Source organism: Aricia agestis, chromosome 2 (genome assembly GCF_905147365.1).
Source record: "Aricia agestis chromosome 2, ilAriAges1.1, whole genome shotgun sequence".
Taxonomy (NCBI): Eukaryota; Metazoa; Arthropoda; class Insecta; order Lepidoptera; family Lycaenidae; genus Aricia; species Aricia agestis.
Genome location: NC_056407.1, coordinates 9,935,590 through 10,000,000, shown reverse-complemented (window position 1 = coordinate 10,000,000; position 64,411 = coordinate 9,935,590). Strand labels below are relative to the sequence as shown.

Here is a 64,411-nt window from a genome sequence, read left to right as displayed (position 1 = left end):
CAAACAAAAGAATTGGGACAAGTACATGCCACTCTTCCTTCTGTCGTACCGTACCGCTGAGCATGAGAGCACAAAAGCTACCCCGGCGTACGTCAATTACGGTAGAGAACTGCGAGTACCAGTAGACCTCTTGACAGGAGGATCACCGGAAGAACCAAAGACCGTACCAGATTATGTCTGCGATTTAAGGGAAAAGATGCGCTATATACACGCCATGGTTCGGGAAAATGGGTTACAGTCAAGTGAGAACATGAAGACCAGATACGACCGGAAATCGAATACAAGCGGCTTCGAAGAAGGGACACTGGTGTGGCTGCATAACCCGACTCGCCGGAAAGGGAAATCTCCAAAGTTGCAAACCAAGTGGGACGGCCCATACAAAGTGGTTACCCGATTAAATGATGTGACTTACAGAATTCAAAAACAACCAAGAGGGACCTTCAAAGTGGTACACATAGACCGTCTGGCGCGTTACCATGGCAATAACAATGATGCTCGGGACGAGCATCTCTAAGAGGGGAGTAGTGTTACGGTACATGGTATACGGACACGTAGTGCCATCTAGCGACAAACCAGCAAAACTTACCAAGGGAACACAGGCAACATAAATCCCCTACTCAATACTAGATGGCGTTAGGTGCGCTAGTACATACTCGAATAGACTGTGCTCGAACTTTCTAGAAGTGTCTTGTTTACGTGTTTACCGGTTTATTTTGTTTACGTGTTTAGTTGTTTATGTTTATTGTGGTACATGCTCGAGCCTCCTAGAAAGTTCCGGCACTTGTTTACGTGTATCGGGAACTTTCTGGAATTCGTCTCGCCATATAAAAAGCCGCAGCTAGACGGCGCGGCTACGACCTAGGACAGTGATAGTGCTTAGTGATTGGACCTAGTGATTAGTGTTTGGACTTAGTGCTAAGTGTTGTGACCTAGTGTGTGCTTGTGTAACCTAGACTTAGTAAATAAAGTTTTCAAGAGAGTCAGCAGGTCTTTCTCACCAAATCCTTTGAACCTTAGCACGTAACAGTATTACTAGTGTATAAGGCAAAAAGTATTAATAATTTGATTCTCAAAGTACAGATGGAAAATGTGACTCGAATTTCTCAAAATGTTATCTGATATATTTGGTTATACTACGTTCGAACAAAAAGTGGTTACGAGAATAATTACACAAAATAGCCTCGGTGACATTTTGAATGCGTTGGGCGAATGCGGGGGGTATGAAGTGCGCGGGTGAAAACCGTTTTTTTTTCTATCATAGGTCGCCCCCTTAAGTCAGCATATTTCCTACCCCGTGAATTTTTTCACATTTCCAGAAACAACCGTTTAGCTGGTAGAAGGGGGGGGGGAGGGGACACTGGACTCTAACGATTTTTTCCAATTTGAATCTTCATATTTCACTATAACTATTAACTAACTCAACTCCGCTGGCTCAGCAACCCAAAGTGGATCTTGGCCTCCGAAATGAGCTTCCGCCATTGAGCCCTGTCCTGCGCTACCTCCTGCCAGTTACTGACTTGAAGGTCATGCAGGTCAGCCTCAACAGCATCTCTCCAGCGATACCTGGGGCGACGACAACAACAGGACGACGGCCTGTTGGACGGCCCTTATACGCTCTTTTTACCCCGCGATCCTCTCCCATTCTTATCTATATAGCTTATCTTTATAATAATATATTAACAACTAACTAGAGATCGCCCAATGGTCGAAATTCGACCTTAGTTTCAACGACAATAGGACTACTACCTATATTTTGTAAAAAAATATTGACTTTATCATAATTTTTTCAACTCTTGTCTCTGGGACTCAGCTGATCTCAGACTGGCCGTGTAAGCATTGTCTAATAGTATCTAAGATTCAATAAAAAAAACTATAATCCATTTTCAATTTGTCACCTTGTTGTCAATTTAGACTTCAACCATAAATAAAAGAGTAAGTATAATTCGTATGTATAGGTTTGTCACTCAAAAATCTGTCATTTTCCTAGTGTGTGTGTTGTAGTGTGTGTAATGTTTAATTTGTTAAAAAAATGTATGATAAAAGCATAAATTCAAAATAATATTAGCTCGATGCACTCCTTCACCATATAAACTATAACTGTGCAAAATTTCATTTACCTACGTTTCCCCTTTTTTCGTCAAAAGGGATACAAAGTTTTTGGCTCACGTATTAATATATAGATAAGCAAAAGTACAAAAACTTGACTTTTTCTTCAAACTCTAAACTATAAAGTCTTTTCCTCAGTACTAAAATCAAATGGCACCTATTATAAGCAAATTCTTCTCAATTTCTAAGACTATAGTATATCTTGTTTAAATCTAATATTAATATAAATTTAAAATAAACAACATAAAACAGGTCTTGGTCACTTAAGTTTTCGTAATATTGTCAGTTATTTAACAACAAAAATTTGTATGTCACATAGGTACTTAATATGGACATAATATTATATATTTTGCAAATATACCTAGTATTATTATCTATTAGTATAGGGCATATCCGGTATCAGTGATTGGATCTAAAGATACACAATTAACATACACAATTAATAAATTAATAAGAAACAACAACGTGTATAAGGTATGATCTGTTCCAAATTTTCTCACGGAATCTCTTATCTCCTTGCAACCTAGGTTAGTCGTCAGCTAGGCGCCAACTCATAGATAAAGTATTATGTACGCCAGCTGTTTTGTTTTGAGCTATGGCCTATGACGTGATGTCATGTTGCAGCTGGGGTTCGCGTAGTGCATAATATTATATTCTTTGGCTGGGGTGAGAGGAAAATAGTTACTTGAAACTTTTTATTGATAATATTAAATTTAATACTTCTAAATCATTGTTTTTAACGTGTTTTGCCAATATTATATATATTATCATTTTATTTAAGTAGGTACAGTTTATGTAAGTATACAAATTATTTGAGCATATCTATTTTATCTAATTATTATGCATTTACTTATAAAGATTGTTATATATACTATTTTATTATAATTAGTTTGCACGCCAGTGTGCATCTGTCGAGCGAACGACAACAAGGCTCCACAGAACACCAGGGATCGCAGTATAGGTACTATACCGCGATCATCACCTGAGTGGGGTCCTTTTCGGCAGCATTCGCATTACACTACATTGTGTTTTGTACCCAGATAGATATTAAAAATGTGTATTATAATGTCCGTCTGATTGGTTTTTTTCATGTTGAATAAATGTGTTTACATGTTGAATAAATGTTTATTATTATTATTATTAAGAGCGTCCGTGGCCTAATGGGTAGACCTTCGGTTCGCACTCCTAGAGGGTGCAGGTTCGAACCCGGGTGCAGGCGTGTACCTATGAGACATTTTCTAATCTCAAGTACATAATACGGACGCTCGTACGGTGAAGGAAAACATCGTGAGGAAACCCGCACATAGTTGGTCCCAGACGTATTGACTAGTTCTTTCCTCTGGACTAGGCCGACTATGATGCGAGAATGCCGTATGCGCTTGGGCAACCATGGACATTTAAAAATCTTGTCCCAGGCACTACAGTATTTGAGGAGTGGTTACTTCGCTCTGAAAAATACTGTATAAATCATCCACAAGGGATGTAAAGGCCTAGTTTTGATTGGGTCTTATTTATTTTATTTAACTGTTTATTGTACACACAAATTTTTACATGAAATATACACAGAAGATAAACGACACAACAGGTACTGCTTATCTCTAATAGAAATATCTTCCAGCAGTCCTACGGAGAGAGATGTGATGGGAAATATAATAGGATAATAGGGCGTGCACAGATAAAAAATATAAAACCTACATATTAATACACAATATACAATAAAAAATAATATCTATTATATAATACAAATACATTACATAATTATGATAATATAATATACAAATTATAACATATACTATAATATTATTAAATAAATAACCAAATACACACTATATGTATATTTAATAAGAGTTTTAGGATTCTTTGTTGAGGTAGTACTCTTTTAGTCGCTTTTTAAAAACGGCGATGGAAGGGCTGTCGCGAATGGTGTGGGAAAGGGAATTCCATAATCTAGTTGCATGAACGGTGAAGGAATAGGAGAAGAAGTTGGAGCGATGGGAGGGGAGAGATAGATTCGTCCTCACGTTAGACCTGCACGGGATGTCAAGAGGTCGTGCAAAGTTGAAACGATCTATAAGGTAAAATCCCCTATCTATAAGATAATCCCATGTCTCCCACATGGGATTGTAAATGATTTTGTAAAGGAGAGATAGAATATGGGAGTTTTGCCGCAACCGGATCGGGAGCCACTTTAACTTCGATCGAAAAGCTCATACATGGTCGTACTTTTTTAGTCCAAACACGAAACGGATACAGAGGTGCTGCAAACATTCCAGTTTTGATAAGAGCTCTTCGGTAACGTCCAAGTAGCAGCAGTCCGCGTAGTCAAAGATAGGGACATTAAGGGTTTGAACAAGAAGGATTTTTGTATTTAAGGGCAAGAAATTTTGAAGGGTCTTAAGCGTGTGTAGGGAATGATACACCTTTTTGCTAATTTCATTGACCTGCGCGTTCCAGGACAGATTATTATCCACAATTATACCAAGATTTGTCACCGTGTTCGTATAATCAATTGGAGTACCATTGAACATGATTTTGGGAACATTGTGCAAACGCTGGATCATATATTTGCTGCCGATAATAATGGCTTGTGATTTTTTGGGATTTACTAACAAGCCAAAAGAGTTAGCCCAATCTGCAATCCGCTGTACATCGGCGTTAATGTCGCTGACTGCGGAACTAATGTTATCGATGTGCGACTGACGATAAATCTGCAAGTCGTCTGCATAGAGATGGAAGTTACATGTTAATATGACCAAAGTTACAATATTAATAAAAATGGAGAACAAAAGGGGAGAAAGAACGCCACCCTGTAGGACCCCCACATCAAGATCACACCAGTCCGAGGTGACCTCGTCAGAGCGAACCCTTTGCGAATGTCCCCGAAGATACGAGTCGAACCAATCTACCACGGAGGAGGATATGTTAAGGGAACGAAGGACTGACAGGAAAATGTCAAAGTCTACTGAGTTCAAAGCACTGCTAAAATCAAGAAGAACCTAAATAGAGACAAACTTTTCCTCCATAGCTAGTCTGAGATCATCTGTGACTTTTAGCAGTGCTATGACCAAGACGAAAACCAGATTGAAAGGGAGAAAGCAATTTATTGACGGATCTTCAACACCAGCCCATTCTTGTTGAGAATTTATCAGCTCAGCCGCCAGCATCACACGTTCTTCTTCGGTCAGTGCTAGTAAAATAATTTTTTCTCAATAACCGACACATTTTTTAGCTAAACTTATACCAGAAAATAATATTTCATCAAGTTAAACACCAAATTAAACATGTCAATAAATAAAAACAAAAGAAGATACACTTACCTTTTTTATCTACGTGCTGTACAAGGTGGGGTATGTGATACCCAAGCTCACTTTAAGCACATGTCACAGAATTGGTGACAGGCATAGGGCTGAATATTTGGCAGAAATTAAAGCAGCAACGTCTTATTTGCAGCTACTGAGACAAGTGGAAACCAACTCGCACGTTTTTCGTTTCAAAATGGTATCATTTTTTTACCGCTGGCGTATGTCATACCCCACCTCGTACAAGGAGGGTTAAAATATATGAATCAAAGGATTTTAGCAATCAACAAGTCCTCGTTGACTACGGAACCCTAAAACGGAACCCTAACCAGCTGATTTTTAATAGTGACATTGTCCTACAAATAGAACAATCCATATTTTAGGACCATCAAATCGAAATATTTAATCCTTTCTATCTCTGTTAGCTACCACTTTCGAGAATTTTCGCAAAGGAAATTGTTGTTCGTCTTATCAGTTATGTTATCAGCCTCGAACTATAAGACTATGAAAAGAACGTGTAATGATAATGATTAATGTAATCAGCATAGTAGTTTATGCTTTTGGTTCTTTAAACAATGCCGAAACTCCAAAATATGTATTTATAAGGAATCAGGAGTTCTGTTTAGCACCTTCAGAACCGTGGTATACCATGGTGCAAAATCTTACTTTTTGGTAGCATAATATTATGATCGAAATACATGATATAAAATCAAAATAACCATATGTTCCCATTTGAATTTCAAAGAGTCCCCTCGATTTCTCATAGTTCCCATGATTAGAACACCACTTTTGTGAAGATGGTACCAACTCGGAACCATACCCTGTGTAACAAAAGAAAAAATTTGAAAATTGTTTCAAAAACAGCGGAGTTATCGTTAAACATACATAAAAAATCCACAGCCGAACGTATAGCCTTTGACGACCTTCGTGGGTGGTTGAGCGTGTTGTCAGCGCTCAAGCCGGGGGTCGTGGGTTCGAATTCCACCGACGGAACAAAAAAATTTCATTGTTCGTAGATGCATTTCTAAATTTGTATGGATTTGACAGATTTCAATTGCGAGACGTCTTGCGAATCTGTCAAATCCATACAAATTTAGAAATGCATCTACGCGTCGCGTTGCGGTCTGAATCAACTCGATTGTAATCAAACTTAAGAGGATACACCAGGGGCTAGAGAAATGAAAAAAAAGTACGTGTAATATCTATAGTTGTCTCCCTTACCTCAAGCCTATACCGCAGAACGCGATAGAGACAACTGCAGAAAATCAACGATTCGTTGTCCCCTGATTCCTTCTCTAAAACTTAACCGAAAAAGTACTTAATTTAAGTACTTTTTTCATTAAAATCTTTAATGAAAAAAGTACTTAAATTACTTTTTTCATTAAAGAAGGCTTGAACTGTGTTCCTATGTTTTATTTTTTTGTATAATCTAGCCAAATTAGTTTTCTGGATGTTTGAACACAGCGGAAAATCTGGCCATTTTTTTAAGTTTTTTGAACGTTCATATCTTATTTAATAATTAAATTATGAAAAAAAAGAAAACATGTCCCTACATTGTATTAGTGGCCGCAGATATCCAGGAAAAAAATTATAACTCTACTAGCATTATCCAGAGAGGAAACAGGGGACAACGTTTGTATGGAAAAAAAAACGGTGTGGACTCCTCTTAACTATGACCTTCTTTCGAGTAAATGATATGACTCGACACTTCGAAATATTCGAAATATTTTTTTTAATTCTAATTTATTTATTTAGGACCTTTATAAAATCATATTATTGTTCATGAGACAGTATTTATCCCGCTTAAGGCTGCGTTTCCACTGAAGCGGAGCGGAGAGGAGCGGCGAAAAGTGCTCAGTGTTTCCACTGAAGCGTAGCGGAGCGGAGTCGAGCGGAGCGGAGTTATGTCTATTGTGACGTAACGATGTCGCGGTCGCCAGTGACCGTCTGAGCGCGAGTACGCACCGCACCGCTCCGCACCGCCCAGCTTCGCACCGCCCCGCTCCGCTGTCCTCCGCTCTGCACCCCGTTGTCCTCCGCACCGCTTCGCCTCGCTCGGCTGCGTATCTATGAATATCCGCTCAGCTCCGCTCCACCCCGCTCTTGCTGTTTCCGTTGAAGCGGAGCGGAGATTTCGAGCATGGTGATTGGTCAATTCGGGCACCGCTAAGCTCCGCTCCGCTCCGCTTCAGTGGAAAGGCAGCCTTACGGTCCCGTTGTAACAGTTAACAATCAGCAAGATTATTAATCTTCTTAAAAATGTTCATTTCATCTGCGTATAAAAGAAAAACGCAGTATTTAAAACAGAATCAACTGCAGTATTTAAAGAAGAACAAACATCGTTCAAAAAAAATTTAAATAATAGGACCTAATAAAGATCCTTGTGGCACCACGTGTGTGGTATTATCTGGATGATATTATTGTGATTTCGATTCATTTGAAGTATTTCAATTTAAATGGAAACATATCGACGGTGGAAAGGCAAAAGTTGCCAAGCGCCATATAGCTACTTTTACAGGAGAGCCGTTTAAAGTTTCATTTTTCTGTAAAAAATCGTAGAAAATTAGCTATTAGAGATATTTTGAAAATTCCAACGGATTTTCAAAGTATTTTAATGCCTTTATTAATTGGTTTATTAAAAAAAAAGGTATTTCTGTATATTTTACGTAGAAGTGGCGTTTGGTTACAATTTACCTAAATTTAGAAGCAGGTAAAAGTTACCAACCGACAAAAACATTTTGTCTTTCAATCTAGTAAAGATATCTAAATATATATTTTTTTTCCAAATAGTTCGAAGCAAAAAGGGATAAGTAGAGAATTATTTTTTTAATTGAACAAGCAAAAGGGTATAAATTTCATAATATTCCAATATTATAACAAGCAATGTTTACTATACGACAAATAAAAATCTATTTGTCGTATAGTTAGTTAGTGTAAGTAATTATTTACCTGCCGCCAAATAAATTTGAACTAGAACTCAAAAGTTTTTACTTTTTAGACTTAGTGAGGAAATTTGCTCAGTATAGTTATGCTGCAATCGAAAATAACTGAAGTTAAACTGTTGAAGAAAAACCTATCAAGTATACAATATTTGAAATTTTCCTTTGAATAAAATATTTTCAAACAAATAATTGAAGCCGAGTTCCTCGGTAAAAACAATATTCAGTATTCCAATGAACCTAACTACTAAAACTACGTACCGACTTCTAAAATGTATGAAGATTGAGTACAGATAATATAGTTTAGGCTTAGGCCAATCGTAAAAATCGGCCAAGTGAGAGTCACAACTCGAAGGGTTGCGTACCATTATAGAGCAAAAATAGGTTTTTTTGTATGGGAGCCCCCCTTGAATTTTTTTTTTTAATTTGTTGTTACGAGAGCAACGGAAATACACTATCTGTGAAAATTACAGATGTTTAGCTGTAGCTGTTCTTGATATACAGCCTGAAGACAGACAGGCAGACATCGAAGTCTTAGTAATAGGGCCCCTTTTTACCCGTTGGGTACGGAACCCTAAAAAGGCACTAATATAAAATAAGAATTATGTAACACTTTTTAGTTTATTCATAAGAAAGTCAGTTCCATTTTTTTGTTTGAAAATGATTTATTTTTCTCTTTTTACGGCTAGTCCACAAGGAACCCTTATAGTTTCGGTCTGTCCGTCTGTCCATCTGCCTGTCTGTCCGTCTGTCTGTCCGCGGTTTCTCTCTGAGACTATAAGATACAAAAAAAGCTTACAAAGCTGTAATTCGGTGTACATTGTACATCTTAATCAAGCCGACAAAATGGTATATAAAATTTTAATTTTTTTTTGTGATACATCCGATACACATCAGGAGGAGCTGCCTCGATTCCTCCTGGATCGCATCATCAGATCACAACTTTTGTGAACGTGGTAACAAATTTCAACTATGTACTATACAACAACAGAAGAATTTTAAAAATCGGTCTACAGTGGAGTTATCCGCGAACAAACATAACTAAATAAAGAACATACTATCGAATTGAGAACTCTCCTCTTGTTTTTGGAAGTCGGTTCAAAATAAAAAGACGGTTCTCTTTATAAATTCGTTTATTTTATAATCAACTTTTGCTACGGAATCAGTAAAATATTTGGTATGAGTTTATTATAAAAATTCTTATATTAAAACAAATTAGCTTGAAAATAATAATTTTAATAGATACCAAGTGTCGTATCGCACAAAACAGTAGTAAGGAAATGCGCGAGAGCGCGCATGCTGGTTGCCTAAGCGACAGTGGAACTACGACTGATCAAAAAAACCGTTACTATCCACCATATTAGATATGATTTACAGCGGGAACAAGCGACAACGCGTCAAGTGTTTGTTTGGGCTAACCACATTTAAAATTAAAGAATTATTTCAGCAATTGGTATGCAAGTAACAAAATTTATAGATAAAACGGCAGGTAAAAGGTTACCAAGCGCCACTTATTATCTTAGTTTCGGCGAGTAAAATTTACTATATCGAATTTTTTATCTGATTACGGTTTGTTAAAAAATACTTAACGACAGAAAATATATCTCATGGGTTTGAAAAAGAGTCCGAAACACCATAAATGAATAAATGTATTTTAGGTAAAACTTCCCAAGTACCTAATTGATACCATCAGTGGAAAAGCAGAAATTACTAACTGTAGTTTGAATTAAAAACCTGTAAAGCCAAAAATTACCAAGTAAAAAAAGAAACATGTAGATATTACCAAATGCCTTCTTTTTTAAAAGGTGTCAAAAAGTTGTCGCTTGGTCGCCGAAAATAAGAAAAATGCCCGTTTCCACGGAGTTCCTAAGCGACATCAAAAGTGCTCGTAGAGACATGGGACTAAGACCAATCGATAGAGAAAAATTTGCTGATTCCGAATATATAAATAACTCATTTTGACCCCTAGTGTCGCTTGGTAACTTTTGCCTTTCCACCGTCGATATTATAGTGATTTTGGATAAATATAATGAAGTATTCCAAGTAAATCTTAGCAAAAAGTTAGATTTTGCACCAAGATATATTATGGTTCGAAGGTGGTGAACAGATCTCCGGCCTCCTTATAGATATAATATGTTTGGGGATTCCAGCGTTGTTTTAAGAATTGAAGGCATAATATGCTAATGTTACATTAGATTAATCATCATCATCGTCACTACCATCATCATATTATGACTCTATAATTAGTATTATTAGTGTTTTTTATAGTTTTTTATATCGAGACAGATGTCTTTGATCATTATTCCGCTGTTTGTGGACCGATTTGGAATTGAATTCTTATGTTGTATAGGGTACTAGCTGTTGCCCGCGACTTCATCCGCGTTAACATAGTATAATAACAAAGATGGATAGTTTTCTCCTTTTTGTTTTTGTGGTTCCTTATACAAAGGGTAAAAACGGGGTCCGTTTTTTTATTTAAGCAAACGTCAAACGCAAACGTCAATAAACTTTCATGTTTCTATCTCAAGAAATGACGGACTTTCATTGAAACTTTCTACCCCAATTTCACCCCCTTAGGGGTAGAATTACCAGAAACACTTAAATACGTATCCATTCATTTTTAATCAGTAGCACAAAAATAAAGTTTCATGTTTCTAACTCAAGAAATGACGGACTTTCATTCAAACTTTCAACTCCAATTTCACCCCCTTGGGGGTAAAATTTCTAAAAACGCTTAAATACCTATCCATTCATTTTTAATCAGCAGTCCAAAAATAAACTTTCATGTTTCTAACTTAAGAAATGACGGACTTTCAAATAAACTTTCAACTTCTATTTCACCCCCTTGGGGGTAAAATTTTCAGAAACGCTTAAACACGTATCCAATCATTTTTAATCAGTAACCCAAACATAAAATTTCATGTTTCTAACTCAAGAAATAACGGAGTTTCATTCAAACTTTCAACCCTAATTTCACCCCCTTGGGGGTAGAATTTCCAAAAACGCTTAAATACGTATCCATTCATTTTTAATCACTAACCCAAAAATTAAGTTTCATGTTTCTAACTCAAGAAATGACGGACTTTCATTAAAACTTTCAACCCTTATTTCACCCCCTTCGGGGTAAAGTTTTCAAAATTCCTTCCTTAGTGGGTGTCTACTTAATAAAACAACCCTACTCACTAAATTTCGTGGCTGTAACTTTTACAGTTTTTGCTCAGCGATGATGAATCAGTCAGTCAGTCAGGACATGTAATTTTATAAGTATAGATAATCTGAATTTGGTACAATAATTATGAAGGTAATGATCTGATTATGGGATCTAAGCAAGGATCTAGGGAAATCTTTGAAATTTATAAATACACACGGTGGTTGAGATGTTGTTTTTAGTAACAAATATCAAGCATATGTTACAAATAAGTGAAATTTCAAACAAAGGTGTCTCTGGATCCAAAGGCACTGAACATAACTCGTGAACCTAAAAAAGAACACAAAAGTTTGTAAATATCAGCATCGCTTAGATAACTGTAAGCATTAACTACAATTTCGCTTACAGTAATATTATAATTTGAATAGTCAACTTTCGTAGTGGTTATCTACGCATAAAGCTTTGTGGTCGTGTAGATATTGTTACGCTCAAAGACCGAAATAGCTCAGTGAGCGAAAAAATAGCTCACAACGCGTTGTGGTCACAGTGAAACAACCACGACGCGAAATTCGCGTTGAGGCTCTAATGAAAACGGCCTCGACGCGTTGTGGTCACAGTAAAACAGCCACGACGCGAAATTCGCGTTGTGGCTATAATAAAAACGGCCACGACGCGTTCTGGCAATCACAAAAAGACCAATTAGACCAAACCTCAACTAGTAATATTAAAGATTATTTTAGATCAGCAATCAGTAATTAAACATGTTTCCCTACTTGTGATACAAAATCTAAGCGATGAAGACTACAACATAAGTGATAAGAAAACTATTATTTTTTCGTGGCTCACGATACATTTATTGCTCAATGTCTTATAAAATAATAAATCGTGAATCATGATCGTGCAATTAATAACACTATTATGGTATTTAAGAAATAACTTCTCGTGGAGTCCGCTTCTTCAATAGAATTCCCGGCTAGATTTATAACATTCAAAAATGTTTACTTACGATGTTTTTATAACATGTTTAGTTGCAACCTGTTGTAAGTTGGTATTTACCGATTAGTATTATTTGCATCCTAATAATTTTCTGAATTCAAACTACCTGGAATGAATTTTTAGTCGGTAATACGTTAGATTTAGATAGTGTGTGACGTAAAATAATGACTATATTTTGTTACAGGCGTAACAACGGCGCAGGACCTTCCTTTTCCCTTTTCCATTGTTACTGGTAAGAAACTAATGCCCGTTTTCACCAACATCACCTAAAATTTAGGTGTCCCTTAAATCAATATAAGGGGCACCTAATGTCAGTTTTGTTTTCATATTTTACTTGTAAAATAGCGAACTCCCTCTTATTTATCACAAACATTCCTCTTTAATCACTCTATCTATTAAAGAAAACCGCAATTAAAGGGAACAAAGGGACATGTGGACAGAGAAAGCGACTTTGTTTTATACTATGTAGTATATATTTATACTATGTAGTATGTAGTATATATGTAGTATATACGTCACCTAAGAATTACGGGGTTGTCAATTCACCCCCTAAATTATTGAAACAAAACTGACGTTAGGTGCCCCTTATATTGGCTTAAGGGACACCTAAATTTTAGGTGTTGTTGGTGAAAACAGGCATTAGGGCCAACCCACACGTACCACTCAATTAATCACTCTGTCTATTAAAGAAACCGCAATTAAAGGGAACAAAGGCATATGAGGACAGAAAAAGCGACTTTGTTTTAACTTTTACAATATGTAGTGATATACGTCACCTAAGTGTTACGGGGTTGTCAATTCATCAAGAACAAAACTTGCGTTAGGTGCCCCTTATATTGGCGGGACACCTGCATTTTAGGTGTTGTTGGTGAAAACGGGCATTGATGTTTTTAACAATTAAAAAATAAGATTTTTTTTTGTTCCTTTGTGAAAAAAAATATTAAAATCATTTTTTTAACAAGAATTAACACTACCTAATAATATTGTTTTAGGTCTGTTACAGTCAGTTGGACGAGCAACAGGACTCGAAAAACGTGAGTTTTCCTTAATTTCTCTGGACGAACTATGGATTTTAAAACCCGTGAACCACAATAGTTTCATATATTTTTAAAAATATTTGCTCTTTTGTTTCAGCTCCGGAAACTATCAATGGTGAGTAAAGCTTAATTAAATATAGGGATAATATAGTTTTACTCCTTTACTAAAAAGTTTCATACCTAGTTTCCTACATAGTTGTATATTACAACAGACATACCAAGTTGTAGTGTTCTGTGAAACAACAAGTATAAGTAGAGATTTTTATTAGAATGGAGGTTAAGATGGAAGGAGTAATGTAAGAGCTCTAAGAAGTAACACGTACTAAAGAAAGCTTTAAAGAGCCCGTGTTATAAATATTTTAGTATAAATAGATAAGACAAAACTGACTTTTCGAAGATTCCTACTTTTGATATTTTTATTACAGTGACTATTGTCGATACGAACGTGAATAAAAATACGAACACGAACGAAAACAAGAATACTCAGACCCAACTAAACAGCCAGCAACAAGCAACAGCAGCTCCGACACCGGGAACACCTGCAACAGCTACTCCAGCTACTCCAGCTGCTCAAGCTTCTCCTGCTGCTCAAACTACACCAGCTGCTCAAGTTACTCCAGCTGCTCAAGCTACTCCAGCTGCTCAAGCTTCTTCAGCTGCTCAAGCTACTTCAGCTGCTCAAGCTTCTCCAGTTGCTCAAGCTACTCCAGTCAATCCATTTTCCCCAATAATAACACCATGAAATGGTTGAACTACCCTCCAAAATACCTAAATAAATATACCAGCTGCATCATTCCTCATGTAAAAAATGTACTTACAAAGGTGCTTTGTTTATTCTTTCTATAAGGAAAACTTAAATAACTAAATTTTTATTTAAATATTTCTTCGGTGGGTAAATAATTTGTAAAAAAAATGTATATTAATTCTATCATAATATTAGTCAAATTATTCAAATATATGTTATACAGATATTAAATTAACAAGTACCTTTGGATGATGTATTTTATACATTTATTAAAATATCTAATCATGTCCTACAACTCTACCAATCGTGAATTGCAGAAAAAAATACACATAATCGAATGGTTGCTAATGAAAACTTAAGGCACTGTATTTTAGTTGGTAATATCGTAAAACTTAAGTAGTAATTACCTTATTTCTTTAACGTTTCAAATATTATAGCTATCACAGAAGGACGTAAGTCGTAGGAATCTATAATAAAACAAAAAAATCCAGGTAATCGTAGCATATAAAAAAATATTTGTTGTGAACACAATTCTTGAGCACCAACATTGGTTAATAACAATCAACACTACAGAATAATGATTTTATTTACTTTATAATAAGTAGTTTGCCCTACCACCATACCACAGTTTGCCAAAATAAGTTATAAATAATTAAATTCAGCCTGTTTATTTGTCTCCAATAGTATGAAGTGTGTCTTCCGACAGCTCACCTTGGTAATAAAATATAATTATTATTTATTATTTAAATAATTCGCACAGACTTCCTGTCACACATCTATACTAATATTATAAAGCGGAAGAGTTTGTTAGTTTGATTGTTTGTTTGTTTGAACGCGCTAATCTCTGGAAGTACTGGTTCGATTTAAAAAAAATCTTTCAGTGTTAGATAGCCCATTTATCGAGGAAGGCTTTAGGCTATATTTTATCACGCTAATACTAATAGAATCAACTATTCAATCTATTTTGATGGAATTTGGTATGAAGATACTTTAAGTCTCGAGAAAGGACAAGAAATACTAATTTTGTCCCAGGAAAATGTACGGTTCCCGCACAATAAACTTTTTTGATTATCGCTTAATCTATTTTGATGAAATTTGGTATGGAAATACTTTCAGTCTCGGGAGAGGACAAGGGATAATTTTTATCCCGGAAAATATACCGTTTCACGCACAATAAGCTTTTATGATTCTCGCTTAAACTATTTAATTTATTTTGATGAAATTTAGCATGGAGATTGGAGATACTAATTTGAATCTGGGACAAGGAATGTTTTTGTCCCGGAAAAATGTGCGGTTCCTACACAATATACTTTTCTGACTTGCGCGTAAACGACTTAATCGATGTACGGGAACAACTATAAATTGAAGTCCACGCGGACGAAGTCGCGGGCAACAGCTAGTTTATAATAAAATTGGGACGGAAATATCCCACACTTTATTAAATCCCCACTGAATAAAGAATGCGAGGTATATTCATTATATTCAAAAAATTAAGATGTTGTAATTAAATAAAAAATTGATAACCTATGTAGGCACTTAAATATTGTATTCAGATACTTACAGTTCGCTTAAATTGTTGGGCTTATAATTACTAGAGCGTTTTAAAAATTAACAAAGAATACCAAAATTATTTGGATATTTTTGAGCATGCTTAATTTATCAGTAACAATAAAACAATATTATATATTAAATAGCTACCGACTACCTGTATGTATAGTCTCTAATTTAACTCAAATAGGTCAAGTTTATTGATAATCCTAAGTAGGCTGTCACACCATAATAAAGTAGATAATAAATCAATAACAATCCATTACACAATAACGATGTGTTCCAGGGCTAAAGTTAGTCACGATTTACGCACAGGTTCGACTTTAGGTAATACTTTCTGTCAAACAATACAATACCAACCGCTGCACCAATAGGTTGCTCAGAAAAATGAACAAAATAATTCAAATTGTTGTTCTTTTTACTTTGACTGTGCACGGCGAGGGTAAGTTTAATTACAACTATGAACTTGATTTATGAATACTGCCTCAAAAAGGAAAACCTGCACTCGCTATTTTAAATTTTATATCATTCGAAAAACTATGGCTGTTTACCTCCTGTCTTAATGTTCAGGTAAGTATTGATTATCATTCATCGAAACGCTACAAATTGTGTTCTTTTACTACTTTCACATATAAAACCCAATTATTATTAGTATAGTGTGTGTGTGTGTGTGTGTGTGTGTGTGTGTGTGTCTTTTTTCATAAGTTTTAATTTTTAACAAGACAACATGACATTACAAAAGAAACTCTAATTTTTGCAGCTTTACCTCGTCGTTTCTCTGAAGTGGTTCGTGGTAAAGATTACACGGAAATTATAAATGGTAAGTAGGTACCTTAAATGTTATCTGACGACCTCTGTGGCTCAGTGATTGAGTGTTTCGTACAAGAACGAAAAGTTTCGTTTGTTCCTGTGTCATAGATGTGTACTTTATTATTATAATAAAAATCTGAAATATTTATATTATGCCGTATAGTATGAAAGTATTAAGTATATTTCCGTTGTCTGGTACCCATAACACAAGTACATTCAGGCACTTACCACGGGGCTAGACTGACGGAGTGTGAAGCATCCATAGGTATTATTATTATTATTTTTTTACACTTAACATATTTTGTTTTAAAATGATTTGTACATACAATTTCCACTTAACATTTGATACAACTTTTATATTATCATTCACATTGTTCAATTCTATTTGTCTCAAATTTATTTGTTTACATTCCCTGTTTTATTTTTAATTTATAACATATATTTTTATTTCTCTAATTATTACATTATCTTTTTTCCTTTCTCTGGCTATTACAATACATATTATAATTTACATTATTCTTCATTTACATTTAATACATATAATTTACATTTAGTTAATTCCATACTTTGTTTATTTTAGTTTAAAATCTACTTGTTTCCATAATTATTTATATCTATTTCTTTTTACATTATCTTATCTTTTGTGTTTAACATTTACATTTGATATATTAATTTACATTAGGTATTATTATTATTATTATCACAATGATAATAATAATACTTTGCAATTAACACGTCTAATGTTCATCTGATGATAAAACTGACAAGACACGGGTCTGGACTCTGGACAAAGATTCCGCACGATTGCCCTGACAGAAAGCGTTATTGAACATCTACGTAGGTGGAGAATGGCTTTATTGCCCTACTTAATTCTGTACAAACTACTTATAATATTATATTCTATATTTAACACTAATATTTCTGTGAAAAAGATGTTTGTTTGTACATGTTGTAACATTGATAAGCCTCTAGATTTTATAAAATTTGGCACAGAAATAGAGAAGACTCAAACGACTTTCACGGTGTATGTGAAGAGGACAAAACCTTGTATGATTATTATTCTTTTCGCAAGTACATATTTTGATAAGTGAGGACTGAAGAGTTATAATATATTCGGTTTTGAAATCCTTATAATTCGTGTTTAAAGGTTATGTGCAAAGTCAATCGCATCTATCGTTTGCTGATTGTTTCTCCGTTATATAAAAAAGGCTTTCCAGAAATGGATGTGGTATTAAAACCAATTCCTAGCCTAAATATTCCTCATCCTCCTTAAGCGTCGAAAACTATTCTAAAAGTATTATTAATTTTTATTCCAGAAAATTCTTCAGACACTTCTAGCACTTCTTCTTCGTCCTCATCATCGTCATCAGAATCGGTAGAAGCGATATTTCCAATTGGGAACTTTAAACAGAGTGAGGTTATAAAACAGCGTAGCAGTTTATCACCATGTTCGTATGGATTGTTTTATCAAGTAAGTAAAATATTATTCTACTTATCTTATTCTTACCTTACAATTTTATTTTATTATCACAGTTACAGCTGCGGTCTTCCTTTCGTTTCTCTTGTTCAAATTCTCAATACCCTAAAGTTTCTTAGCTTCATAGCGTAGTAAATCGACTCTAGAATGGAAATTCAAACTTTTCTAGGGGTGACGCGTAAATCTTTCTTCCTTAGAGACCCAATGTGTATGGAAGTTCTTATCAATATCATTTATTTTTACCTTATCTATTTAAAAGTCTACGCGTTAAATAATATTAGCAAGCTCTGTCGAGTTAGTGATTTCTAGTGGCCAAAAAAAACTGTGCATTTCTAATTTTCAGGTGTGCATATAAAGCTTCTTCTTCACGAAAATAATCTACAACAAGAGTTTAATCTATGCGAAGAAAAGCAAAATTCCTCTACAAATTAATACTATGGTATTAAGTAACAGTATGTTTCATTAAAGTGATAAAAAATAGAGAATATCTTGTTTTTTACCCCCCAGCTACTTTTCACATCATCTAGTTGTGGATAAAAAATTCGATCTAAAATACACTTACAATCTAAATTGTTCATCACGGCTATGCATTCCGTGATTTGAATATCAAAAGAACTTTGTCTCCAAAACACGTTACTCTATTTACGGGGATAGCTTTTATCTCTTTGAGACTAGCGAAAGGTTAAGGCTTTTTTCGAACCACTGGCGGTGACGGATTCGTGCATAATGGCCGTATCGAATACAAAGAGGCTGCACCCGAAAACAATCTAATTTAAAAACAAATGGCCACAGAAAATGGAACAGGTATACGGTAGGTAGGTTTTATCAAAGGATATAAAATTGGCCAATTTGTGTACCATATTCAGTAATTTCGATGTAAGTATGTTCCGAAACAAAAAACTTGTCAGATTTTTTTTACAAAATTTTGATATTAATTTATTAATTTAATATTTAGTTTTGTGACTAGCTTTGCGGAAGTAACTTCGAATATTTTACAACAGGCCCAGTTTTAATAGGTTTAGAAATACAAATACCAGAGTTTTATTATTTTCCATTTATTTTTTAATTGTTTTAAATAGAAATTCCAGGGATCACAATAAATAAAAGAAAAGTATGTTGGCACATATTATACATTTTATTTGAATATAATATTAACTGTCTATTAATATAATTAAATAATAATAATTTTGATGCTATTATATATACATTATAAAATATGGTAAACATTTTGTTTCGCAGATAATTTTTTACCTTAGCCATTAGAAAAACTGAAAATAGTAGATAATAAAGCTTACATCATCTGGGAGCATTAAGTTTTGTACGTTACATTTTTACACTACACTTATTCCCAGCTATAAGGTTTTATGTAGAAGTTATCTGTTCGCTAGTGCATTTCATTGGCTAACGTAAAACAATCTGACCAATCAGCAACGATGTTGATTAGGTAGACTTCAACCAAAAACCTTAGAAGCTGGGCTTTAGTATTGCAATTTGCAAGTAATAATAATTATTATTAATCTTACATTTCATTCATTACAATATATTGTCATTTACACTTTATTATAGGTAACTGAAACAATGTAACTAATTCTAAACTTATTGAATGAAATATACTTTCATTCAATGAACATTTAAATAATATTATGGTACGGTATGTATTCGTATGTATTCGTATGTATTCGTATTAAACAATAGATATTAATTTAAATTAACATTAAAATATAGTGGAAGGTGTAGAGTGGTGATTTGTCAAATTAATAACTATACTGCACATTAGCACTTCACACATATCACAGATTTTAAATATTATTTACATAGTATTTGTACTAATGTACCTGACTGTACTATAGTTATAATTTATTTCCTAAATAACGTAGATATGGCTGCGTCTCTTATCTTAGAAAGAAGCCTCTGTAGAAGTACCGCGGCGATCCGGCAGCTGAAACAAAATACATTTCATTAGACTTTAATATTTTACTAGAAGGAGGCTGGAGGATTTGCCGTGACGTCAACGCGTGCCGTCGCCAAGTACCGTTTCTTTAGAGGCCCATTCACGGCAGGACTGCCGTGCAGTCTTGCCGACTGCCGTGAATAGGCCTCCCTTTAAACGATTTGATATTTTAATATTGTATAGTCAAGAAAATTTTTGTTTATTGTATGTTTATTGTTAATTGTGGTAAAATAACAAGTAGATTTTTAAATAATTTGGAGAACAGCTGTAATGCTTGCAGCGCTGATATCAGACTGTTTTTTCTTCATTCAAATAAATTCGGACACCCGAATGGAACGAAGTTATATTTTCTTATGTTCAAAAAACCTTTATACATATACATTATACACTCAAAAAAATATTTAAAAAACGCCATCTATTGACGCCCAGGAATACAGAATACTATCAATGCCCTCTGCCCCTACCATGCAGGTACTAACAAAAAAGTGTCGAGGTCAAAAAGAGGTCAATATCGTTCTGCCTAGCCCCGTTTATGCCGAATGCACGATAAGGAACTTCGTTCCTAAATTGTTTTATCAAATGTTTTCACGTCCTACGTCCTACGTTGCATACCACCGGTTCGGGAACTAACGCGGCGAGAAGAAAAAATTTAAGAAATATAATTCAATCTGATACCAGCTTTCATCGTATTTTCTTATAATAATTATGTGTATTGTGTATTATATAAAATAAAAATATTATGTGTTCATAAACTAATATCATTGTTTGGTTTGTTGTGCTTTATACTTTTGACGCATTTTACATATCGGCAGCTATTAATATTAAAGGTTACTAAACGTATCGTTAATTTATAGGTATAGAGGCTAGGGGGTATAAAAAACATTAGTATATTTTTCAGTCACTTTATTTCATGTTAATCAATGTTACAGTAAAACGCACTCTGAGTGCAAACTACTACATCTTACTTAACAATTCAGAAAGTAACTCAGAACTCAACATAAATACAAATCAGTGTCCGAAGAAACGTCAGTATTTTGCGCACACGATGCTATAAATACATCGTCAAGGATGGGAAACAAAATCATTATACTGTGAACACTGAACAGTCACTACTGGTCTAGTTTATTCAATTTTATACTCATTTACATTGCTTTACGATGATGTAATATTTTACATACGAAAGTATATTTGTATTTATCTCTTGAAGCCGCTACGCATCTCTATCTATATAAGAAGGAAAATTTAAGTTCCAGAAAAATAAAGTCGAAGGATAGTTTTTATCGTGGAATGATAGACGATTCTTTCAAGATATTAGGTATACCTATTCCTGTACAGCATGACTGGTGAGACATAATTAATACTTAAGGAGGGTACTCGGTACTCGATTCTCATTATAATTATGTAAAATTGACGACCTCTGTGGCTCAGTGGTGAGCGCGTCGGTAGCTCAAGCCGGAGGTCGCGGGTTCGAATCCCGCCGACGGAACAAAGAGTTTTCAAAGTTCCCGGGTCTGGATGTGTATTAAATATGTGTATGATATAATAAAAATCTTAAATATATGTATAGTATAAAAGTATTAAATATATTTCCGTTGTCTGGTACCTGTAACACAAGTCCTTTAGGTACTTAGCACGGGGCCAGACTGACGTGGTGTGAAGCGTCCATAGATATTATTATTATTATTAAAAAAATTTGGTAAGTACTTAATTTTTTATCAAGTTCTCTTTAAATAAATGAATCATGGACACTTAGTAAATTACTATGCGGCCGGCGCGACGGCGTGCGCCCCGCGCCGCTCGCCAGTCCCCCTCCCCTCGCACCCGCGCGCAGTGTCCATACGTTGGGTAAATAATACCCAACATATAAAAAATATAAAATAATAATATCAATTGATCACTATCAATTGATATTATTTTTTTATATTTTTTTTTTCAACTTATTTATTTATTTCATAACATGTAAAATTACAATTCTGACAAAATATTGTCTTTAGCCGGTAGCCGAGTTGTGTACTAACTAATATAATAGTCAAATATCACGTCCTCGAGTATTGAACATGCCTCACCAGTCAATGCTGTACCTATATGAAGCTATATGAACATAGCTTTCTCGTGCTTTCTAATCTGCTTTTGGTTTTAAAGTAATTAAAAATGTATGTCGTCTAGTTATTCTTCTAACCTACATTGTTAACAAACATTGTCATTTTTAACCGACTTCCAAAAAGGAGGAGGTTATTATTATGCGTATGACTTGTTACAGTCATAGAAAATAGGGGGTATGCCAGGGCACTGACACTATCCTCAATATCTTTACATTAATTATTGTAGTAAATTGTTTTGTCTATACTCCCCTACCAGAAGATTTTTTTTTTAAATCTGCGTTTATTTACTTTAGTAATTACAATGAGTGACAAATTTTTTCACAGACAAGCAACAGTAATGTGTTTCTAAACGTAATTAAGGGGCAGAATGGTACGCTCTTCGGATTTCACGCTCGCTGGGACGGAAATGCACAAAGTTTCCTTTTGTGGCGTTTCTCATAACTTGATTTGTGACGGTGCAACCCTTCAGTCGGGTTCCGGCGTGGCGCCGCCGAGGCGAGACGCGTCACTTCCGTTACACAGTCCGCGACCAGGGCTACCCACTTCCCAGGGCCACCCACTTCCCAGGGACGGATCATGAGTTCAGGGGGCCTTAGCTAATACTCAAATAGTTCGAAGTATCAATACCGAAACGTTGACTTGAATTAAATAAATTGAATGGGTTTGATTGATCGAATGATATACAGGGTTTCAAATCACATGATCTGTTTAATTTATTAAAATGATCGAATCTTTCGCATTATAATGTTTTTCTTTTCTTGGGCTTGAGTCTTGACCAAGCTAGAGCTCCTTTAAGCCAGCTAAGGCCCAGGGCCTTAATTCATGAAACCCTAAGCGGCCGCATCCGGCCGCGATAACAATAGATAAGCTATTGTGTCTTGTTATTCCACGATCGAAGGAATGGAAAAGGATGGCCCAAAAGACTATATGGTAGATCCAGCCTCTTTATACATATTATTTCATTCAGATATTTAATGAGTTTGTATGTGTTGTAATGGACAGCCCTAGCGCCCCCGCCCGCCCTCCGTTTTCCGCCCGCGCGGTGACAACTCGAGATACGCCGTCTGAAGACACACACGATGTCTTGCGATTTCTCCTGTCATGCTTCTTGATATCTTTTGTTAACTTCTAACGAAATTGTATATTCTTTCCAATATTTGATAGTAAAACTTGGGCATCAAGTCTATACCTTCAGAAAACTATTCTTTACGAACGGGCGCTAAGGAATCGGCTAAGGAATGAGTAATGCTTTTCCTCACAATGTTCCTCAAAGCTCGTGCATTTTGACATAGGCATCGCCAATGTCAAGTCACTTAGCGATGTTTTTAAATATCAAGCCCTATAGTACTATCAGAAAAGTTGATTCCTAGGCAGATGGGGGACCTAAGTAGTTTGGTCGCGTTTCGTCAAACCCAGCCGACAGATCACAATTAACGTTGAATTGACTTGATCCGACCAAATAACGGTCTGTCAACTGCCGAGGAATCTTCGATGGTACATTTTCAATGACTTCGCTATCAAACATTATCGAATGCAGCTTGACTACTGCCCTGTGCGCCTAGCATGCGCTACCGAGAAAATTTTGTGTACATGTTTTCTCGATGTTTGATGGTCTCGTCATCTCTATTGACCCTAACATGACATAAATTTTTTCTCGTGTAGATCTGTCGTCAAAATTAGCGAACCCTAACATGACAACACATTATTATCGAGTTTTGTCGAGATTTTGACATTATGAGAAGAGTAGTTTTTAAATACACTCGAGAGTGAGATATCTCGTTGGACGCATGCTAGACGAGCTGAACTATTTCAGTACGACAAAACCTGACAATTAACCAAACTCGAGCACGATTCTTTCAACAAACAAACTGATCGTGACGTGTTAACTTCAACCAGATAACATTATTCTACCGACCTCCGTCGAATTTCGAAACCACATCGACTTATCATTCCGATGTCATAACATTTAAGATATAACAATTAAATCAGAGATCGAAAGTATTGTGACCTTAGAAACGAACAACAAATACAAAAGATACTGTCTATTAAAAGTCTATTAATAACTTTGAAAGTAAATGATATGTCATTAACAGCTATAGCAAGTACACTTTATTACGTTATTTCAATAAAAGCATAGATTGATTATGATAATATTGTTATTGTACTTCTTCCGAGCAAATTTTGAAAATTAAACATAATATATTTTATCGTATTGTAATATAGTGAATTGTGTGGCTAAAACGAGTCTAAAATTAAATCATTTCTAAAATTTACCCTTTCACTGACTCTGCACCACAAAGTCCTATTCAAAGCTACACAAAAAGCTCTTGCAATTTACGATTTTCTCACGTGGAAAAAAGCTAGAACAAACGTTACATATTCGATGGAAAATCCTCTAATTTTTGATTAAATTAATGTTTGACTAAATTGAACACCCTTCATTATAAAGGGCAAACATATAAATATTTATAACAAAGGCCCGGCCGAGTGTCCAATTTAATAAGTACAAACTCTTTTATTAAATCATAAAACACCGCGTCAGTGATCCCGCTCCCTGTGATATGTCAATTTCATAATTAAAATGCGCTTGACCGTGCGGAGGGATCCGACAGATTAAAGAGGCCGAATTCAGTTGACACTCCCTGAATTTTCCTATCGAGAAATACAATTAAAAGAAGTGATATGAATAATGGAACATTGTTCTTTTTGTTTTGGTGACCATTCTATTTGGATCTTTTTATTTTTATATTTAAATATTAACTTCTAGTTATATTCAAGTCAGTTAATTACTTAAAATTTGATTATGAATAATTTTATACGTCTGCATAACTATCAAATAATTACTTAGTAAGCCATATCTTTATATTTTTGGAAGATTCCGTGATTCATATTAATAAAATACTACTTAGGTAGCAATAACATAAATTAAGAATTTTAATTTTTATTTGAATAGGCCAATGTCGCTTGCACAAGTTAACTAATTACTGTGAAATTCCAAACTGTCCGTGCGGCCGTGGACAACAGAGATAAGAGCCTCCAGAGGTCCATCTCTGAGGAGAAATAAACAAAAAAGAAAATGTATTTTTCTGTACAGTACAAAAAAGTAGTAACAGAAAGTAGAAACGCTGTCGATGGTCTAAGTATCGAGTATTTGCAAAATATAGCTAATTTCAATCAATAACATCAAAATATTGTGCAAGCATTTTGTAAATACATTTTTTACATGAGATGTATGCTGCGGGGCTAAAATGGTGACATTTAGCAATTCCTCTCAATCAATTCAGCAAATGAATTGTCAAAACTGTCAAACTGACAAATGTCAAATCAGTACCAAAATATAGAAATGAATTGCAAGCAGAGTTGCATTTTGCGATTTTAGAAAAATGAATTATATTATGATTCATATCATGACTCTTCAAAGCGACCATTTTAGCCCCGCTGGTCACTTCTCGACGTAAGGACGTAAACTATCTGTAATATTTTATATCACATGGTAGGTTATTTCCATAGGTGACAAAACTTGGATCTAAGTTGTTATCTTGTCGCGATTCTATTGTCCACTATGTAGGTATGTATGCATATTGTACATTAACGGCCGTTCCCAATATTTGATCTATCTCTGGTTTTGCCCTACTAAAGATAGGAGTAGCTCACATTAGACAGAGACATAATATATTTTATGTCAATTCAATGTTAGCTGCGATCGGTTGTATGTCAAACCAGAGATAGATTGAATATCGGGCACGGCCGTTAAAGATATTTTCACTGTATGTATGGTTTTCAAAGGATTCCACTGTATAGATATACCATTTCTATGCACCATCTCTGTATTATATTCAAATAGGTTAATAAGATACAGTAGTTATTTATACAGTCAAGTCTATATTTGGTAGAGAATAAAAAGACAATTGTAATCAGCATTTTATTGAACACAGCCTTCAATAACGAGATATTATCATAGCAGCACTCCCTCAATTGAATATCTCATCCATCATCATAATTTCGGCGAAAATGAAGTGTCAAGTGTTTGTCTTAGGTTCCGGCAACTGCAGACAGCTGGCCTTCGCTGCCGGAATTATTACAGTAGACATTTCCTCATTTATAGTTTTAAAAGGTTTTAAAGCTTAGATTGTATTCGAATATGAACTTTTTTTCTAAGAATTAGGTAAGTGGTTTATGAACTTTTCAAAACTGATGGTTTTGCACATAATTTGGTATTTTGGACAGAACATGTACTACTATGAACGAACTCAAAACTTAGGTGTGTTAAGGATATTTAGGACGAGCTATGAATAGCAACGGGGCTTAGTTTGCAAGAGTTTTTGCTCTTACTTTTTGGCTACACCGAAATGACAAGCAATTGTATGTAAATGACAGCGCGACCGTGCCGCTACTATAAATCGTTACATACTATTGCTTGCGATCTCACGGTGTAGGCTGACTAGCGGCCAAACCGCTCGTTCGCGCGGACGCATGTAAGACTTTAGACTGCCTTCATTAAGTCGCGCGGCTGCCGCACTACTCCCGTGACTGATACTGATACTGACGGGTCAATTCAGACCGCAACGCGACGAGGCGAGGTGCGGCGCGGCATTTTGTATTATCGGTCGCGTTGCAGTCTGAATTTCATTCATTTTTCAAGTCGGCAGCCATGCTAACCCACGTAACAATTATTATATAAATATTTGTAATAAAAATAAACTTTAAATAACATTTTACTTACTCCCAAATGTATCAAACTGTAGCTCTGACCTTTTTACCAAAAAGTTATTCAATCAAAAAACTGTATCTAATACAATTCATGATTTTATTTCATTTATACGATACGTAAGCATTTAGTATATTATTCTATAGTATAGTAGTAATAAGTATCTACCTATATTCTAAGTCATGCTGTGTCTACAAACAAGAATCATGCTAGGAAAAGGTGCTATAATATGTATATGTGCAACCAGGATTTCCAATAAAACAGGTTCAATTCTTTAAATTTATTTACATAATATGTACATCCTCTCAATCATCCTGTACACAAAAAACAACAACAACAATTGCTTAAGTACAAAGCACAACTAAGAAGCAAATGTACAGACTACAGATTTAGAAGTTAAAGTATTACAATTAGAAATAAAACAAAATAATAAAGAAGTGCGGAAAAAAAACAAAATAAAATACAAAAATTACAGTTACCATAACTAAATAAATTACATTGATATCAAACCTTTCCAAAAATATCTTGCAAAAGTTTTGATACCGTTAACAAATTATTTCCAACAACTAAAAAGAAACATCTATGAACAAAATGTGTTTTTTGTGACATATTTTTTAACGAATCAAAAAAATTAGTTAAACGATGTTCCTTTCTCACTACAATTTATTATTAACAGGCCCTTGAAAATACTGATTTTTAAATGGCGAAGGTCGAATCACTAAACGCCAATTAAAGAAAGATCTCCTAAAATCAAAGCTGTTACTACCTCTGCTTAGCAGAAAAAACAGCGAATGACTTAAGAGCATCTTAATTTTAAAAAGAAGCGTAGGTATAGGACCAGGGTAATTAGACTTGCATTCAACAATTTCGTTAGCGAGGGTAGAAATCCAATATGGTATTTGACATAACGCTTCGCTTTGACATGGCGTTTGCGATGCTTTATGTCAAATGTTTTTTTATTTGTAACTTGGCTGGCGAAATCGAATGCGATTTGACTAAAGGCTCTGTTATTAGTCTATTAGTACTATTTACATCGGCGGTTAGGGTTTATCTACCTTGATGGGCGCCGGGCGGTTGGAAGCCGTAGCCCGAAGCCCCCACCACCACTCCGCTAGTCTGGGACGGGTCCCCGGGGGGAGAGGGGGGGAACACAACGGGACCTGGAAGAGAGAAATGCGTTTCTTAATTTAAATGAATGACATATTGTTGAAGTTGATTCCTTGGTAGATGGCGGACCTAAGTAATATGGTCGCGTTAAGTCAAACCCATCAGAACAATCACAGCTTACATTGAATTGAGATAAGTCAACCAAATGACATAGGTCCGTCAACTGCCTAGGAATCATTTTCCTCGATGGTACATGACTTAAAAATCCAACTCCTAGTTTTTTCTTTAATTTTCCCAGTAAGCCGAAAAGATGTGAAAATGGCTTCAAATTAATTCAACTAAATTTTTGATATATTAAATCATTTTAGGGTCAATTGAGATTTGAGACCGTCAATTGACCCTTAGACGACTACAAGACAGCCTAAATAAAATCATAACAACGTAATTACGAAAAATATGTCCTCAATGTCGCCTACGTTAATAATTATGTTTTGAACCATTAAAACAATTTTGATATCTCCTTGAACGTAAGTATCATTAGACCCACTTAAGCTACTATTAGAGGTCCGTGAAACATCTTATTTACTTTAGTCAAATGAACCATATAATTTATTATCCATATAATTAGGTACAATGTACATACGAAGGCTACGAAAGTTGTTTTAAACTATTTCAAAATACCTCTTTGAGATAAATAGAGACAAGAGATCGCTGTATGGACTTAGGCTGCCTTTGCTCTCCAAAAGTTAGAATTTGAGAGATTTGTAATATTGAAACTGTATTTGTATTACAGAATCGACATATTCGTAGGTATAATATAGATTACAGAGATTCTAGAGCATCACAGTTTTGTTAAAGTATGTTCCTCTATAACAATAAAACCCGCCAAGTTCGTGTCGGGCCACGAGCAATATAGGGTTTAATAATGTGTGTATTCTTGTCAAATTACAGCTTTGTAGGTCCTATAGTCTCTGAGCAAAACCGCGGACAGACAGACGGACGGACGGACAGACAGACAGACGGACAGACGGACAGACTGACAGACGGACAGACGGACCGACAGACGGACGGACAGACCGAAACTTTAACTTAAAACTTTACTTACTATTTTATATCTATTCTGTGACCAAACTATATTTTATTAAGCTTGTGTAAGTTATTTTAGGCAATTCTAATGTATTTAATTTTTTTTTTTTTACAAGTATCGCTATACTAAAGACTTACAAGTTACATCCCTAAGCGATAGCAGACTTGAACCTCTGTCCAGTAATTGAATATGACACAATCTTTACACCGCAACTATTAGTAACTTGTTGATTGGAAAAGCTGTATTTTAGTAAAATTGTACCTAGTTACAAGTACTAGGACACTGTGATTACGAACACCAGGCTACACTTAGGACCCATAAATTAATACCTATTTCAATTAATATCGTGCAGCTATTGAAATATTTAGCTACAGTTTTATCGATAAAGAGAAATTCCGAACAAATTGCTATAATCAGTACCCTGATTCTGCTTTTTAAAGGAGTGAGCACACTGAGACAGGCCGTACCGAGGCTCAGCGTGCCGGGGCTCATCGCAAAAGTCCGCCTCCATACAATTTGTATAGAAGCGGATGCGCGTATCGCACACTGTGTAGGGGCGCAGCGGATTTCCGCTTCCATACAAATTGTATGGAGGCGGATTTTCGCGATGAGCCCCGGCACGTTGTGCCCCGGCACGGCCCGTCTCAGTGTGCTCACTCCTTAACCCAACAATAAAGTATATCTAGACCGGATTCTATCAAATATTAAAATGTTATTCTCATATCAAGCCATACGTTAAGTACACCTCTAATTTTTTGAGTTTATTGATCAACATTTTAGATCACAATAATTACAAACATTCATATGTTTGTAATTATTGTGATCGAAAATGTCAACAGATTACAGAACACGTCTTATGACAGTTACGAAAATAACAATTTATATAAAAAGTTCTGTTTTATTTATGTACTGAGACTGCATTGAAAACATATCGAAACTGCACTATTGTGAAATTATTTGGCGGAATCAGCGTGTAAAATCTAAACTGCTTTAGTCATTACAATCCGGATGTATTGTTCGAAATCGAAGGATACAGCTAAGGAGGTCATTATCACGAATCGGTATGACTGTTCGTTGAAGAACTGACCCAGTTAAGTATCCTTACCTATAGCTTGTTATTGGAGAGATTGCTCGTTACAAATATTTAATTTTGTTGCGTTTATTTTTATAACCCGGACCTGCACCCGTAGCATGGCTACAGTAGAAATATGAAAGTACTAGATGTCCCGCGCGGCTTCGCCCGCGTAAATTAGGAATTTTACAGAAACCTTACATTTTCCCATGAAAAATAGCTATACTCTCTTCACGTGGTCTCCTCTATATATGTACATATTATGTGCCAAATATTGCCATAAAAATTGCTCCAGTAGTTCGTGAGATAAACCCTTTCTAATATTTCCCCCGTTTTTCCCACATTTTCCTGAGTTTCTTCGGTCGTATTAGTCGTAGCGTGATAATAATATAGCCTACAGCCTTACTCGATAAATGAGCTATGTAACACTGAAATTAGAAATAAGTTTTTAAATCGGATCTGCAGTTCCTGAGATAAGCGCGTTCAAGCAAACATACTCTTCAGATTTATAATATTATAAGTATAGATTTTTTTAAATTATCGCTTGACAAACTCGAGTCTCGATCTAAAAGACTATGAAATGGTTATACCATTTCATAGTCTTTTAGATCGAGTGTGGTATGGTAGTGATGATGATGATGAATGTAATTTGCATAGTAGCATATGCTTTCTGTTCTTAAAACAACGCCGAAACTTCCAAACTTGTATCTATAAAAAATCAGGAGTTCTCTCAGCACCTTCCGAATCACGGTATACCAGGTATATCTCGGTGCAAAATCTTACTTGTTGGTAGCATATGCTTAGAATACTTATCACGAAACCGAAGTCACCACATGTTTCCCTATAAATTTTGAGGAGTTCCCTTGATTACTTATGGATCCTTCATCAGATCACTACGTTTGTGAATATAATACCAAATTGGGATGATACCCTGAATACCAAAAAAAAATTGAAAATCGGTTAACAAACGGCGGAGTAATCGTTGAACATAAGAAAACGAACATAGCACCTCCCCCATTTTGAAAGTCGGTTAAAATTGTAGCCTATATGTTATTCTGATGTATAAGCTATATTATTGTAAAGTTTCATTAAAATCCGTTCAGTAGTTTTTGCGTGAAAGAGTAACAAACATCCACACATCCACACATCCATACATCTATACATCCAAACAAACTTTCGCCTTTATAATATTAGTAGGATAGAGTATAGACAAACTTAACAGCGGAGATAAACTGAAGGTGCCGTTCCGATCGTTACCGCGACTAGCCGCGATCGACAAAACATCAAATACAATGCCACTTTATGACATTCGTATTACTACTGTAGCCATGCTACGGGTGGATATAAATATGGGTCTCATTCTTATAATAGTCCTTTCCTATGTAATTGATTGTACTGTCGGTTCTTGGTGGAAATTCATGTTGTACACTAATAAAACACACTTTTCTTGCACTTTTTCCACTATATTAAGATATTATTATAACTTTTAACAAATAACACGACCGGTTTCGAAATTATTCATCATCAGGTGTAAGTTTAACGTCGGTACTTTAAAAAAAAATTTATATAATATTTAATAATATTTAATTTTTTAAAAGTACCGACGTTAAACTTACACCTGATGATGAATAATTTCGAAACCGGTCGTGTTATTTGTTAAAAGTTATAATAATATCTTAATATAGTGGAAAAAGTGCAAGAAAAGTGTGTTTTATTAGTGTAGTCCTTTCCTAGTCGCAACTCCGTTGTGCCTAAATTCGTTTATCAAACGCGAACCGTACATTTTTCTTGGATAAAAATCATCCTATGTCCTTTCCCGGGACTCAAAGAATCTCTATACCAAACAACAAATTCGTTTTTATTTAGCGGTTGGGGCGTGAAGAGAGAACACTATCGCATTTATAATATTAGTATGGATGTAGACGTCATAATAATACTATTATGACGTCTACAGAATTAACAAGCAGACTCGCTTAAAAGTTAATACTAACTTTTAAGCGAGTCTGCTTGTTAATTCTTCAAGCTTAAACAACGGAACTTTTATAAAATCTATATATATAAAACTCAAAGGTGACTGACTAATTGACATAGTGATCTATCAACGCACAGCCCAAACCACTGGACGGATCGAGCTGAAATTTGGCACGCAGGTAGATGTTATAACGTAGGCATCCGCTATGAAAGGATTTTGATAAATTCCATCCCCAAGGGGTCCAAATAGGGGATGAAAGTTTGTATATAATAATACTTCTTAACGCGAGCGAAGCCGCGGGCAAAAGCTCGTTTTACATAAAAAAAGCAAATAAAATTATAATAAGTTTCAATTTCTAACGAAGTTGCAGGCAAAATCAACATAGTGAAAGAATACGTGTGGCACTCGGGGACTGCCGAGGTAAAGTTATTGCATAGCATTTTTTACTAACAATCGCACACACACAAACACCGTGCCGAATTCGCCGCACCGCTGTGCCGGTCGGTATTAGGTTTTTTCGTTACGGGATTTCTTGATTAAGTCACCGCGCTCAAAGCTCGCCATATATATATCGATAAAAGCTATGCCATAGCCTAACAACAATAGAACAACAATTGGACCTTGATATTGACGAATTGGGAATCAGAGCATCTCGGTTTATCTTCTGTCTCGCAACTTCCTCCCGATTATGCCTATGATGAAACTATTATTTAACGCTAGCTTGTAATTCAATTAATTGGTTACATTTTGTAGAATAATCATTACTGTATCAACAGCCTCAAAATTCTACTCTAATTAGCAGTTGGATAAAAATGATGAACTTTTTAACAACACAGTTGGGAAATTATCAATTAACATATTTATTATTTTCACAGATGTCTCACTTGTTAAAGCTGTTTTGGTCACTCTCAGTCCGCCCATGACGACGTCCGCTTAGGAGTAGCCGAATAAGAAAATTTGCTTCGCGACAAAGTCGCAAGTGCATATAGCAATATTGATTAGGAAGACTTAGCAAAACATTTTAGTTAAAAACTGAAAAATCATTATTCGCTTTTAATCCAACGGAGGGTTCCTTACTAATAGTCAAATGTAGAGCCTCTAACCAAATAAATGAGGGTAGAGCTAATAAAAGTATGAAATCCGGTTGAAAATTTAGGCTAACTTTAACTTAAATATTTTTAATGTAAAATATAGTTTCAAACATTTACCGTTAGCCATTAGTAACGCGGTTTCTTCATCGTCATCTGATAAAAAAGTATTGCAACATCTAATAATTAGATGGGCAGTAAAAATCCTTATTATTTAATTATGATTTAGATAAAAAAAAGTTAACAAGCATATAACCGCCATCGGCCTTCAACAATCAACATGGTTACGTTTGTGCTTCCTGGTTCTTTTTTGCTATATTTACATCTGATTATGGATGTTTTATTTTATTCTACTAACAAGGTTAGGATTGTGTTTATTTCTGTTCATAATTTTCTTTATGCGCGGGAAGACGGGGAGTTTCCAGTGATACAAAAAACTTAGAAGATCATGAAATACGTGAAACATCAAACAGTTACTCAACATGAATAACATTTAAATAATGTACCAAAAAGTAACACAAAAGAAAATACATATTAGAGCTATCATAGGGTTGTCATACAGATAAAATTTAACTGTGGCACTCAGAGATTATATTTATTACTTGAATGCAACTAAATGAAGATTTTGACATAAGGACTATACATAATCTGTCAAACTTTTCATTAAATTAAAGTTTAATGATGATTAAATGTCCCAGAGTGCGGGAGAAAGTAGTGTTTTTTTTAGCATGTCAATTATTGCCAAAGATGCGGTTTTTTTCCAACATCCAACAAAACAATCTATTTCTATATTTTGAGTTTTTGGTTTTATAACCGTAAACTTTTCCGGACAACTTGACATGTGACAGCCCTGAATATGCATATTGTACACAGTTTAGTTTATTAATGAAGCTCATTTTGCACGCAACGTTTTTGATTGATTCATGCCATTCGTGTGGAAACGAATGCAACAATGTCTATTAGCTCACCGAATATAGTTTAGTCCTGATTTTAATTAGGTTAGGATATTTGAACAGTCACGATTACCAATATTTGCGCTCAATCAGTAATGAATATTTAAAAAATCATTAATTTGTAAAATTTACTATTTTATGTAAATTATAAGGACTTCAAATAAGCTAAAATATTTTACTCGTTGAATTTTGTGACTTCAATTATTAAATTTTGGTTCTTAAGTCTCCGTCCCAGCATGACTTAAATTAGAAGGTATATTGACGCTTTCTAATCATAATATTATCATTCTTAGTAAATTACGTTCTCAACGATCTACTCAAGTATGGAAAGCATACGAACTGTAAAATTTATACACCATACACAATTTATTTGGGTAAATGGCTCTAGGCATTACAGAACTAACCTAACCTAACATCTATACAATATCAAGTCTACCAGCTTCTACCATAAACAAATTCTCTTCAAGATACATTCACCGTACATTACAAAACACTTAGCCAAACAGCATCGCTTACATTATCGGCAATTCAAACACCGGACTATTTTACGTCCGTTGTGAAATTTCTTTGCCAACCGTACATTAATTGTACAGCATTGTTCCTTAATAGGCTTTCGCAGTATTATTTAGACTAATACGGCATTTCTAGGCGGAGACCGATCTCGCTTCCATATTTAATGGCAAGACATTCGATTTATGCGTTGAATATCTTATATTGAATATATGCGTAATATTGTTACTTGAATGAAAGATGTTATTTATTGATTGATGATTTTTATGGTACTTTTATGTATAAAACTATACTGTAGCACTTACACGATAATTTGTTTTGCAATGAACATAATATTATAAAAGCTGTTTAGAGCTTGTCTAAATATTGAAATGACGCGCCCCACCACTTGACTAGTTGATATCAATGAAAAATTTTGCACCGTGAATATGAGGGATATAAAGCTTAGGTCAACGATACCAAACCAAAGTCTGTCACTAAACCAGCGCTTGCCGGCTGCCGCTTAACATCTGGTAGCTTGCAGTATAATTATACGTTTACTGTTATAAATTCCTATATATAGACATCAATTTTGTCAATGTAATGTAGACTGGCGGCCTTAGGCCTTGTATTTGCGTTTGTCAGAGGAATTTCCTAATGGTTGCCAAGTGTTCGCTATAATGAAGGCTATAATATAGTATTTGAAGCCCCTGGCACTACTTGAGGTGTTAATACACCATTTCAAACGCATTTCACTACTACAAGCATTGTTAAAATGACACTACGGCATGTACGTTCTGAATTCAAAATGGACTAAAAAATCGAAGGTTTTTTGATTTTTTACATCAAAACATTGCAGGTATCTTAAATAAAACACATATTCTGGAAGCTTCCTTACACGACTTACGTAACGAAATAGGCGAAATCCAGGTAATCTGCTTAACTGAAACCTTTATAAAATCCGGATGTGAATCAAATCTGAATTTGCAGAATTACAAACTTGTTTCACATTACTCACGCACTCATCATAAACGAGGTGGCTCCTGTATCTTAGTACATAAAGATCTTGGACATTATAAGCTAAATTTAAAAATCCCACCTCTACAGAATGAATTTGAATACTGTGCCACCTGCATACCTAGTCTAAATATAAATATAGTCTGTATATATCGTACCCCAAACTCGAATGCGAACATCTTTATTAATAAATTAAATAATCTTTTAAAAAATATTACTATGCTTAAATCAAAATATACTATACTTACTGGAGATTGGAATATAGATATGCTAAAAAATACTCCACAATCTAAAGACTTACGTGCAGTTTTGGCCAATTACAATGTAGAAAATCATATTTCGCATCCAACCCGTAAAGAATCATGTATCGACCTTATTTGCAGTAATCTCTCACAAGAAAATAATATATCCTGTAACACCCATTATCTCGCGCTTTCAGACCACGAAACGGCCCAAACCTTATCTTTTGAAGTACCCACAAAATCTCTGTTTAAAAATAAAACACCCTACTTTTTTGAAAAGATTCGAGATCTAAGCAAAGACAATATAAAAAAATTCTGCGACTGTATAAATTCCTTATCATTTAAAGAGACCCTACAAATACAAAATACTGATGAGGCTTTTAATGTATTCTACAATGATTTAATTTTGTTCTACAACCTTTGCTTTCCCATTATCACAGTAAAAAAACTCAAGAAACCAATAAAAAATAAATGGCTTACAAAAGGTTTAAAAAGATGTTGCCTAAACAAAAGGATCCTGTACCTAAAATATCGCTTCTCTAAGTCTAATAAAACAATAAACAAACAGCAATATAAGACATACACAAGAATATTAAAAAAATGTATAAATGATTCTCAGAGACTCAACAATATAAACTACATTAAGAAATCACAAAACACATGTAGAGCATCTTGGAATGTCATCAAAGATAATAGTAACACTGTAGCTGATGATAACATAACAAAAATACAAGTAGGAGATAAAGAGATATCTAACACCAAAGAAATAGCAGAAAATTTCAATTCTCATTTTATAAATATTACAAATAAAAATAACAGAACTAACAAGAATAACAAGGGCAAGGCAACAACATTTAAAAGTAATATTTATAATACATCTATTTATTTAACACCGGTTACTACCAACGATATACAAAAAATTATATTAAGCCTTAAAAACACCAACTCAGTAGGATATGATGGAATCCAAACTAGCATATTAAAAAAATGTTATAAAAGTCTCGCTATTCCCTTGAGTCATATCATAAACCTCTCAATAAGTGAAGGCGTTTTTCCGACGAGACTAAAATTTTCAATTGTTAAACCAGTCTATAAAAAGGGAAAAAAAACAGACATGAACAATTTTCGACCTATAACTCTAATCCCTGTGTTGTCAAAAATATTTGAGCAGGTAATGTTTCAAAAGGTTTACAGCTTTCTCAAGTCAAATAAAATTCTTAAGCCAGAACAATTTGGTTTTCAAAAAAACAGCTCCACGACATTAGCATGTTTTAATTTAATAAAATACATCACTGAGAGCCTTAATGCTAAGCATTCTGTAACTGCTGTCTTTTTAGATCTCTCAAAGGCATTCGATTTTGTCTCACATGATGTATTATTAGACATATTGCACAAGCAAGGAATTCGAGGCGTAGCTAACGACTGGTTCAGAAGCTATCTAAACAAAAGGTATCAATGTGTTCAATTGAGTGTAATCAAGGGTAAACATAGAGCTACTTACAAGTCATCATATGTTCTTAATTCTTATGGTGTACCTCAAGGCTCAATACTAGGACCCCTATTATTTCTATGTTACATAAATGATTTTCCTGATATAATAATGTATAAATCTATTCTTTTCGCAGGCGATACTACAATATTGATACAAAATAAAAATAAAGACACACATGAAGCTGAAATAATTATAACACTAAAAAGAATAATAAACTGGCTAAATTCAAGAAACCTAACACTAAACCTTGCAAAAACAAAAATAATTCAATTTCAATCTCACAACACCAAAAACAACAATCTAAACATTTCACTCGATAATAAAAATATAGAGGAAGTAAGATCCACTCCATTCCTAGGTATAACTGTTGATCGCCACTTGACTTGGAGAGATCACATTGATAAAGTATGTCTTAAATTAGAGAAATTTGTATACGTCCTAAGAAATGTAAGACATACTGTGTCCGAAAAGGCTTCAATTTTAGCATACCATGGTTACGTCGCGTCAGTCTTACGCTATGGTCTAATAATTTGGGGTAATTCTACCGACTTCGATCGCGCTTTTCGAACACAAAAAAAATGTATTCGTTCTGCCTGCGGAGCTCATTTCTTAGATAGTTGTAAGCCATTATTTAAAAGACATTCTATTCTACCCCTACCCTGTCTCTACATACTAGAAATCTGTACATTTGTGCATAAATATTGTGACGATTTCTATGCAAAGAAAACCGAAACAGCAACCAAAAGCTGCAGACACCATAACAAAATCTGCATTCCTGACCAAAGGTTAAATATCTGCAGCAAAAATGCTTATTGTTTTGCTGTTAAAATATATAATAAACTTCCAAAAATATTAAAGGACCTATCTTTGAGAAAATTAAAAATTGAACTTTTTAAATTGCTACTATCTAAAATGTATTATGACGTGAATGACTATTTAAACGACAAGAAATTAGCATTATAATCTAAACGACATTGACATAAATTAATATAACTAATATAGTTTACTTCTTACAATAATTATTATTAATGTTAAATTATGAATTATTAGGTATACCTCTATAAGGAATAAAATGAAATAAACAATTAATTAATGGACTTATTGACATCTACTATTATTAAATATTATGATTACTATTATTATTGACATTTAAATGACAGTGAATTTAACATTATATTATTATAATATAGGTATAATTATTATAGTTTGCATTATTAGTTTGCATTTATAGTTAACAATCATATTGAAATAAATTATTTAATGAATCCACTTTATTACTTGACTGAAAATTGTATTGTTTATTTTATGAATAACGACAAATTGACGATGTTACTAATGATATTATTAAGACGTATGATATTAAATTAGGAAAATAATAATTGAAGACAAAAAAAAAATGAATTGGAATGTATACCTAATTATAACTCTTAATTATTTAGTTGTAAGTGACTTGTAAAATTTGCACGCCCCATTCAAAGGCAAAATAAGAGAACTCTTTACCCGACTAACAACATAATATTGTACCTTATTTTAGCAAATAAACGATTTCTTCTTCTTCTTCTTCTTCTTTTGAATATCTCCTACCTGCTTAATATAGCTAAAATAAAACTGCTTATTATTTTATTTTTTTGTTTTTTTTTTAATCTAACTAGAGATCACCCAATGGTCGAAATTCGACCTTAGTTTCAACGACATTAGGACTACTACCTATATTTTGTAAAAAATATTGACTTTATCATTTATTTTTTTCAACTCTTGTCTTTGGGACTTAGCTGATCTCAGACTCGCCGTGTAAGCATTGTCTAATAGTATCATAAATTCAATAAAAAAAAACTATAATCCATTTTCAATTTGTCAACTTGTTGTCAACAGACTTCAACCCTAAATAAAAGAGTATAATTCGTATGTATAGGCTTGTCACTCAAAAATCTGTCATTTCTCATGTGTGTGTGTTGTAGTGTGTGTAATGTTTTATTTGTTAAAAAAATGTATGATAAAAGCATAATTTCAAAATAATATTAGTTCAATGCACTCCTTCACCATATGAACTATAACTGTGCAAAATTTTATGCACCTGCGTTTCCCCATTTTTCGTAAAAAGGGTTACAAAGTTTTTCGTTCGCGTATTAATATTATGATTCTTTGAAAAATTAAGAAAAAAAAATTTTTTTTCAAACTTTACTTATCAGTCACTTATCAGATGAGCAATCTGTTTATTGATTAGAACTTAGAACTGTATGTAATATTATGTCAGCATTGCCTTTTATGTTGCAGATTAGTTTCAGTGTGACTATGCAACACGTGGTTATACAACAGATTTGCCAACAATACCTAGTATTAGCTGAGCCTACTGGACAATTAGGTAATTATTCTATCCAGATTGTAATTATTACCAATGACTAATATCTCGGTACAGTAACATTGCCACATAATCAACTATCTAAATAAATTTAGATAGTAAACTAGCTGTCCCGGCAAACGTTTCTTTGCCATATAAAGTATTTCGCTCGTATTATTTTATTGAAGACATGTCTAAATAAGTATGTCACCATTGCAACGTCCATCGCTATCCCGTCGCACAAACAATGGTCGCCGTCAGTCTCGAGTTGTAATAATTTATCGATTTAAAAAGTACCCAGTAGCCGATTCTCAGACCCACTGAATATGCATATAAAATTTGGTTAAAATCAGTAAAGCCATTTCGGAGGAGTACGCTATCTAACATTGTGACACGAGAATTTTATATACTTACTTATTAGATTATTATTAATCAACATAGACGTAAATTAAAGAAATCTGCAAGTAACTTGCATTTTAGGAAAGAAATATTATATTGCATTTTTTTATCTAGGCTTATGCGATAATTATTAAGTTAAATTAAATATTTTTAAATAAATATTATGACAATTAATCAAGTCTTATCCTCTTCAATCACGGGTTTTTGGCCGTATATATATTATATGCAATGATTTTGCAAAGCATCTCAAACTTTTTCTTTGTAATGTTGACAGTTTAAGCTCACAAAAAGTGAGTGAGTCAAGCACTCACCTAAAAAGCAATATAAAGCCCAGTTTTAAATTTTATCGCCAATATCACCGGGGCCAGATCTACCATATTATGGCTATTAGGGCTTAAGCCCAGGTCCCCATGAGTTCAAGGGCCTCCGCCCCCAGCTAAGTCAAGTAAAGATAATTCCAACCACTGAGCATCTCAATGTAATGACCACACGTAATGATGAAAGCAGCTGGCGCAATCTTATAATTTCGCAAGCACATTGTCTCACTAACAATTAAGCTATACGTGCACTTCCTTGTATGCCAGATGTAAATTATGACCCGCACATGATTGGACAGCTGTGATACCAGCTCTCAATATAGTACTGAGAGAACTATGGTATTAAATACTTTAATTCTAGAAATATATGCTAATGAAACGACTGTTTGCTATGCCTATTAGAAAAAACTAGCTTAACTTTATACTATACTTAATTATTCTATCTTAGGTACTCTAACAAAAGAGTGTTTATTAGAATTTTGCTTGCAACTTTGTAGCTACATTTTGTTATTTAACAAGGCACGAAGCTGCATTAATAGTGTCAAAATAATAGAATCGAGTAAAAGCTACGAATAATAAATAGTTTTTATTATTCGTAGAGTAAAATATATTATTTATTAAATAATAATGCCTCCCACACTGGTTTCGGTGAAACCAGGCTAGCTACGCAGGTTTAAATGTATAGTGCCCTAGTGAACAGTTCACAAGACTCTACCTTTACTTTCTCAACCCAATGTGATGGATGTCTGACAGACTAGTGAATAATATAATTGAAGGCGTGAGCGGTTGAAGTTGATAATTAACAATTTGAAAATTGGCACTTTTTGCATAAACGAAGGCTTTAGGACCAGAAAAATTATTTGAAATCAAAAGAAAGTGCATTTTATGTATGGCCAGATATATTATTAGCCAGTTGATAAACTAGATAAGTTACAAAGTTTTTTGAAATTATGGGTAAATGAGTCGTTTCCCTTACGGGAACATACGTTATAAAATACTAGTTATCGAATTCATCCACTCACGTCCTCAATTGTAAAAAGACGAATAATAAACACCTGTATTCGCTCTGGGGTCTCTCACAGCCCCCGATAGGGACTGTAGACCGCCAAAGTTGGAGCCGAAGTACGCGTCATTGTAACCGAGGCCAAGGTGGCCGAACTGCGCCGACGTCAGCGCCGCATAGCACACCACCACTAACGCCTGAAACAATACAGATGAAACTTTGAAAAATATGGATTGCGTAAAGTGATGACAACCGTAGAAGTCTAGATTTTTAAACTTAGTATTAACGGGAAACATACAGTGTTTCAGAGTGGAACATTTATTATTACTTAAATGTAAGTATTAATTTTAAAATTTGACAGAAACCTTATACATTATCTGTCAAACTCTTCATTTAATTGAAGGTTAATCATAATAATTATGGCTCTAAATACGGAGATTAGTCCCTATTAAAATCATAAATGCATTATAAGTGTGTACGTATGTAACTTGCCTCCGCTCAAAGACAAGATATATTATAATATAAATTAAGAATAAATATAGCGGCACTCTAATTCAGAGTCAATTAAATGTCGTTAAATACGGCCTTCAGCAAGTCCGCGTTGAATTGACCAGGAATGTAGGAAATTGCGCAAACAAATGCACACGAGTCAGGTTTGTCTGAACTTGATATGTGACCTCAGCCACCGGGCTCACATGAACTCGTGTTAGTCACGGTCCTATACTGTAGTTGAAGTTCAAGGTACTTTCGTCATATAGAGATCGATTCGTCAACCTCGTAAGTTTTGATTTCTTTTCCATGCTTGGAGCTATAAGAAAATTACTTGTTCCATATACAAGGTGTAACAAAACTAAGTGATAATACTTTATGGTGTTCCTTTTAATATAGAGTTAACTGTGAAAGTAGCAGTAGTAGTAGATTTTTAGGGTTCCGTACCCAAAGGGTAAAAACGGGACCCTATTACTAAGACCTCGATGTCTGTCCGTCTGTCTGTCTGTGTGTCTCCAGGCTGTAACAAGAACGGTTAAAGCTAGACTTCTGAAATTTTTACAGATTGTGTATATCTGTTGCCGCTATAACAACAAATACTAAAAACAAAATAAATTAAATATTTAAGGGGGCTCCCATACAACAAACGTGTTTTGTTTTTTTTTTTTTGCTTTCTGATAGGTATTATTATAAGTATTTAATGAAATAGAAAAAGCATTGGAGGACAAATTCTACTGTCAATTTAAAAAGCTTCTAATTTGATGTTAGAAATATTTCACTTTAACGGTTCTTAATATTATAATCTTCTGTTTACTTTTTTTACGTCCGTGCTTCTGTTCTTATTTTCATTGTAATATTCAGATAATTTACTAAAGAATTTCACAGATATAAATCTCAATCAATCTCCCAAAGTGATTTAACATGAAAAATATGTTAACATATTAATCTAAGTCAGCGAAATAATAAGATACCCCGATAAAATCTGAATTCTTGTAACAAATGTTAGGTTGTATGTCTTGAACCCGCGACCTCTGGGTGCTGCCTGTGTTAGCTCGATTGCAGAACACGATAGCAAAACGCTTCTCTTGTAAATTACCTGGTTTTGATAAACTTATTTATAGTCAGTCATGTTACGGTAGTCGCTTTCGACTAAGCGACCCGTTTGCTTATACCAATGATATTCTATGTTACTAACGTAACTAGATTGGAAGTTTACGGTAGCAACGCGTTGCCACTTCGAAGATGCCTGCAGGCATATCTCACATACATAATGACATAAAGAATATATGACTTGACATTGTCTTTTGAACAAAAAAGTGGTTACGCATTTCTGAGAATCTTTTGTAAGACATTGCTACTCTAGTATTTTAGAAACTCATTGGCTTATACCCTTATATTTTTCTAAAAAAAGTGTCATGATAATATTCAGTAATAGTGAATACTCTTTAAGGCTTCACATTGTATAATTCTTAAAAAGCTTAGAGCATTAATCGCAGAGAAGCCTCTTTTTTAGATTGTTAATGGGAAATTCCGAATAAAATCTCCAACATATGAGCTGTAAGAGAAGTAGAGTTATAAGAATCCATCGCCCTTAGTAGAGAGCATACACTATTACTTCAAGGCACAGAAATGGATCTATTTAGTCTTCAAGGCTTATTATCTGTTGTCATAAACTACTGTATATTATTATTTGTAAAACAGATATTTATTCCAGTCTCAATATTTATCCGCGAGATAAGTAAACTGTTGTAATTGCATATTTCCTAAGCCTCATTTCTCACAGTCGTAGAGATATCTATCGAAGTTTGAGTTGCTTTGATTTAATAGTAGTTTCATCAATGCTCCAATTCAAACCCTTCCTTGTTTATAATTTAGGGTTGTAGGACTCTTCTCATATAAATGTCAAAATCTCGACCGAACTCAATAAAAATGTGTTGTCATGTTAGGGTTCGGTAATTTTGACGTTGTATATCTACACGAGAAAAAACGTATGTCATGTTAGGGTCAATAGAGATGAAGAGACAAACCATCAAACATCAAGAAAACATGTAGCCAAAATTTTCTCGTTGGCGCATGCTATGCGCACTGGACTTTCAGAACTCTACATTTTTCCGCTATGAAATACATAATATATTTTGGCATCGAAAAAGATGGTGAGATGAACCGGATGCTTACAAGCCAGGCTGGCCTACGGTGGCGTTGGAGCGAGATAGATGGAAGACCTTGGGGGAGGCCTTTGCCCAGCAGTGGGATAGCACAGGCTCGTAAAAAATATATTATTATGATTAGTCCTTTCACGGGAATAAAGGTGTCTCTATATAAAATTTTATATAATTCAGTTTTGCGGCTTAGTGCGAAGATGTAACAGACACACAGACACGCTTCCGTATTTATAATATTAGGTACTATCAGAGAAGTTGATTCCTAGGCAGATGGCGGACCTAAGTAATTTAGTCGCGTTATGTCAAACCCACCCGACCGATCACAGCTAACATTGAATGGGGATTGTCCATTTTTTTTTAATTTTGCTCATTACAAAAACATTTCGAGGAATAAGGTCAGTGATCGTTTTTCTGTATATAAACGAAAAAAATACCCATTAGTTACTTATATTTTTGAACAAATATGTTTAACCTTTGTTTGACCTTCAATGGCGTTAAATTAGCAATAAATTCAACCAGCATTACGTTTCGAACTTTTGGTAAGCTTCTCGTATCAGCTTTCACATAATGAGATTTTGCATTTGACGAACCAGCCATTATAAATAAGATTGAAAGGAAATTTAAACATACTCAGAGGTCTTTAAAAAATATTGAGAAAAAACTAGCCAATGAATTTCAAAATTATTTAATTTATATTCTTAAAATACCCTATTTTAACGAAAAAAAATATAAAAAGTACATGTGATTTTTTTTGGACAATGCCCATTGACATAAGCCGACCACATGACGAGGGATATGTCATATTGCTATACTGTGACGTAGGTCCGTCAACTGGCTAGGAATCAATTTCCTCGATGGTAATATGAACTAGTATGGATTACTTTAGATGTTTATTCACATCGATTAAACAAAAAATGTTATTGTTATAAAATATTAAACAATAACAATAGGCATAATCTACCTTATTATGAGATTGTTTTTAGTACTATTTTATGCAAATTACATACAGGAAAACAATTCCGTTTTAAACTTGTACATAATTATAACTAAATCATAACATAATTTTTATGCTTTTAATTATCACAGCAAAAAATTTCATTTATTTTAGAAAAGACTTTATTTAAGCCATTGATTACGTATTTGAATTTACAAAATCCATTACTAACTAATATTATAAATGCTAAAGTGTATCAGTCTGCTTGTTCCCTCTTCACGCCCAAACCGCTGAAACGATTTTGCTGAAAATTGGTAAGAAATTATTTTCAGTCCCAAAGGATTTAATATGATATTTTTTTATTCCGGAAAATGTTCGGTTCCCACACCATGTACAATTTTAGGCGTAACAGAGTTATAACGGGCATCATCAGATCTAATATTTTTTGGTTATATATTACCAGCCACGCCCAATTATTCGCTGCATGTATGTACGAAAATTAATACGGCATAACCGTTGTGTTGTAACAGGGATGCAGACGATCAATTATGCGATACATTGTACTGCAAATGAAGAAATTAAAGCAGTTTCGTTATCAATTCGGGCGCCGACAGATAGTACGGATATTGTCGCAACTGTTGCCTTGTTCTAGTATCGAGGTATTTGCTCGTTTGCAACTATCACTAGACTGTCTAGGTTAGTTCTTAGTATAAGCAATACTATTAATAGCTATACATAGGCTATATAGTCGGCTTGTATTTGTCTAGCACATTGGAAAAGTCACATATTAATATGACGGATACAACGAACCTCGAATAACTAAAATCGCTGCCTAAAATATTAGATTTATTAGTAAGGTAAGTCTTGTGGCAGTTTTTATGGAGAGAAAGAAAACTTTAAATAAATATAGCTTAAAGCATTTGAAGCTACAAAGTATATGGTTAGTTGTTTGATACTAATAAAACTAACGAAGGTATATATTTCAAAATATTTCACAATGAATTGCTTCCAAGAGCATAGCTGCGGAAGTAGTAATTAAAACTTGATTTACTTTTACAGAGCATTAATTATAACAAAATGTTTAATTTAGTTTTAGCTCGCTCGCCATGAAAACTGAGGAAGTAGCCTTTCATTCAGTTACAAAAAATAAGTAATAATATGTAACGGTATAATTTTTACGCGAATATTGCGCATCGCAATTAATACTTCATATGCTGAATTTATTGCGATTCAGTTTGGCAAGTTTTGGTTATGAACTAGAATGAGTAACTTACAGGTGTTTCCTGACCATATTTATAGCTAATTTGCATACATTTTTGGTACAGTAACCTTTTAGTTGATATATATTTTTTTAAACTTTCTTTGTAGTATAAAATAACCTATAAAGTAAATAATCAAACTTGTTTATGTCTTAAACTAAAATAATTTTCTATTGAGCTCAAATAGGACAAATGTTTTATTTGAGCTTAATTTAGATTCTAGATAGAGTGAGCTGAAGAAGTGTACAAATATACAAATTCGAAAAACATAACCCATCTTATGCAGTCGGATTACAATGGCCGTATAAATGCCGTATTAAACGCACAGTTGCGTCCGCAACCGCAAGGACATCTGAGTCCCTGCAATGTATCACGATTCACGTACTTCATCTCTTTACCATACAAATAAAACATTAAGATTCTATGATAACTTAAGTGTCGCAAAAATACGACATTAATGTACGCTACGACCATTTTAGTGTAATATTCTATGTTTTATAATAGCGTTTTAAACACGTCGTTGTGCGTTTTAAACGAAAATTTTATCATTCTCTATCGAGTTTCTATCAGTTATGATTGTGTAGATTAATGGTTTTTTCATATTTAAAATTATGAATCTAACAATTTCGAAAAATATAAAAATTTCTAATGCCAATTTCGTCATTTAATAATAAGAAGTTATGTGGCCATCCTAGTGGTTTGGCCTATAGCTGTCGAATCTAACTTTACAGAGTACACCACAGGCACTATACCGAATCAATACGTTGTGACGGCCACACGAATCCCGTAACCGAAGCGACGCAACCGAACCGTACCGTGTCCACTGTCGACGCCATACCGCGGTGCAACCGCAGACGCGCGAGCCAAACCGACTGCACACAAAGGGATATACCTAGGTGCAGGAAGCCTAATTAGTTACTTTGCTAGACTGGTTCTTCTTCAGAGGGAAGCTCTTACCTCCGCACTCAGAGACATTTAATGATGACTTTGACAGATAATGTATGGGGCTTATGTCAAAATATTCATCTAATTACAATTAATTAGTTGATGAATATCAATTCTCTAACTACGGCAGTAAGTCTTCAAAACAGGAGTATAAAGTAATAACTTGGCGAAGAATTACACGTGGGAGAGCCATGCTTCGGCACGAATGGGCCGGCTTGACCGGAGAAATATCACGCTCTCACAGAAAACCGGCGTGAAACAGCGCTTGCGCTGTGTTTCGCCTAGTGAGTGAGTTTACCGGAGGCCCAATCCCCTACCCTATTCCCTTCCCTACCCTCCCCTATTACCCTATTCCCTCTTAAAAGGCCGGCAACGCACCTGCAGCTCTTCTGATGCTGCGAGTGTCCATGGGCGACGGAAGTTGCTTTTCATCAGGTGACCTGTTTGCTCGTTTGCCCCCTTATTTCATAAAAAACAAAAAGAAGACCAGCTATTTTTAGTGAGGATCTATCATTATCCTAAGAGGTAGGAAAAGCGGATTAAAGTAATTGGAAAACCGCACCGCTGTTACAAAGATACAGCAATAACAAAACCTTCGGCGACCAACTCAGAATCATATTTTAAAGAAAATAATTAATCTTGTGTTGTTTCCATTTTGTCACGAAAATCCATTTAGCTGGACACGACCTAGATGTAGAGACTAGAGACTGGAGCATCATACTATAACACTACAGGTTAAGTGATATTTAAAGGTCAGCCTAAAGGCCAGTGACGTAAAAATGTTCAGTGAGATGATTTATTACCACAATAAAGGCCTAAAACATCGCAGCTGTTATGGGTTCCGTTCACACCGTAACAGCACAGCGCGAAATAATTGAAAACGGCGTCAGATTAAGTATTGTATTGCTTTTATGTAAAGTCGTGCCTTATCTCATTTTAATTATAATGGTTATTAGGTTGATGTCTTTAGCACTCAAGAACAAAATAAAAAAATATGTGTTCCTTATTTGAATTCATATACAATTATTTCGGAACGAGAAATCGAGTGCCCTTGACACCGGAAACATTAAGGTAACAATGCACACGGCTGCAGTGTGCACGCGCGGTGCAACAAAAGTATCAAGTAGGCCTAGGTAAAAAGTTATTAGCAATGCCACAATTACGGAATATCTTGTTAATGAACAAGGTAAGAGGCAAAGTTATTTGATAATAGTTTTATAAAAAGGACACTTCCCAAATAATAAATTGACGTGGGAGAGCCATGCTTCGGCACGAATGGGCCGGCTCGACCGGAGAAATACCACGTCCTCACAGAAAACCGGCGTGAAACAGCGCTTGCGCTGTGTTTCGCCGAGTGAGTGAGTTTACCGGAGGCCCAATCCCCTACCCTATTCCCTTCCCTACCCTCCCTTATTCCGTTCCCTTTCCATCCCTACTCCCCTATTACCTCTTAAAAGGCCGGCAACGCACCTGCAGCTCTCCTGATGCTGCGAGTGTCCATGGGCGACGGAAGTTGCTTTCCATCAGGTTTGCTCGTTTGCCCCCATATTTCATAAAAAAAATGTAGATTGTAGAATGTAGAGCCAAAGTCTACGAGGTATAATAATGTAGATTGTAGAATATAGAGCCAAAGCCTATGAGCTGTAAGTTGTACCGTAAAGTAGAAATTATACAAAAATAAATAATTCAGAAAATATAACAATCACGTAGATTTATTTAAAGCGCACTATTATACCCCAAAGCTATTATCGAAAGCTACAGCCGACAATGTCGAAACAAAATCAGCCTATTCCTTTCGCGATTGCGAAGCTATTTAAGATACAACTTTCCGTAGCAAGATAATAATTTATTGCAATTATTTGTAGAACATAGCGGGTGTAAAACACTGAAAGTATTTCGACACTAAAGTTGCATACGAGAGAGGCACGAGACAGCGACGCGAACTGAATAAGGGAATAAGGATGTTTGGTAAACAACACAACAGTTACTGTATACTAATTTGTGACCGTGTGTTTTATAATAAGGTTTCTGTAGCTATGGAGCTACTCGTGACGAATAAGTTATTTCTTAAATTATTAAAATTCTCTGAAGGTATAAATAATCGGCCAAGTGTGAGTCGGACTCGCGCACAAGGGGTTCCGTGCCGTTATAGAGCATAAATAGGCCAAAAATTGTGTTTTTTGTATGGGAGCCCCCCTTTAATATTTATTTTATTTAAATATTATTAATAATTATTAAAGTAGGTACAAATATAAATAAGGTTTTTGTGAAAATTTCAAGTGCCTACCTGTTGTCATCATTGATACCAGGCAAAAAATGTTTGAAAAATTACGTTTGTTGTATGGGAGACCCCCTTAAATATTTAATTCATTTGGTTTTTAGTGTTTGTTGTTATAGCGGCAACAGAAATACATAATCTGTGAAAATTTCAACTCTCTAGCTGTTACCGTTCTTGAGTTACAGCCTGGAGACAGACGGACAAACGGACAGACGGACAGACTTCGAAGTCTCAGTAATAGGGTCCCGTTTTTACCCTTTGGGTACGGAACCCTAAAAAATAGACTAGCTAAGAGACTACATTTTATAGCAGGTTAAATAGCTTATTATGACGTAAAAAATAATTAACACTGCCTTTCTACGGAAGATGTTTACTAGTAACTTTGTAAAAACTAAACTCTACATATTAACGTATAGTAAAAAGCATATTATTATATTATCTGTGCAACAATGTTTGAAGCAATTGTATTGCCAGATTTAAATTACAAAACGCTATCGTTTAATGAGAATAACAATTGTAATTACAGACTCAAATTCCAATGCATACATATCATAACAGGCAATCTAAGGTAGACTCTAGAAATGGTGCTTGCTCTATAACTCGGCAGACGAACCACACGACTCGTTCTTAAATTAAAAAGCAGCAGCAGTTTGTCGCAATTGTTTGACTTCTGGTAAATCCAAAATTCCTTGGCATCTCAAGTATGTAGCGTAGAAGTAGCTATATACTACTTGCAGCCTGAGCCAAAAAGCCTCATCGCTAATCAGATATTAAACTACACACTATAATCTTCGAACACTAAAACATTCGTGTCTGCAGTCAGTAATTACTTACTAACAACCATGTAATACATGTGCGAACATGTTCATTTGTATTTTTTGCGTGAGGAGGGCTTATAATTTACTCCGAATGTAAGACTTAATATTTTTTATGTTACATCAATTAAATAACTTAGAATGAGTCTGGTTTGCGTTGCCTTAAACTAGGAAGTCTGAAGAGAAAGCGCAACGCTAAAGGCATGTACTAAACACTTGCAGCTTCTTCAAGATAACTATTTTCCGGCATTTTCTAGATAGTTAATAACGGTTAGACAGTACATACTGTCCATTGCCTACTTAGCATATCAGGCAATGTTGTCACCTACATTACGAAGGTTAGCCTAAGTACTTTGTTTCCACGCGACTAACGCCACGCCTCGTATTTAAAACCACATCAACTATTACACAATCCAAGTTATACCTAGTTACAGGCAATTATAAAATTCGCCAGCAATATTTGCTGAAGGCCGAATGGTAACCTCTAAATTTGGCACTCAAAATATTTATCTATGTAATCAATCAGTAAATGTAGAGGTGGTTGTAGTGTTAAGTGCGGTTTTTTTCTTGTCATTTTGGTACTTAGAAAAACTGAGAGTGAAACTGTTATTAAAAGTTGCTCAGAACATCATGAACTAAACTGAAATCAATTTAAAAATTAATTAGATTAGAGAAAATTCTACGGTTTTTCATTATTTGTGCATTTGATTAGATTCATATTGTATATAAACATGTTTCCACACTTCCATGTCTGTAAATTATGTAACCATCACAAGACTTCTGAGTAACATTTACGGCAATTTCACTTTCGACGAAAAACAAAGCATTCAAGGCTATAGTGAAGCGCATTCCCGACACACCGCCCGCGCGGTTAGATTATCTTAATTGTATTACATAAATAGCTGGGTGAGGTATTCGCTATGAATGGGCTAGACAAACATATGGACGGGACGCGCAGACGAGCGATATTGTTACGTAAGTGTCGCTTACCTGATTTACAGAATAGGTATCTTAGACAATAGCCACGACGCGACGGGGCTATAAGCTCAATCACCATGTCAAATATTTACGGTTACATGATTTAAACATTTAAATATATAATTTAATTCATTCTTCACTTTCTTTCAATGAATAAATCGTTAAAGTTGAGTTAATAAAACGTAAAATATTTTTATCTACAAAGTTATGTGGGAATTAACACAAATGCTTGTAAAATTTACATGTAATTAATAAAGCCAACTTGTTTGCCTTGTATAATGTATAGCTTTAATGTATTCATATTATTTTTATGTTTTATTAGATAAGGTGGGAAGTATTAATTGAAATATACCATTAAGCTAACATTTATCTCAAAATTAAAAGACTGTTAATTGATGTTGTGTACATCTATTGTCTAATAGAAAATTAAGTTAGCTTTGAATAGCTCAATATACTTAGAATTATTTCATATGAATAATTGTGTTTTATTATCTGTTTAATGGAGTACCTATACGGTAAATCATTTTTTTCCTGTAGATTTTCAAATTGTGATTCTGCAAAGTCACAATTTTGTCATGTAACACAGACTTTGCCGAAATATTTGCCTGTTATAAAATACTTATTACTTATGCAATAACCATTAACCGATAAGGATCCTTTGGCAAGTATGCAATAAGTAGGGTTTTTAGACCTGCATTGTTTTGAAGTCACATATTTTAAGTCTGGTACTAAATAAAACTTTATATCGTCCAAACTTTATAAAAAATAGAGCAAAATACTACGCCCCAAATAAAATAACTAATATGTACATAATAGCTCCCACACCGATTTCGGTGACGGTGGCCAGTTTCATTGAAACCAGGCCAGCTACGCAGGAGTAATTTTATAGTGCCCAAGTGTGTGCGCAGTACACAAGGGCACTCTCTATTCCTTTACTCTCATAACCCAGTGGGACGGAAGACCGACACGGCTGGCGAGAGATCAGGCGCAGGACAGACTTTTTACATGCCCATCCGACTTGTCAGACAATCAGGTGATCAGCCTGCATTGTCCTAACCAAACTTGGAAATAAGATATTTCCAACGCGGGAATCGAACCCACGACCTCCGAGTCAAGAGCCGTGCTCTGTACCACTAGACCACGGATCATAATTGTACCAATATGTACAATTATGATTATATAAGTATATTAACTATATTGAGGTAAAAAAAACATGAGTGTTTATGCATCGCCATATTATGGCCTGTCTGCCTATAATATCGCACGAGTCGCGGGTCAAAATCGCACGTCTGCTCCAACGACGTATGTCTGGCGCGTGCGCACACACGCACGCCGAACCGGTCCCACCTGTGAACTTCCGTCTTCCGCGATATTTACTGGTTATTCGATAATCGCTCTCTATATATTATTATATTGAATTAAGATTTCATGTCGAGTTGTTACTTTACTTGCTTTTTGATTTAGACATGGCATTTTGGTATTTAATATGGAAACTACACTAGCTGACCCTGACAGATGTCAATCTGTTGTAGGATGGCTTACCACCGTCTTTAGGGGCAAAAAAAGAAGAACTTACTATCATACCTGTCAAAATATACCTAATCGTAAAGTTTACGAAGATTTCTCATCACTGTGACAAGATAATTTTATATACTTAACAAAGTAGTTAGTTGAAATCTTTTGAAGGAGATTAAATTAAATTCTCTTGATGATCGATGTTGATTAATATTTTCTATTACTACTAAATTATTCTATGAGGACAGTAATGAATAATATTCTCTATTTATTGTTGGTGACATATATTAATAATAAACGGTTCCACCTTGCGAGTTATTTATACTAAGTAATTTAACCTCGCTATAATTCCAAGTCATCGGAATACTAATTGGAACATAGATTGTTAGTACACGAACTGCTGGTATACGGATTTGAAGTTTTATGGTCTCTAGCTGTTATTGAGTATTAAGGTGGTCGCCGACCTTATTGAAGGATAGTCTTAACTTAGGACCCTTCCACACCACGTTTATTTACGCTCGTTTGTAGCGATACAAACGCAAGTTGAACGCTCAACAAACGCAAGGAAACCGACACGTATTTTACATCTGAAAAAACGTGATGAAAACGTGCAGAAGACGAGCGCATCAAAAATGCGCGTCGTCAGCGCGCAAAAATACGTAGTGTTGAAAGGCCCTTATACTGCCTGACCATATGGGGTTCGATGATAGCTGCGATCTCTGACGCTGGTTCGATTCCCTCTCTATTAGGGAATAATTTGAAACAATATAATATGACTTATGAGTTACCTTACCTCATTATTATCATTATATTATTATGAAAGGCTTTACCGCAACAATTTTTTCACGACGCTCTTCGGTTACTTCTCTTAAAACTGTTTCCTTCAAAAACATTAATTTTAGAAAGTGAACTCTTAAACTAAACTAACACTTTATTATCAAGTAGACAAAACATCCTTTATTCAGTCTACCTTTAATTCATGGGCGGTAAAATATAATATAGCTCTGAAACAGCTGTATATTTGCATGTAATTAAATTTCTGAACATAATGTCACTTTTAGTTGAAAATAGTTGTAATATTTCGTTAAGTTTACGACGCTTTATTTGCATACTTGCACCTAATTTTTAACGTTCTCGCAGTTATTTCAACCTTTATGAAGTTGAGTTTATTGCAAATTCATTGTTCTTTTATTTTCTCTTGCATTTTAGACTAGACAGACTTTGAAGCTTATTTGACAGTCTGAAAATACTTAGTACGTATTTTGTACTAAACATTTACATGATAATTTTGTTTTTAACAGCTGTAGGTCGATTGTCAGCAATTCTTCTGCTTTTTTTTTATTGCTGAAGGCAGGTCAAGTAGCCCTGATGTTACTGCGACCTTTGAGGGTCTATTGTGACTCCTTCGCATTATAGTACCGTCCCCAACCCAATGTTGCTCATAAATTGAACGATGTGGTTCAATTTATGTTCATTGAAAGATGTGGGGTTAGTGCCACGAATTTCCTCTGTGGATGAGTATTCGTAGCGACCAAGGTGCCTGTTCCTGCTCTGTAGTAGAGCAGGACAGTCAAGGAGAAGGTGTATAGGTGTCTCATCCTCCTCCTCGCAGAATCTGCAAGTCGTTAAGCTACACCTATTCTGTTAAGATGCTTATTGAGCTGATTCTTCTGCTTAGTAATTTCGGAAAATTAGAAGGCTTCCTTTCTCCTAAGCGAAAATAGTAAAGGTATACCAATCCGTCTATATTTTATAGCGAACCAATATTATTTAGTAGTTACTAGTTACCATTACAATTTCCTATGGTCACTTTTGTATTCGTTTCACGTGATACATTGCAACATATCGTTATGTGAATAATCAAATAGGTATTATACTGGACATTGGATAAATGCATACCTATATTATAGTCTGTGAAAAAAGTGAAGAAATCCCTTGAAATCAATTTAAGATTATTATTTTTAACAAATAATTAAAACCGACTTCCAAGGTAAAAGCAATAATAATATGAACTAAAAAGTATTAAATAACTCTTACTCTATAATAGTGCCTTTTTCAGAATTCGTCTAAATCTCAACTATTTCTGTACATACTACAGTCTTTATTATTTGAAGTCGGTACCAGCTAATTTTATAGTGAGTTCAGTCAATGTCAGAATATCTGAAGCTTTTGGGACTGGTGACAAAGGTGGTGACATTTTTGTGAACATGCTACCAAATTCGAGTTAAACCCTATACAACACAAAGAGAATTTTAAAAATCGGATCACAAACGGCTGAGTTATCGTTGAACATACAAAAAAAAAATAAGATACATACAGCCGAACGTATAACCTTCCTTTTTGGAAGTCGGTAAAAAAAGGAATGACACTACGTTGTTGCCACTTTTTTATTTCTTCACTTTTTTAACAGACTAGGTACATAAAAGTTAAATAATCTCTAAAAAGGAATTGGTCTACAAAATATATAACTATATAATTATTATTTTAAAAATATATTATTATTTCCTTAAGTACTGCATTATTTAACCTACTTATTTCCTTTGACAACATAGGCACGTAAAATTGATGCAATATTGTATACAGATCTGACTCAACAATGTAGCTCTCACGGTGACAAGGTTCCAACACAGTTCCAATGCTCATTAGCGATAGGACCGATGCATATTACCGTCTCCTTGACTTCTATACGAGGGAGGTCGGTGCGAGATTTGAGGAGAGGAAGTGTGCCGAACAATGGTCAATTTATTGAAAAGCACTCAGTGACTAATTCGCACCATACACATGTCATGGCTCTTTGAGATATCAATCAATTTATTGCAGGGACAATGTTTTTATTATGAAAAAAGATGATGCCTGCAAATAGCCGAAATTCAATTATTGTCGTGCGGTAAATCTACATTTTTCTGCAACAAAAACGATCCTATGATCTTTGCTGTTTTTCAAAGTATCTCTTTACCAAATTGTATCTAGCTCGGTACAGTCAGGGTGCAGTCATGCACACACACTATCGCATTTATAATATTTTAGATATCACTTTTCTTGTCTTATAGAAGTTCTAATGAGAACGTAGCTAGACTTTTTTCTCTTTAAATCCAAATTTAATGAAACTAAACTCAGTGATTACGTCTTATTTTAGTTGCAGTCGGATTTTCACGTATTTTTGCGATTGAGATAAAAGATAATTCCCATTGAGCTGTTATTTTAGACAATGTAAAGGTCGAGTGAGTAACAATCGATAACCTTTCGTTTGTTGTCAGCCTCCTGGGACATAACTCACAGTCTGACTGTTACATTCTCTTGCTTGACCGACGGAAAAAAGGCTTAGACGCTTATGTCATTACTCATTTGCTTAAATACAAAATATCTAATATATTATCAATACTCTACACTTTTTTAACCGAGGTCTAAAAGAATCCAAAAGGAGGAAGTTCTATGATAGAGTATGTTTATTTTGTTTAAATATTACCAAAAGATTTTTTTTAGATGAACTTTTAAAACTATAGACTCTACATTCGTTTCAGCTGTTATTACGTTCTATTGTATGTGGAAATTGATTTCATAATTTTTAACAATTAACAGTAATTTGTAGTTATTTTTAAATTAAGTTATTAGTATAATTTTAAGTGGCACAAGCTATAACTGTAAAAACATAATATGGACTCGTGCGCTTTCTACAAATGCGACAGCAATTTTTAGCGTTTTACGAATGAGATTTCGATATTACACAACTACGAGTATGTTATGAGTTTATGACACAATTTAGTATCGACTGTCATCGATTTATTTGCTTAGTCACTAAGTAAAACTCAAGAAATGGTTAACCATTTCTTGATTCTGTGCTCTATGGATGATATATTTATGGCCTCTATGTAGAGCAAGAAAGCTTTTATAGTAATTACTTTTTCATTAGCTTTTTTGTGCGGTACAGACTATATTTACAGGTTTTATATAGCTTAATATTAGTATACTTAAATACAGCTTAAAATCAATTTAATGTACAACATTAGTCACGAAAGCTAAAAAAATACCTCGCATGTATCAAACAAAAACCTAAATCCTTGTTCTTAAGCACATTAATATGAACAAAAACGATTAGTAATTTGGTCGTAAAAAACGATTATCTCATTTTATCGTCTATTAGACAACGGTTATCGGCAAAAAGTGCGATTTGCCCAACAGAAGCGATTGGAGGTCGCGGGAAAAAATATTATTGGGATGTGATTAAATATTATAGGTCGTTCAACTGTGAAGCGAAGGCCGTGGGCAGGGTCGCGTACAACCTTAACAATATGTGACCAGTATGTAAAGGGCCGGAAGTGAGTAAATGGTTTACATTTTTTCTTACGATTTAGGGCTCCCATATTTATAAAACTATTCATTAATATTTCATATTCCATGAACATAATGCTTTCTTTCATAAAATTCATGTTGTAGACAATTTTTAGAATATTTATGTAAGAAAATATATTTATATTTTTTACAACTTTTTAACTTTTGCTACTTATTGGTTTTCAGTCACCAAAAAATCAATTGTTATAACATGAATAATCATGAATAAACTAAATTTCGTAATTCCTATTATTTTCATTATATGATAATATTTATTTCTAAGTACCGTATCTTTTAGCGATTAACAAAACATTTAAGTATGAATAATATTGAAGATGTATAACACGTCTTAAGGCCAAAATGATATTCTAGCAATTCCGCAAAGATCGGAAGATAACAAAAGGTAGAGGTTACGTTTTTACGGCTTTTATTGTTTCCTACTCTGAATTTAATTTTGTTATGTTTATTTGCATTAAGTATGTGTTTTTGAGCTGTTCTTTTTTAACTTTTACTAATTTCTATGAAAATATCCGAAATCAGTGTTATAAACCATAGATTACTTATAATAGTTACTCGGTAAATTTATCACTAAATAGGCTTGACTGAGGAATTTAAACTGATTATGATTGACAGTTTATAGGCCTTTATAATTTATCAACCTTTGTTAAGTCTCTTTAGGCCCGGCCGCACATTGTCCGAATTTTGATCAGAAACAGTTGAATTTCGCCGGACCGCCACCCCGCACACTGTCCGAAATATCCTTCCGGCGAGTTCGAGCTCACTCGGCTCAGTACAAAATGTAAGAGACAGCGCGGACGTTCAACTGTTTCGTATCAGAAATTTCGGACAATGTGCGGCCGGGCTAAATAATAATATTATACACACTACAGCAGCTTTTCTCAACCTGCGGCCCGCCAGAATCTTGTCAGTAGCCCGCGTGAAGTTATTAAGTTTAACATAGATTGTTTCCAGAAGAGTGGGAAATTGAATATTTTGTTGTGCTTAACAAAAACATTCTAGCTACTTGTTTGATATGTCGTGAAAATCATGAATGAAAAATTATCTACCATTAAGCAGCTAATTTTTAACAACGTTAATTTTTAACCCCTAAAAATTGCGACCCGCGACACCATGATTAAAACGTGTTTGTGGCTCGAATAAAATAGGTTGAGTACTGCTGCTATAGTATCAGAATATATAATAGTAAATCTAATCATTGGTGATTAATTGTCGGAATGGCTAAATACCATAATTTATTGACCAGGAAACGCATTTACGTAAGGCGCAGGAGTTGTAAATATTTGAATGTCTTGTTAAGTAGCAGTCTGTTTTCAGTTGACCGATTTTGGTAATACTGGCTATTGAGTCAACCAATTTAGTAATAACGCATTGAGGTTTGCAGTGTAGTGAATCATGTTATAAGATGTTTTAAATTAGTTTGTTATACACTACTAATGGGCAATACATGGAGTATTTAGTATAGTACGAGTATTTTAATAGCAATTGATTAGGATAGGAAGAAAGACGTCATGATGACTTGTATTTCATAATATTCTTTATTAATATTATTCGAAATGTTATTTCGTAATATTCCTCGATAACCGCGCAATTTTTAAGGTAATTCCATGGAAGATGGCCTCAACTATATATGAGCGGTGGGTAAAATATTGTTCGTCGAACGTGTCTATAATTTCCATATAGTAGGTCACTAACATCATTATTATTAGTGGCTGTGCGGCCTCAGGCCAGCCTTGACATGGTCAAACGTACTTTGTACGACGTTTTTTGTTTACAAAGCAATTTACGTGTAAAGGCATAAATGTATTGTGCTGTACGCATTGTTTGATTACAATCTAACGCCAAACTTAATTATTTTTTACGATTTCAATTATAGCACAGGTAGAGAAGTAACTACAGGATGTTATTTAAGATTTTGTCTTAGATGTTTAGAACGCTGCCTCATAAAAAAAAATGTACACACGTTGCACGACTACTGTGCCCATTTTAGTTGTTATCTACAACCTACTTGTTCTTGTACGTAAAAAAAACTATTTAACTTTTTAAAGATAATATGCTCTACCACGTGTAATATACCGGCACATAGTATATATTTTGAGGGTGATATTAATATGGAATCCGCAGAGTTAGTCAAATTTCAACCACAAGTGAGCCATTGCGTAGGTAATATATTGGCCTAATATTGCGACTGATCATTACAAAAATGTCCTTCACTTCGATTTGACCTAATTAAAAAAGTGTACAATTAAAACTAATTGCGATTTGCGTGCTTAAAACGAAACTGGCTAATAGTTTAACACACAGGCTAAACGTTTTTTTTCCTATTGCAGACATCAAGTAATAAAAACATTTTAAAAAATACTAATACAACGCGGGAAAAGGCACGAAAAAAAATGAAAATTGATTTTTTATTTTTACCACAATAATATTACGATAGAAATATTTATAAACGTAGAACTTTAAGTAACAATTAAACTGCCCTTTACAACGCAGCACTTAGTAACAATAATTGTGATGTTATGATTAATTTCTTGTTACACCTAACACTTTACAATATTATAAAGCAAATCACATTTTATATACATACATGAGAAAACAAAAAATAGTTTATTTATTAATAGTAATTTCATAACAAACTACCAGTTAGATTTAACTGTAAACGCTATAAAAGTTAGGTAATACAGCGTGAAGATGTAACCGCGATACACAAATATCATTGTGCAGTTTCATCCCGGACTTTCCATTTTATTATTGAATATGACATAATATTTTTACTATGACTATAATAAACGCTCCAATTGACATGATTTCGCAGAGAATCTAATTAATAAGCTACAATTTGTTGATTAAATCGTAACAAAATCTTGGTGGGTGGATGTTACGTCCATTCAACCTAATATAATAATGGTAGGTCAAAACTCAAAAAATATATTTATAAGTTCTTCCGTTTGAATTGCATTACATTTGGAAGTCTTTCAAACTGCTGTTCCAAATGCATATTATCATTACACCATGGCCCAGTATCTTGTCTTATTTCTATTCAATGCAATAATTAAGATAAAGAGTATCCCTTAGTATCTAACTAAACACACTAGGCCGAAGTTACGCGGCGTAAATTCCGCACGATTACGTCCGCAATGTCAAACGCATACAAAATACGGACGGAACGCGACGGAATAGTGTGTCATCGGTAATTTAAAATACATTGCAGGCGAAATCATGCGGAATTTACGCCACGTAACTTCGGCTTAGTGTAATAGCTCCCACACCGGTTTCGGTGACGGTGGCCGGTTTCATTGAAACCAGGCCAGCTACGCGGGAGTAATTTTATAGTGCCCAAGTGTATGCGCAGTTCACAAGAGCACTCTTTATTCCTTTACTCTCATAACCCAGTGGGACGGAAGACCGACACGACCGGCGAGAGATCAGGCGCAGGACCGACTTTTTACATGCCCATCCGACGACGCATGGATCATCTTACTTGTCAGACAATTAGGTGATCAGCCTGAATTGTCCTAACCAAACTTGGAAATAACATGTTTCCAACGCGGGAATCGAACCCATGACCTCCGAGTCAAGAGCCGCGCTCCATACCACTAGACCACGGAGGCGTTAGTGTGTTTAGAGTCTAGACACTAAGATACACTCCCATAGTGCGTATATTACACTGGCTAGCTTCACAGTACATTTAGATTATATACAAATATTGTGTAACGGAGCCTCTGCTTGCTGGCTTAAGTCCCAAAGATTCCGGATTATTTTGCCCATTAGCAAGGAATGCGATAGAAACGTGATAAATAAAAAGACTCTACCTTTCATTCCTTGATTTTTATCAAATTTCTTTGGTTTTATTTTATAGTTATTTATGTGTGATGTGATAATCATTTAATCCATGAATAATAATAATTTGTTTAATGTTAGTTTCCTCGTAAACTAAATTGCTACCAGACGTCTTTGTAGTTATAAATATAAACTTTTTGTCAAGTGCGTTTAATCAATGAATTGTCTGCGTCTTTACAATAATTTAGTTTGTTCACCTTGACTTTGATCCTTTCTACAAATATTTTTGTATAAAACGAACTCCGAGTCAACTCATGTAGAAAATATTTTAATCCGTGGAGTTTGTTGTTAGAAAGGGTCTATCGGATTTGGATTTAAAAAGTTTGAAGGCTTCGCAAATGTTTTCGATTGTTTGATAAAAGAAAAGATTTGAAGATTTCTAATGAAAATATGTTTGCAGAATAAGCATTAGTAGGAGACTATGTTAGACTTAATTCTTACAGTTATGTTAGGTTTTAGTTATAACTAGCTGTTACCCGCGACTTCGTCCGCGTCAACAAAATGTAAAAAACATAGGTAAAAAATAAAAAGTAAAAATATATCCTCCTCCTTTTTGGAAGTCGGTTAAAAAGTAGCCTAAGTTACTCCATATTACATCAGCTATCTGCCAATAAAAGTCCCGTCAAAATCGGTCCAGCATACAGACAGACAAAAATTCTAAAAATTGTTATTTTGGTGTAAGTACCATTTAAATATTTATATGCATGTAGTAAAAACGGTTATTTTAATATTACAAACAGACACTCCAATTTTATTTATATGTATAAAAAATGTATAAATGTATAAAATAATAATGTTGATGTAAACGTTAATTAATATTGCTATACTTAATGTAATTTTATTTTAATACGGTTTGCACATAGTAGAGTCTTTATAAAACAATGTATACCTAGATAAATTCAAAGTTTTTTTGACTAAGAAACCGAAAAAAATTGATACCGGAAAATTTTCAAACAATATTTTTTGCTCTACATTTTTAAGCGGCGAAGTTTTTCAGATTAATAACTTATTATTTGCACTCTTAATTAAGCACTTCCTAATTTAACTAAACTTTTTAATTAACTTAATTTAAGTTGTTCTTGTTATATATTTATTTTATAACTGAAAAATTAGAAAATCGATAACGAATGATTTTCATTGTAACCTATCATCTACAACTATTCACTAAAGGCGTGTTCACACTTACGATTGCGATGTGTTTGTTCATGATGGCGTATTCACTGTCACAGGTACAGGTAGGTAGGGGACACACTGACGCGCGCGCACTGCGTAGACTGCGCCACTGACTGGAACTGCAAATGAAACGGTGGTGGTACACGCACGTGGTGACCTTGCCTACTCTCAGGGGCGTATTTAGACCATTTTTACGTACTTATTGTAGTGTTGGTGGCGGCGTTATCGTATCTGTTGGCGCTTCAGCCGTGTGATCTTGTTATATAGGACCGAGCGACCTCCACCTTGCTGGATCAACTTTTTCGCGTTTATTTACTCTTTTTTTCTTAATTACTCTCGTGATTTATTAGGTATTGATTATGCAGTAATTTCTTCTCGTCATTATTCTAATCATCGTTCTCGATGGTACTATTTTATATTGTAGTTGAAATGTTTCAGTTTAAATTTTATTCACTTTAAAATATATGACAAACTTTTTCCTAAACCTGAAGAGCTTCCTCTTTTACATAATCATCAAATCATAGTATCCAAATCTTCAATTCAATAACAATATCTTAAGATAGAATGTTCTTAATATCAAATTAGGTATCTCGTCACCGTGTGTGATGCGCTTAAGTTTAAAATAAACGATGGGCGATCACTGACGAGGCCTACCAACATCTCATAAAAACATCAGTGTTCTGTGCAAAAAAATAAAAATGGCATTAAAATCAGTATATATATAGTTTTGGAGCTTTTTTAAATCAGTTAAATCTTCTGTTAAGTATAAGACGTAATGCCTCCCACGCCGGTTTTGGTGATGGTGGTTGGTTTCATTGAAAAATAGAATAGCAACGCAGAAGTTATTAAATTGTACCCAAGTGTGTGCGCAATACATCGTGTAATGCGCACACACTTGGGTACAATTTATTTATTCTCTCTTTCTTTACTCTCATTACCGACTACCAAGTCAATGTACAGTATTTACTATATTACGATACATAATGTACAAAAACCAATATTCATAATTCCATACGTATAATCGATCGATCGATAGGTATTAAACCATTTTTAATCTTTTCGAATACGAAAATAAAACCCCTTTGCTTAGCTTTATCTTAGTACATTAATTAGGCGAGTAAAAAGAATGTATGCTACATTCTAGTTTTTTTGTTTTTACCTGATGACTTCACCAGGAAAAATCTTAGTATATTTAGGCATTTAACGACTTACAACCTAAGGTGCATTAACATAATATTATAATATTTTAAGAACAGAAACCTACTTCCTGTTTTATTCGACCTCGTTAACGAAAGATTATTTTCATATTACAATGAAATTGAATACGCTCATATAGTATATCCGTATTTATATTATGTTAATACTCCAAGCCGGATGTAAGTCTTCGGCAGGAAGAGAAAACTCACCAGATTTTCGCAGATAATCTCGAAATAAATTGTTTTCATGTGAAAAAAATATAATTACACAACAATAAACATTAACTTATTAGCATTATTACAAATTTTTCTACGCGTTTTTCCTTTTCAAGTCATTGACATTGCTCAATGAATTCCAAAATACTCAAAATTCACTTCATGAATTCTTTGAGTTCAATCGGTCATTCGCGCGTGAATTTTTAAGGCCGTGTATTTTGAACCCACGCCGCGCCGCTTCCGGGCTGCGGAAGGTGAGAGTGATCACGACACACCCTGTATAGTATTTAAGAGGAGTCCACACCGCCCTTTTTTCCATACAAACGTTGTCCCCAGTTTCCTCCCTGGATAATGCTAGTAGAGTTATAATTTTTTTCTGAATATCTACGGTCACTAATACAATGTCTTGTGTTTTCTTTTTTTTAATAATTTAATTATTAAATAAGATATGAACGTTCAAAAACCCAAAAAAATGGCCAGATTTTCCGCTGTGTTCAAACATCCAGAAAACAGATTTGGCTAGATTATAAAAAAAAAACAAAACATAGGAACACAGCTCAAGCCTTTCTTTAATCTTTAATGAAAAAAGTACTTAAATCGGTTAAGTTTTGGAGAAGGAATCAGGGGACAACGAATCGTTGATTTTCTGCAGTTGTCTCTATCGCGTTCTGCGGTATAGGCTTGAGGTAAGGGAGACAGCTATAGATATTACACGTACTTTTTTCATTTCTTTAGCCCCTGGTGTATCCTCTTAATACATATTATTTCATGTTAGAAGATAGGTAAGTAACAATTTGAAATTTTTTTTTTTTTTTGCATAAA

General features: G+C 34.5%; 2 protein-coding genes across 2 annotated transcripts; one reads left to right on the top strand and one right to left on the bottom strand.

The window, feature by feature from the left end:
- Positions 1 to 12,383: 12,383 nt before the first annotated feature.
- LOC121735346 (cell wall adhesin EAP1-like) lies at positions 12,384 to 14,364 on the top strand. The gene is made up of 5 exons (XM_042126146.1): positions 12,384 to 12,532; positions 12,673 to 12,720; positions 13,481 to 13,522; positions 13,623 to 13,640; positions 13,951 to 14,364. Exons 1-5 carry the CDS (start codon positions 12,487 to 12,489, stop codon positions 14,265 to 14,267), a joined length of 471 nt encoding a protein of 156 aa, XP_041982080.1. The 5' UTR covers positions 12,384 to 12,486; the 3' UTR covers positions 14,268 to 14,364.
- A 5,405-nt stretch (positions 14,365 to 19,769) lies between these two features.
- On the bottom strand, positions 19,770 to 62,393 carry LOC121735354. Its single transcript, XM_042126158.1, has 5 exons — positions 62,377 to 62,393; positions 62,191 to 62,296; positions 41,495 to 41,639; positions 27,922 to 28,026; positions 19,770 to 20,044 (listed from the first exon to the last, which is right to left on the bottom strand). Exons 2-5 carry the CDS (start codon positions 62,209 to 62,211, stop codon positions 19,998 to 20,000), a joined length of 318 nt encoding a protein of 105 aa, XP_041982092.1. The 5' UTR covers positions 62,212 to 62,296; positions 62,377 to 62,393; the 3' UTR covers positions 19,770 to 19,997.
- Positions 62,394 to 64,411: the final 2,018 nt, after the last annotated feature.

Bases quoted from the DNA above. Each gene is read 5' to 3' on its own strand.
- LOC121735346 (XM_042126146.1), top strand. From the start codon at position 12,487: ATGTTTACTTACGATGTTTTTATAACATGTTTAGTTGCAACCTGTT. The intron at 12,533-12,672 runs GTAAGTTGGTAT...ATTTTGTTACAG, and splicing joins ATGTTTAGTTGCAACCTGTT to GCGTAACAACGGCGCAGGAC. The intron at 12,721-13,480 runs GTAAGAAACTAA...ATATTGTTTTAG, and splicing joins TCCCTTTTCCATTGTTACTG to GTCTGTTACAGTCAGTTGGA.
- LOC121735354 (XM_042126158.1), bottom strand. From the start codon at position 62,211: ATGAACAAACACATCGCAATC. The intron at 41,640-62,190 runs GTAAGTGTGAAC...GTATTGTTTCAG, and splicing joins TGAACAAACACATCGCAATC to GCGTTAGTGGTGGTGTGCTA. The intron at 28,027-41,494 runs GTGTTTATTATT...TCTCTCTTCCAG, and splicing joins AGACCCCAGAGCGAATACAG to GTCCCGTTGTGTTCCCCCCC.